A 72,089-nucleotide genomic window follows, 5' to 3' on the forward strand; every position below is an offset into this window, starting at 1 on the left:
TTATATTAATTATATTATATAAAATAAATATGTAAAATAGACATGAAATACATATACAATAAATATGTAAAGAAAATAATAAAATAAATATAAAAAACAAGTTAATTTGTTATATTATGCTCAATTCTTTGAGAGTATAAGTGTTCTATTTTAAATTTGAAAGACATTAAAATTTTCAAAGCACCCTCAAACTTTTTTTGAATTTTAAAAAACACCACTGAAAAAATCATTAACAATCCTAAAATTTTTAAAAATTACAAACCAAACATAAGATCTCGTCACTGACACAACCCTATGTATACTTGAACTTGGAAATTTTTTTATATTTTTAATTGAAACTAATATAAATTAAGGATATAAAAAAATATTTAATAAATTTTAGGATGAAGTGTTATATTTTGAGGGAATTTTGGTCTTTTCAACAATTTTATAAAAATATAAACAAAATTTTGATAAATTTAACATATGGATGAGATAATGACTTTGTTTAAAATTTAAACGGTTTTCATGAAACCATGAGTGAGAATCTACCATTTGGTCTCTATATATATATTTCAGAAAATACAATTTATGGTACTATAACTCAAACCCTAAACCGTTTTTTCAAAATTTATCAATACAAATCAAACCATTTTATATATCAAATCAAACTAAACCATAATTTTTAAATGATTTGGTTCAATTTTATAATTTGAATCAAATTATACACATTTCTACCATGAAAGGTAACAAAATCTCAAATACATGAAAAGAGATTGAAAGCCTAAAACGTTCAGTCAAATGGTTATACACTTTCAATATTATTTAAAGCGGTTTATTTTGTACAGTATGCATACGCCACAAGCACACATCTCACAACAACATATCATAAAATAGTAATGATACTGGAACAAATATAAAATCATTTAATGACCCCAAACATGAGAACAAATATGCTACATTCATGTCAAACTCAAAAGGTTGAAGAAAAAATAAAGCATAGTCATATGGTCAAAGTTTCTTCAACCCACAACTAATTTACAACAATCAAGTTCATTTTCGGCAATACATCTGAGGATTTCAGCTGCTTTGACAATTGATGGCATGATTAAACTATAAATTCTTCTTAGCCTCATCTCTAAATATTTTGTGCACCTTAAAAGCTCACAATTTTGGTGTGGAGGAAGGACCGAGCTAACTAAATTACAAGTTTCAGAAAAGTTTAACCACAATCAGCATACTCCTAGAAGGAATATAGATGCATACTTGTACCTCTAATGTTAAACCAAGGAATCTCCACAAAAGACTATTCACCTCCTGCCACGGGTTCCAGAACTAGACCTTGGGCCTGGAAACCGAGAAAACTGCAGTCGCAAGTATCTAGAATCAGAATCATCTTCATCCATCTTATAGCCTGCAAAAATCCAACAAAGAAGTCAACAAACTTGAAGAATGTAAGATAATTAATAACGAGGTAAAGATATCAGACAATAAATATATTCTAGCAATTAGAGATAGTGCTGTCTTTTTAGGACTTGTGATGCCTAGCAAAATAGTAAATCATAACAGATATGCAGAGAAAGGCAGTAGATGCCATTTGATGCCATTTAATTATCTCCATTTCAAAATTTATGTAGACAATTCAACAAAAAGTCTAAATTTAAGTAGCACAGATAACTGTCAAGATTCATGAGAAGAATAAATAATTACCTTGCAAGGCACTCATAGCAGTAGCTGCACAGGCTGGACTTGCAAAATCAACAAAACAAAGAATAAGAGGGTCTCCACCACGCTGCATTGATAATGAATCATGGATTTAGTATGGAAAAAGCATCACTGGTCACACGTCCAACAACTTAACTTGCATAACATGATAAGAAACCTAGTTGAACAAATAAATAAAAACATAACATTTGCAATAGGATATCGTCCACTTACATGTTTCGATTCTTTGCTCACAAGTCTCACTTCTTTATATCCCACAAAAGGTCGAAAAATATCTAAAAGGAGAGGTAAAGGAATACAAACAACAAATCATGAGCAAAATTTGTAGAATAGCAATTAATAAGAAAAACAAAGATCAGGGTAATTTCTTTGTGCTAAAGTATCAAAAAGGATACGAGCTACTTCTCTCTTCGTGGTGTCCCGAGGAAGTCCCTCAACATACAAAGTGTTGGAAGCATCAGGAGGTAGAGGTAATTTTTCACTGCCAGGCCTAGCCATGGTCTCCACAGGGAGACGATCATCTAAATCCCTACTGCGACCATTTGACACCATATCTCGACCAATAGCCCCAGGACGACCCGCCAAAGCAGAATCAGATATTGGAATACCACCTATTCCACCACTAACTGGCCTTCCTGACCTAACTCCCCCTAGTGCACTGGCTTCTCCAGAAGCAAAAGAAGGATATTGCTTCAAAATCAATTAGATTGGCAATTTTAGCAAAACAAACATGAAGATGTTTGACAGTGAAACTCAAGCAATTTCAAGGTTGAAGAAGATACCGCACTCTGGAGATATCGATCATATGCTGATCCAATAGTTCTTGTATCCTTTATAGACCGAGGCTCACCATGATCATCCTCTCTCGATAAATAACTATGCATATCATGCCGTGAAGACATCCCAGAATGGGGAAGATCTGCAATGTTAAGAATCAGAAACATTAGTGAAGTATCGGCAATGGGCACAACTATTACACATACTCACTCCAGATATCACTTTGTAACAAAGAAGTCCAATTTTGCCACTACATAACTCTCTTTCATTTCAATAAAGTTTGAGCTGAAAATAGGAAGATTCACCAGGATGGAGAATAATATATAAATACATATTGACAATAAAAAGGATTTAATAAATTACAACATCTCTAAATTCATTACCACCATTTACAAAATAATGCAGTGCCACAGAACTCTATATTGGAAGCAATTTTTTTTTTTTTTTATAAATACTGAGGCATGTCATCAACTGCCTGAGAGCACTCTTCGCTTTAGTTTATTTTTATTATTTGTGCTCAATCATTTTCATGTTTTCAAATTAAAATTAAAAAACACAAACGTAATCTTCCATAGAAACAAACAAATCAGAGAATCATCCCGCTGACCACCAACTAAAGAATTGAAGTTTTCCTAAAGAGAAATACGAAGCTACCGTAATCAGAACGGGGTCGTTTAAGCATGGGACCAGAAGGGAGTAGAGACGCCTGCTGCCGATTCCAGTATCCGTCCGCCATGATTTTCTCTGTATGTTATAAAAAGAAAAAGTAAACCGATTTTAGAAAAAGAAAAATTATAATAAAACCCTAATTTAAAATATCCAATTGGAGAGACCTTGCCGACGACAATTAGGAATTGCCAAAACCCTAGGGCTCGGACTCTGCTCTCGCTGTGGCCCTGCTCACTACCACTGGGCAGCGTTTTTTCCCTTCTATTTTTTTTAAATAAAAACAATTCTTGTCGCCGGACAGAAACTTATATTTAACAGAGTTTTTTGCCAACGGCCTGTATCCCACCAAAATTTGATCAACCGATCGAATTTTGCCTTTACGTTTAAAAACGCTATTTCCCCACCCATTTGTTAAATTTATTTAAAAAATATGTGAAATTTATTAAAAAATTATTGAAAAGACAAAAAAGCTTACAAGCTAAATAACAATTTATCCCCAAATTTTATTAAATAATTTTTACCCCTAATTTATATTAATTTCAATAAAAAATAAAAAAAATTATTAGCATATAAAGGGAAGGGTGTTAATGATATGTCATTGTCTATTTAGTGACAAATTTTAAATTTTAAAATATTGGGGTGTCAATGAATTTTTGGGTGTTTTAGAAACTCAAAAAAAGTTAAGGGAAAGTTTTTACAATTTTTAACATTTTAATATAACCTTCAATATTTTAAAAATAATAGTTACACCCTAAAACTGAACACAAATCATAAGCATAAATGTGTTATAAACTATTAGATTATAATTATAATTTCAAAATATATTAAGTGAGTATGTAATTTTTGAAGTAAGATAAGGAAATTATCTATTTACTCCTATTAAATTAAAAAAAATTAATTTACACCTTTACAATATTGTTCATTGTTCCTTTTAGTAGGAGTTGTAATATTTCAAATTTCAGGGATAAAACACATTTATTATAATATTTAGATAAAATAACATAATTATCTATTAACGGCAAAAATTACCAATTGACTTTAATATATAGTTGAAAAATTGGGTTTTTCAAACATACAAATTGTTTTATAAAACCTTTTAGGAAAATAGTCATTTGGTATTTTTTTTTTTTTAGATTTAGAGCGATAAGCTTAATTGTTGCTTCGCCACGAGCCTAGTAGTTTTGCCACGTCATTGGAGTGTAGCAATGATTGCACGTGATTGGTTCTTATGAATAATTTGAATGGAAATACAACAATAAATTATTTTACTTTTAAAAGTTTGAGAAATTGATTAAAGGAAAATTAATTAAAAAGATTAAGATCAAGAGGACTTCAACAAAATTGATTAACTTATTAAGGGTTACAAATGTTGAGTTAAACCCCAATTTTAGTACCAAAATACCCTCACCTCCTCACATATAAACCCTATTACTTTATACAAAACACTATTACCAACAAACCTTACAAACTTTGAAAATTCTCACTTCTATAATCCAACTCAAATTACAAAATTGTGATTTCAAAGTTAAGAATAAGGTTCTTTATATCTAGAAATTTATGCAAATGTTTAATCAAAATTTCATTATTTGACGGGTTGTGTATTTTTTTTGTGTGTGTTAAATTTATTTGATAAGTTTTGAAGCATATTTCAAAATCAAGAATGGTAGAAAAGAGTGAAATAACATATATATATATATATATATATGTATATGTATATGTATATGTTATAATTTTTATAATATATGTATATTTCATGCTTTAATGAAAAAATACACCAAAATTTGAAAAACACATATTAAAATACTTTTAAATTAAAAAATATCAATTACTCTCAAAATGGAAAATCTCAATAACCCCTTTGGATTGGTAAATAGCAAAAAAAGCTACCATGCATGTTGTACATATTGAATAAAAAATGAGTATTAAAAAATATCAAAAAACGTCCGCCACGTGTGACCCTATCTTCAATCTCTATCCCTACGTATGATTTGCATGGTGATTACGAATCACGCATAATAACAAAAATCACCATAAATCTCCTATTTTAAAATTTGATTTTGCCACCAATTGATTCTACCTCTATTGCAACACAAAATTATTGACAAATTTAATAAAAATTGTAAAGGATTCAAGCTGTTTTACACCCAAAAAAAAATCAATTGGTAAACCTCTAAAACCTAACAATTTTACTACAAAATGACTAAATCTCAACATTATAAATTATTAAATATGACAAAGAACAATGCACTAAGATTTTTTCCCATTTAGATTACCAAAAATTAAGTGAAATTGTCAAAAATGTCATCGAAAAATAAGTATGTGTGGTTTCTCTCAATATTTAGAGTGAATATGCGAAATTTTGAATGTTAAAAATAAATTTACGGCTTGTTTATATATAAGTTGTTCCGTCAAAGTATAATATGTTGGTTATATCCATATAACCTTAAAAAGTTAATCAATCCCGTTTAGATCTCCTAAATTTTGGTCATTTTAATTAATTTTTTTTTGAATGAAAATCTAATTAATATGAATTAATATTTAAGTTATTTAAACTTGCGATGAAATTCTAAACACCTATTTTCAAAGTTTACTTAAAAAAAACTAAATCATTAAATTCAGAGCTGATCCCTCACACTACTGCAAATGGTCCTTGGTCTTGATTCATGGCTTGGCCAAATTTCCATTTTGGATTTTCAGGTAAAGTCCGGCCATTCTTTTCCTGCTTCCCTTTTTGGATATTATGCCATCGTGAATAAATATCTCGCGGAATAGACTTAATTAAGGCCAAAAGACTTATTCCCACCCAAAGTTTGTTTTCTTCCTATATTGGTACCCGTTAATCTCACTATAAACTGCTAAAACTAACAAAATCAGTTAATTTCAAAGATAAAATCATTATTTAACTATTAATATATTAAAAATAATAAAACATTATTCATTTCCTCTCTTGATTTAAAAAACTAATAATTTTCGTATAGGATTAAACTTTAAAATATTACATTTTTTTTCTTAGAGTTTTTTTCTTTTCTTTCCCTTTTCCAACATTGTCTTCGATTCATCTTCATCCAGAGACAACTCCTTCATTAGAGACGAAAACGATTGTTTCATTCGAAGACGATATCAGAAAAAAAGAGAGAAAGAGAGAAGTTGGCCGAAGATGATATCGGAACAAGTCATTTGGCCTTTAATTAAACAGTAAAGAATCAAACTATTAATTCTTATCTAATAATTCTCAATTGAAAAAAAAAAAAGATTTTAATATGTATAGTGAAGTTTGGTAAGAATTTACCCTTTTAAGAAAATAAACATGCATGATTTCAAGTGAAGTAATCCTTTAATTTAATCAGCACAAGGGTGTCAATTTGTGATGGAGATTGGAGAGCAGCAAGGCATGCAAAATTAGCAACAAGGATGGATGGATGGATGGACTGGATGATGACAAGTAAAGAAAATATTAGTGCCAACCTTATGTCATGTTGCCCTTATTATTAAAGTGCATGCAAATCATTCTCCATTCTAATTATTGAACTCCAAAGATTTCTGTGTCCGGAATAATTTCGACACGACAACTTTCTGGCCCAATCTGTTATATCAATTTGATAACAACTCTTTTTCGATATCACAATTTTATCCCACCAAGTAGGGCCAACATGGTATAGTTTAAACCGAGTTCGTTTTTTACGAATTCAAACCAAATTTAAGCAAAATGAAATATGGCTCGTCTGAAAAGTAAATCAAATTTAAACTAAATTCAATCTAATTTAATTCTCTCACAAACCAACTATCAGTTTGATTTAGATCAAGTTGAGTTATGACTCGTATGAACTAATATAAGTGACTAAAAAGGATTGCGGTTTACATACTTTAAATTAAAATCTCATTTTTGGCAATAAAAAATATCTCCACCTTTCTTCCTGTTTCCTTACTCTCCTCTGCACCTTTTTTCTTCCTCTTCCAACCCTTTTTTTGGTACTCTTTGACTCTTTCTTTCACGCAAACAAGCGAAAAAATCATTTTCACAAGGCATTAGCTCTTTCTCTCCTGTCTCCTCTGCAGTTATTTTCTCTCTGAGCTTCTATTTTGATTTGAAAACTTAAATCAATGGTCATATCTCTTTTTCAAACTTTTCGTTTTACCATCTCTCTAGTTTACTATTGAAGAGTTCAACTCGGCCGGTCATGACTCGGATTACACATCTTTGTTGATTGGTGCACCATATTTCATCTTTAGCAGTATTATTATGCCTTCAATTGTTAAATATTTTGTTAACTTCATTTTCAACACACGGATAAAAGTTCTGAATGTAGAGCCGCACCACCTGCACAAGTGAATAATAGAAGAATACGTTGGAAGAAGCCTATTAGGTTAATTTATTGCATGGACTCTAGCGTTAAAAGCATAGATGGATGACTTGTTTTGCCAAATTATGGTATTGGCGAACTCAGACTTATAAATTCAGTCAAGAATTTGAACACTAAATTCAAATTACGAAATCAAATTAAGCTACAAACTTTGAATTTTTTTTAATCAAATTCAAACTGTTCTTCATATTAGTTTGATGAATTCGAATCAAACTTAAGTTATCTCTAAAATCATTCAAAAGAACTTGAACTCATTTATGTTCAAAGTTAGTTTAGTTCAGATTCACCCCTGATGCCAAATATTCATTTGGATCATATTTCGTTATCTCATTTTAAATTCAATTGGGATTTTATTAAGATCGGCTACAGCTAAAATTTCTTTGATCTTCGTAATAATCATGAGGAAGAACGAATTCCCCACTACTTCATTTATTTATTTATTTATTATGAAAGTTGGTTCCCACCCACCCTTAATCCCACTAGTTTATTTATTTAATTACCTTTTTATACAGATATGATAACATTAAAATGACCAAATTTAAAGCAAATGTAAATCACGAATTGCTCCTCTTTTTTCTCTTTTCACCTCTATGTCAACTTTCATGGGTATTGTGTTCTTGAAAGAAAGGAATCAAAGGAGAAAACAAGGACCAAATGTGGACAATTAAAGCTAAAGTTATAAAGGGATTTTGGTGCACATATTTCATTAACAACAAAATTTGGAAACAAAATTAGCGTAAAATTGTTCAAGCATCCTTCAAAATCATCTGCAAAACTTGTGCACTTACAATTAAATCATCTGAATTTGACGTCCTTATAACATATATTAACTAAAAATCTTATAAAACATTTAAAAAACTCACAATTAATGAATACACATACATAGACTTGGCAAGTGGCAGGCCAGGTTGGGTGCGGATCTAGTTGTATAAGTGATGATTTCTAAATACGTATTTGGCTCGACGGGTACGGGTCAACCCCTGGGTTACTCGTTAACATCAATTTTTCATTATTTCTCTTTTGTTTTTATTATTATAATTTGTCTTTTTCTTAATTTTCAATATTTTTTCTTCAAATACATAAGTATTCCGTGGAAAAACGAAAATTTACCTCAAATTATAAAATTATTTTTTATAAATTTAAAGAATTTTAGCATTAAAATTTAGAATCAATATTTATAACAAAATGTTTAATGTTTATATTTTTTAAATTTGCTCTCAACATAATAAATTTTTTAATTTTAGGGTGAATTTGAGTTCATTTCATGTCAAAATAAAGGAAAATATATAAATTTTTTGTTAAGTGTGTTATAAGTTTAATGTTGAAGTGAAAAAAGAAAATGAATAAAATTCATTACCCACAGGTCCATAAATCTAAAACTTACACCAATATTTAAATGGGTTTCGCAGGTGACCTGCCCATTCATAGTTCTTTCGTTTCATAATCCTCATTAATTTTAAAAAAAGCCATTAATACAGGATTAATTTTTTATTAGATAAGACAATATATTATTTTATTATAAATAATATTATATGTATATATTTTAAATATATAATTTATGTATATAAGTGATACGTCATCATGTGATTAAATATTATTTTATATTTAATTTAAAATTATTTAATTATATAATAACACATCATTTATGTATCTAATAAAAATCATCACTAGACCCTTTCTTGTTGCCTCCTTCTACTTTCAGTTTCAAAGTTATAATAAATAGGAGAGAATGGTATAGATTAAAATGGTTTGGAAATATCCTTATTGAGAAATATCCTTTCCCTGATTTTTGGTTGATTTTGTCTAAAAGAAAATGGGTTTTAGGGGTCCATTGATCAATACACTAACGGTGTTGATAAGATTGGGACTGTGGTCATATGTCTTTGGTTTTCTAGGCGATAAAATATATGAGATTAGCCAAGCAACTTCGTTGGTAGAGTGAGAAAAAAATCGAAATGGGAGAGAAAAAAGAGGGAGAGAGGAAAAAATGGTGAAAGGGGAAAAAGTAAAAAAAAAAGAATTTTAGGGTTGTAACAATGTTAATCAATAATATAATTTTATAAATTATCGAAAAAAATTTTTATTCATTTAAAACTATTCTCTGAAATTGACAAAAGAGTGAAAAAAAAATTATTTTTAAAATTGAATGATGAAAACCTATCTTTCTAAAAAAACAAAACAAGTGGAAAATAGTCGTTCTCCTTAAATATAAATATAATTATTCGATGAAGTTTACAGTTAATAACTCTCGAACATGTTCGAGTAACCTTCTCACATGACTTGCGCACAAATTTTATAGTATTAATTGTCACATTCTACATTGTTAATGAATTAAACTTTAGAAGATGAGTAAGTCTTTTATCCCCAGGCATTACAATAGGGGGTATATAATCATGGTAGTTGGCATAGAATGCCTCTGTTCTGAATTAAGGCAAACAAGCTCTCTGTTTTATAACATATCTCTTCCCATACCAAGAAATGGACACATAAATGGGTTAGAACTCTTTTTTTTTTTTTTTCCTTTTAAAAAGTGAAATTGTATCTATTTTCAAAAAAGAAATTGTGGTCAATCTTTGTTGATGCCAAAAATCATACATGGAATAAGAGTAGAGGGTCTTGGGTCAATATGAATCCATTGTTTTTCTCTCCTTTGCAATATGTGATTAAAGGGCAAAATCGTGAGCTTAACAAAAACTAAAACATATAATATTTTATAACTTTAAGTAATCTGTCTTATACAGATTGAAAAAATATCAATAATGTAACCATTTGTGGGGATGATGCTAGGAGCTCTCCGCTTGCCCTTCGACTAGGGAGTTATGTTGATGTCCAAAATCGCACATTAAATAGGATACAAGAACATTGGGTCAATATAGACTCATTGTCTTATAGTAATATGACTTTTATAGACAAAACAATGAGACTGAATATATAATATCTCATAACTGTATATGATTTTTATATATAAATCAAGATAACGTCAAAAATCTTAATTTAATTAAAAGTTTAACTTTTTTAATTAAATAAATGTGCTTTACATAAGTTTTGGATATCTATTAACAAAGTAAATGTATTATAGATTATTAAAAAAAAAAAATCATGAAACTCAAAAACAAATTCATATGTATTATTATTCAAGGTCAAAACAAAATATATGTCACCTTGAGTAAGGCTAGTATATTGGCAGCCTTCTTAGAGTTTGGCTCCTAGATGGGTTCAAGAGAACCTTTTTAGATCTTTTTCATTCAAGATATTGAAGAAGTTTTAGCAATTTTCAGGTTTGTTTGGTCTGTAAAATGAAGGGTGTATGCATGTGACTTGGTTTTCTTTCATGCAACATAAAAGAGAAGTTGAAAGGAAAAGGAAAAAAGAAAAGAAAAGAAAAAGGTCAAAAAGAGAATATGTGGGTGCTAGAGATGTTGTCTGGGGCTTCGGACGAAATGCCCCTACGCCTGAGCTTGACTTCCCTAAACTACAGAGTGTTCTTTTGAGGAAATACAACAAACCAAAGTTGGGAATTATACTTAGCTAGGGTTTGGGCCCCTATGGAAAAGACCAAGCTAAGTAGGTGGTGTCTGTGATTGTGTCAAAACAAGAGGGCCCTCACCTTTCAAGTTTGGCTTCTTCTCCGCCAAGTTAGCCTTTGGATTGGATCTAATGTTAAATTTAAACTGAATTTATTTAAGCTTATAAATAAGTTTGATTTGAACAAGTCTAAAATAAGTTTAACTCAAATGAATTCGAGTTATTTTAATTTTGATATGAATCGATTAAAACAACATTATTTTAATTAATACGTATCAAAACATCAAATTCGAAACTTGACTCAAGCTTAAACTCAAATCAAACTTGAATATAACTTTTTTAAAAGAGTCAAATTCAAACAATTTTAAAATATGTTTGATGAATTTAAATTCAAACTTAACTTTACTTAAATAGCTAAGATCGCTCGACTCACTCCAACCCTAATTGGAATCACCCTTTCTTTCATCCTTAGGCATCATTTTTAAGTTTATTCTGTTTCACCATTTCATTTATGTATGTCACTCTTCTCTGCTTGTTTCTTACTCCCTTTCACCTTATCAAAAACCAGCAATGGCGGCGTTCATGAATCCTGAGTACTTCATTCTCATAAGTGCATCATTACTTCCATTTCCCTAATACAAAACATTATTACATTTAGATTTTGTTATACCTTTGTTAAACATCAAAGGCCAAAAGACTTATTCCCACTCAAGATACAGTGGAATCTCAAACTCTCATCCTTTAATTTTCAAAAACTCAAATACCCAATTATAACTAAATTTATGATCAAGGTTAAGAGTAAAACTATCATTTATTAAAAAAATTTAAAAATTAAAGTTTTATCATATTTTCTTTCTCATGTATAGAAATCATATAATTTCTCCCTAACTCAAAGTTTGAAAATTGACAAATACCTCCTAAGGTTTGTTTCTCTTCTTTTTGACACTGATTTACCATCTCCAATGGTTAGCCGTCCTCCCTCCCGCCTTATCTCTCCCTTCAGTCACTTTCCCTTTCCTCTCTGACTAAGACGAAGACGAACGGTGTTTGTTTGAGACGAAAACGATTTTACCTTCGTTTCGAACAAAGACGATCGGAGAGGGAAGTGAGAGTAATTAGAGGGAGAGATAAGGCAAGAGAGAGGATGACCGACTATCAGAGACAACAAATCGATGTCAAAGAGAAGAGAAACAAATGTTAGGCGGTATTTACAGTTTTCAAATTTTAGGTTGGGGGAAATAGTAATTTTATAAATTTGAGGAGAAAAATATGATAAAAAATTAAATTTTTTAGTAAATGATAGTTTTATTTCTAATCTTAATTGAAATTTTTAACAAAAATTTAATTATAAATAGGTATTTGAGTTTTTAAAAATTAAAGAGTAAAAATTTAGAGTTTCACTTTATTTTGGGTGGGAATAACTCCTTCTACCAACATCAAATTTCTTATTTAAAAATAGAAAATAAATAAATATTTGAATGTGGGCAGGAATTTGTGGCCGCCTCGTGCCTCATTTATGGTTCTTCCGTTTCATAATCCTCATTAACCGAAAAAAAAAAGCCATTAATACAGGATTAATTTTTTACTGGATAATCCAATATATTATTTTATTACAAACAATATTATTTATATATTTTTTATACATAATTTATATATACAAATGATATATTATCATGTAATTAAATGTTATTTTATCTTCAATTAAAAATTATTCAATTGTATAATAACACATCATCTGTGTATCTAATATGTGTATTAAAAATATATATATATAATTATATTGTTTTAATATATATAATGCAGGTATGGGACAAAACTATTGTAAATACAAATGATGTCATAATATAATATTTTTAGAATCATATTGGTTATCAATCTGATAGAGAGAACAATTTACTTTATTCAATAATCAGATCGGTTGATTAATGATTAGACTAATTAATTATTTAAAATTTTTTATATAAGTTATCATTAATTATATAATTTGATTTATTTTATATTAAAATAAATTTTGTTTGATATTTTATATATATATATATTTAAATATGATAAATAAACTCTTGAGTACAAGTTTTTATAATCATCTTTTGAAAAAAATTCAATTTTTTTTGTTAGAACAGTAAAATCTAGTTTTATGTCAAGTTCAATCGAAGAGTTTGAATAATTTAATTTGATTTAACTATAAAAATAATTTTTAAATAATCAAAATTAGTTTAGTTAATGATTAATAATTCAAATAATTAGAGTAAGTTAACTAATTAGTTCAACCAATTTAATTTTTTAAAATTATATTATAATATATATGCCATCATATATATATATATATATATATTAAAGATTGTATTGAGTGAAACCGTGGAATCATTTTTTTATCGTATTAAAAAAATCATGATCTATGGAAGCCAAAGTCAAACGTATTTGCAGAAATATATACTGAATGGGCGGCTGAGATAGTCTTACCTCTGAATAACAACTGATATCATCAAATTCGTTGAGAATTTTCACGTATTAAAAAGCATAGGTCCCATCCATTGCAAGCGGATCATCAACAGGAGATGGTCGTTCATCTACCGAATCAACAAAAAGGGGGGGCCCGGGAAGGCCCGCTCTTCGATAAACATTCTCCAGAGTGTAAGGGGTTCTTTGGTCATTTCAGGGTGGAGAGCAAACAAAGATCTCAGATTCACAGTATAGTAAATAATATTATATAGTAACCATAAATACCTTAAAAATTAAAAAAAAATAATGCACACAAAACGTCACCGTCTCTCAACTTCTTAAAAGCTTTTAACATGACATGATTTGACCCGAAATTAGATCACGGATCCACGGGCTTTGTCACTTTTTGTTATACTCTTATGCCTGCTCGTTTTCTCTTGCCTTGATTAGCAAGTTTTAATTATGGCCAAGGATTATCTCCAATTCAAGATTTAAGTCCAACTTTTAAAATGCATATGTGATTTTTTAAAAATTTAAATATTTATTTATAAATTAATTGTTATTAAATTTTTTATTAAAAAATAAATATAAAAATGATTATTTTATTATTAAACTATAAAATCTTAAAAATTTATATTATTTTTAATTTAAAAAATTAATATTTTTTTTTAGAATTAAGTTTTAAAATATTACTATTTTTCTTTACAATTTAAAAATTATTTCTGGTCAACTAATTTGATAAACAAATAATTTACCAAACAATAAAAAATGATGTTTAAACGATGAAATGGATGCTTTGACTTTGTTACTTTTTGTTAACTTCTTGTGCTTACACGTTTTCTCTTGCCTTGACTATCAAGTTTTAATTAAATAACTAATCAAGTGATTAAAATTTCAATTAACTTTTTGGTCAACAGTAAAATTTAACTCTAATTAATTTTAATTAAAATTTGAGAGAACATCCCTTAGATAGTGACTCTTGTTTCAGCAAACCAGTCAATTCTCCTCGGTTGACTCTACAAAAATCTCGACCAAACCTCCGCACCCGTCGCCACCAAATCTACTCAAAAACCCGACCCAAACTCCAAGTCACTCAAGGTTATTTTAGTCATTTAGCTGAATTGCCCCAAAGGACAGCGTTGCGTGCAGACCAAAAACCAAGTACCAAAGTTACGTAATCACATTCCCGAGTGTAAGGTTCCGTTTGTTTGGCCTTTTAATTGTTTAATTTGTTAAGAGAAGCGAAGGTAACTAATCTTAATCCGTTTAAGTTTGAATTTGATTCAAATAAAAAATAATTAAGTTTAAATTTAGTTTGAATTCATCAAGTTAAAATTAAAACTAATTCTATTCAGCTCACATAAAAATAATTTGATTCGAGTTTAATTTTGATTTATGATTTGAATATATGACTTAAATTGATTTAGATTTATGATTTAAATTCGTAACTTATTAATACTAAACATAATTGAAATCAAGTTATAAATCAAGTTTGAATCGAATCAATTATAAATTAAGTTTGAATCGAATAGACTCATGAGTCAAATTTGAATTGAATCGACTCATCCACCAAGTTCATGAGTTAAACCTTTTGACTAGAATTTGATTTAAATTCAAGCTAAATATGTTCAAATTGAGTTAAACAGAGTAACTTTCAAATCTGAATCAATTTAATTTCGGTCTAACCCTACATGAACCAGACAAAAAATGAGCACTTCCAAACAGCGTCTTCAGACAAGTAAGACTGTAGCGAAGAAACAAATATGGTAAATAAAAAAAAAATTCTAAAAAGTCTGCTTTGGAAATGCAGTTCATAATTGTTTTTAATCTCTCGGGCGATTTCTTATTATTTCTTATTTTGCCTTTTCGTTTTATTTTGCTTTCTCACCTTTGACTCCTTCTGTACTTTTAATTTTTTAATTTTTACGTAGACCGAAGACTCGGCTCAGCTCGACTCTCTCTCCTGTGGTCCGTTGCCGGAGCAGAAGGCGATCAGGTAGATCTGGTGGTGGAGGTGGAGAGTTGAGTTGATGGTGGTGGAATGGTTGGGACAAGAAAGTAGAAAAGAGGGTGAGTAGTGTATAGGATGAACGGAGGATTGGCGAGGCATCGAAGAGGGAGGTGGTGCTTTGGTGAATCTCTCACATGGAATGGCAGATCTTGTTAGCTACGGGAATGATCACCGTGATATTGAGCAGGTCTTCTTCTTCTTCTTCTTCATTTGTTTCTGTTTTCACTCTGCCTGTTTGCTCTTAATTTGTAACAAAGTTTACGCCCTTATTTTTTTGGTTAATTATTTTTATTTTTTTTCCTTTTGTCGTTGAAAAAAATGGGATTTTCTCCGCTTAATTTGGGTTTTTGTTTTGTTTATTTGAAAATTAAAATATTGGAAAATGGACTCTATTTCTCTCTTTCTTTATCTATTCTTTCTTAAATTTAAAAAATTTAAATTATGGGATATTTAGTTATTTTCCTATTGAAACGGGTTGCATTCTGTTAGTTGTTGTGAAATTATACAAGTGACCGAGCCTGTTTTGGCTACTCTTGCAACGGAATAAACCTGAAAACAGTGTTGTTTTAGTTTTGTGAAAGTAATTTTATGAAATGAGTTGATACTGTGCTAGGCATTGCATTTGAAAACTAGGTGTTTTATAGGTAGTCTTTGGCTGGTAAATTTGATTTCTTTTACTTGCTTATTTGATCTGTTCAATGGTAGATTGTTGTACTGAGATAGGGAAAGAGGAAAGGAGAAATATTGGGTAGCACAAAATTATTATTAAGTTTTTGGGTAACAAACCAAGTTCCGAACTCTAGTGATTTTCGACTAAGGTAACAATTAGTATGATGAGAGTACCACGCACATGACATGTGATAGTTTATGATGTATCCAACTGATGTTTTGAACGGCATTGTGTGTTTTCTCATTTTTTTGGTTTAAATTAGATCCTTACTTTGGAATGAGAAACATAATCCTCATTCGAATACCACCACTTCCTGTTTACTTCATTGTCTGGAGCGACTCTTTCATTCTCCTAGATGTTTTGTGCTTTCCATGGCACAAAATTTTTTGTATTTCTGATCAAATGGAACTTAAACCTGTGATAGGTTTAAGAAGTGGCAATTCCACAATGAATGTCCCTCCTCAAATTCTATTCAAACCTATAACATACCAAGCACGGAACCGTACACTTCTTTCATAAGCTTGAACTAGGAGCTTATTATCCTGTCAGAGCCAGCAAGAAAAAACATGTAATCTGCGAATAGAGTTCCATAATTTAACTGCTGAATAACATACATTCATGTTATTGATGGGGAAATTGAAGGATGCTTGTCAGCTTTTTGTGTAATCCAATTCTGAAAACTGATGTGATCAATTTGCGTTTTTACTTCTAATTTCTTTAGTTCTATCATGTTTATATATGCTTTCTGAAGTTCAATGAATTAGTTTTTGTTGCAGTGGTTTTGTTCTGAGGTTTTTCAATTGTTTTGCTGCCTCTTCAGGCTTTAATTGCTTTGAAGAAGGGTGCTCAGCTTCTGAAGTATGGTCGTAAGGGCAAGCCTAAGTTTTGTCCGTTTAGACTTTCTAATGTAAGTTTTATATTAAAACCTTTAAGTTGGTTGCTTTTAGACGTTCATGCCTTTATTGTTGCTTGGAGTTGGATATATTTTTTTATTATAAAGAAAAAGTGTGAGAGATATATCATGCCAAATAGTTATGATACAGCTTCTGGTGAAAGTGTTATGTAGAAAATACCTATGATATAATATGAAATTGCAAAGAAAAAATAATTTGTTTAATAAGACAAAATCGTCTAAGGCCAATCATAATACGATGTATTGAGTACCTTTCATCATGACATAACTTATAAGAATGCAAAATTTAGAGTAGCCAGAGAGCAGTGAATTTGACAGCATTGTGTTAGATAGAAAATATCTTTGGTTGGGCAAAGAATTCAATTTAGAGTTGGGCATGGTACTGTAAGTGTCTGATATCCAGTGCTCTATATCCCTGGATTAATTATGGTTTGCATAGATTGGGTGGTTTATTGAGGTATTTCTCCCCAAAATTTTAAGATGCTTGGTGTTTGATCTTGCTTGATTAGCTTTTATGACATTGATGTAATGTTTTAGTTCATGATCCTAACCAGCTTAGCTTTACGAGGCTTTTGTATAATTTAGACTGTTCTTTAATGTCAACTATGAAGTTACTTGCAATTTGCAGATTGTATTGTTTGGTTATAGAACTTCTCTTAAGTCTTGTTCTGGCATTCAGGGATTTTGTGTAAGACTTATATCTTAGGTTCCTTAGCTCATGTAGGAAACTGTGGAGGGGAGGGATGCAATGCATTAGCAAACAACTTTCTAGTTGTCTGGCTCTCATTCATGTTTAAGATCTTTGTGTATAATGGCTACTGCAGCTCATTGTCAGTGAGAGTAAAATATGGCCTTCTTATATGAAATAACTAGAATTTTGTCAAATAAACGATGGCCTTTATTTAGAAATCCATGGTTTTAAGTGTCAAACAAGTATCCTAAGCTGTTCCGCTTAAAGTATTGCTATATGTTTTACTCATGCTTATTCACTTTATTGGTTTTTATAATTTTTTTACTTTACAGCTTTTCCTCTTTCATATGTTTGTTTCTTCTATGATTTACTTATGCCCACAATCACAGGACGAATCATCTTTGATCTGGATATCAAGCAGTGGAGAAAGAAGCTTGAAGTTAGCTTCTGTATCTAAAATTATACCTGGACAAAGAACTGTGAGATTTCCTAATTTGATCATTCTGTTTTACCATTTTTCTTATATGTTATTTAGCATATGTGAATTGATTACCTTAAGGATTTAAGCTTGTCTCTAAAGTTTTCTTGTTATCCTACCAGGCTGTTTTCCACCGGTACCTTCGTCCAGAAAAGGACTATTTATCTTTTTCTCTTATATACAACAACGGAAAGCGGTCACTTGATCTGGTTGGTTATTAAACTTTGTCCATAAATATGTTTTCTTTTTTTTTCTTCCCACATTATCTGGTTTAATTGTAAACGTGATATTCCTTGCTTTCTAGATCTGCAAAGACAAAGTTGAGGCAGAGGTGTGGATTGCTGGCTTAAAAGCATTAATACCCTCTGGACAAGGTGGTCGCTCCAAAATTGATGGATGGAATGATGGAGGCCTCTACCTTGAGGTAATTTTATCTGTCTTGAAGGTCTACAGATTGATATTTCTGCGGTGCTTTATTTCTTTTTTCACTCAGTCATACTGTACCATTAAAGGCCTCTGTCTGGTTTTCATTCACTTAAATTTGTAAAATTGTTTGTTTGAAAATGCATAAAATTTTCTGTTGTATAAACTATGTTCCAAAGGTGCATTATTTGATGAATTGATTGTTGTTTTCATGTTATAAGTTCAACTACTTGTCATGTCTGACATGTAAATTTACATAAACTAAATTCAGGATAGCAGAGACTTGACTTCTAATAGTGCAAGTGATAGTTCTTTGAGTGTTACAAGAGATATTAGCTCACCAGATGTTTCTGTCAGTTTGAGCAACCCAATTACTTCTCCAAAGAGCTTTCAACCTGAGAATTCCATTTCTTCAAATTCTGAAAGATCACATGTAGCATCAGACAACACAAATATGCAAGTAAAAGGATCTGGTTCAGATGTCTTTAGAGTTAGTGTTTCTAGTGCCCCCAGCACCTCCAGCCATGGTTCTGCACCGGATGATTGTGATGCTTTAGGCGATGTATACATATGGGGTGAAGTCATCTGTGATAATGTTGTCAAGCTTTCGGCTGATAAAAGTACTAGTTACTTGAGCTCAAGAACAGATGTGCTTCTTCCCAGGCCATTGGAATCCAATGTGGTTTTGGATGTTCATCATATAGCCTGTGGAGTCAGGCATGCAGCCTTGGTCACAAGACAGGGTGAAGTTTTTACTTGGGGAGAGGAATCTGGAGGGCGACTTGGCCATGTTGTTGTGAAGGATATTATTCAACCTCGTCTTCTTGAATCTTTGACAGTTACTAGTGTTGATTTTGTTGCTTGTGGAGAGTTCCACACTTGTGCTGTTACAATGACCGGGGAGCTATATACATGGGGAGATGGCACACATAATGCTGGGCTTCTTGGACATGGTACTGATGTCAGTCACTGGATACCAAAGAGAATATCAGGGCCTCTTGAGGGACTTCAAGTTGCTTCAGTAACTTGTGGTCCATGGCATACGGCCTTAATAACATCAATGGGGCAGCTCTTTACATTTGGTGATGGTACATTTGGTGTGTTGGGCCATGGTGACAGGGAAAATGTTTTGTTTCCTAGAGAAGTAGAATCTCTCTCAGGGTTGAGAACAATTGCTGTTGCTTGTGGAGTGTGGCATACCGCTGCTGTTGTAGAGGTTATTGTAACACAGTCCAGTGCAAGCGTTTCATCAGGGAAATTGTTTACTTGGGGTGATGGAGACAAAAATCGTCTTGGACATGGAGATAAGGAGGCTCGACTTAAACCCACATGTGTGCCTGCTTTAATTGATTACAATTTTCACAAAATTGCTTGTGGTCACAGTTTAACTGTTGGGTTGACCACATCAGGACATGTTTTTACAATGGGGAGTACTGTTTATGGTCAACTGGGGAATCCCAATGCTGTTGGAAAGATACCATGCATGGTGGATGATAAACTTGCAGGGGAGTGTGTTGAAGAAATTGCTTGTGGCTCCTATCATGTAGCAGTCCTAACATCCAGGAATGAAGTCTATACATGGGGAAAGGGTGCTAATGGAAGATTGGGCCATGGAGATGTTGAAGATCGAAAAACCCCAACTTTGGTTGAAGCTTTGAAGGATAGACATGTAAAATATATTGCTTGTGGTTCAAATTATTCTGCAGCTATATGTCTTCATAAATGGGTATCTAGTGCTGAGCAGTCTCAGTGCTCAGCATGCAGACAGGCTTTTGGTTTCACTCGGAAGAGGCATAACTGCTATAACTGTGGACTTGTTCACTGCCATTCATGCAGTTCAAGAAAAGCAATAAGAGCAGCATTGGCACCTAATCCAGGCAAACTATGTCGTGTTTGTGATTCCTGTTATGCCAAACTAAACAAGGCTTTAGAATCTGGTATCAATAATAGGAAGAATTCTATGCCTCGCCTTTCAGGTGAAAACAAGGACAGATTGGACAAGGCTGATATTAAATTGTCCAAGTCAACAATGCCTTCCAATATGGATTTGATTAAGCAGTTAGACAGCAAAGCTGCTAAACAGAGCAAGAAAGCTGATACTTTTTCCCTTGTACGCTCCTCCCAAGCACCTTCTTTGTTACAACTGAAAGATGTTGTTCTCTCTACTGCTGTTGATATGCGACGAATGACTCCCAAACCAATTGTCACACCATCTGGAGTAAGTTCCAGGTCTGTGTCACCTTTCTCAAGAAGACCCAGTCCCCCTCGATCTGCTACTCCTGTCCCTACGACATCAGGACTTTCTTTCTCTAAAAGTATTACTGATAGTTTGAAGAAGACTAATGAACTTTTGAATCAAGAAGTGCTTAAGCTGCAAGCGCAGGTAGGGTCTGAAGTTCCTTATTTTGTTATATATTCTTGGAGGCCAAAATCCTGCATTGCCTTACACAGCTGGGTGCTGGGGGGCATTTATGTAGGTTCATGTCCAGATGTATTATCTTAATCTTGATGCATATTATATGATGTAGGTTGAGAGCCTAAGACAAAGATGTGAGCTCCAAGAACTGGAACTTCAAAAATCGACTAAAAAAGCTCAAGAAGCTGTAGCAGTTGCTGCGGAGGAATCTTCAAAAGCTAAGGCTGCAAAAGAAGTTATCAAGTCACTAACAGCTCAGGTTCTTACTTCTACATGTTCCTTTGCTTGAGATTGTATTTGATCCGAAATTGCGCTTGCTATGTGGTATAAGTTATTCATAGTATCTTATCTGCCACTATATTGAATTTGATAAGAATTCTCTTTAGAAAGAAGGCGCAGACATGATTTCATTACAAGTGTAGGCTACAAACCTGTCCTTAAAATTGACTATTTTAGTGGTGGAAAGGAAGTTGTAAATATTTGATTGTTGGGAATTGTTTCAAGCATATTGTGGGATTTGAAAATCAAGTTTCAGCTTTCCTTCAAAACGTGATTTTCTCATTTCGTTATTTCTTGTGAAATTTTCTTTATGTAATTAAAGCTTTCGATGATACTATTGTAATTTTATTCCTCTATATTGTCACAGCTCAAAGACATGGCTGAGAAGCTGCCACCTGGAGCTTACGATTCAGAGAGCATAAGGCCAGCTTACCTACCAAGTGTCTTGGAATCAAATGGAATTCATTATTCAGATGCAAATGGAGAGCGCCATTCAAGATCTGATTCAGTCAGCAGCTCTATGCTGAGTTTTCCCTCAGGAATTGACTCTATCAATTATAATGCATTGGGAAACCTTGCACACTTACTCCGGGAACCTACTGGAGCCAATGGGAGGGATGACCATCCAGATACCAGACTGCCAAATGGTAGTGGTGTGGTTTATGCTAGTAGTGGCCGTATGCCAGAATCTGGTGATGGAAAAGATTCTGGTCCTTTCCAAGATGGCGAGAACGGAACGAAGTCCAGAAATTCTGCAATGGCCGTCAACAGTAATCAAGTTGAGGCTGAGTGGATTGAGCAGTATGAGCCTGGTGTCTACATAACTCTTGTAGCCTTGAGTGATGGAACCAGAGATTTAAAACGAGTGCGCTTCAGGTAATTTTATCATGCTTCAATCCAAATTCCTGCATGAGTCACCTCACTCTTATGTGTCATGAGCCTTTTACTGTACATCGCATCACTACTTTACACTGGATTTTGTTCTTGAGATATGATATTAGATTCTTCAATATAGTAAATTTTCAATCCTCGAAACTGTTTACATTTCTGCAGCCGGAGAAGATTCGGGGAACATCAAGCTGAGACTTGGTGGTCAGAAAACCGTGAAAAAGTATATGAGAGGTACAATGTCCGTGGACTGGACAAATCATCAACCTCCGGGCAGGCTGCCCGCAGATCAGAAGGAGCTCTTTCTCCCACTTCACAGATTTAGCAACAAGGCCAGAGATAGGGAGGTTCAGCATTAACACATTTGTACCAATGACTTGAAGGATACGCCCAAGCTAAGTCGAAGCGAAGCAGAAATACTTTTTTGCCCTTTTTTGACTCGCAATTCCGTCGTCTGGTTCTCTTTTTCTTTGTCCGATAAATTTATGGGTATCTTAATTCTTACCTTTCGAGATCTCTTGTATTGTAGTGTATATAACATCATCAATTGTGCCATCGCCATAGCAAAACAGTTTTTGTTCTTAGCTTGCCCCTTCCCTACAATTCTTTTGTTGTCCATATATTTAGTGTTATTTCATATTTTTATTTAGAATTAAAAAAAATATAATTCTTTCATGATTTGAGCTTCCTGAGATCTCAATTTATCATAATTGTAGGAGGAAAATCGGTAGTTCACACAACACTTGTAACATTTTTATAATGTGAAGAAACTAAATGTGTCATGTTTATAGGAACTTTTATTGAATATATAATATTATTGAACCAATAATTCTAGGAATGGGATTGTTTTGTAAAGGAAAGAAATTTGGGAGTGTCCTAGCCTGGAATTGCCTCAAATTTGTTTCAATAGATTAAAACAAATTGTATTATAATATCGGGGTTAAACGATATTAAACATAATTCTTTGAATTTTATGTCATGGTCTTAATGTAATATTTGTTTTATTTTCATTTTTAATCGTAAGAACTCTTTAGGAGAATTAAGGTATAAATCGGAGGGGTGATTAATCTGATTTTATTATTTTGTCAATTATTGTTGTTTTATAGTTAATTTTATATTGAAGAACATTTTATTTACTTCAAATTTACAATATTATGAAAGAATGATCTGATTTTGAGTTATAATTTACGAAAAATCAAATGTAGATGTGATTTGGTGAGACCGGCCGGGTAGGTGTGGTGTGTTAAAATACAATTTTATAAAATTTTTTTAGGGTTATTTTATCATATGTTCATGTTTTTAACAAATATTTCTTAAAAATTGCATTTTAGCCCATTGTACATACCTTGTCTACTGTGCAATGTTTACTTGGATTAAGAAGAATTTGTTGTTGAATTCCTTTGATTTTTAACTGAATTTTAAATAAAATTCTAGGTGAAAAAGTGTTTTGAGAGATTGGGATTCTCAAAGTAAAAAATGTGAGTAAAACGGACATTAATTTGGGATTTTGAATATAGCTATATATTTTATAGATTGTTGATTAATATAGTTTAACCCCAATAAAATTAAGTTATTTTAATTAATTTTTTTTAATAGTAAAATGTTAGTCACCCATAATTTATCTTAACTATATTTTCTTGTCCTCAAACTTTAAAAATAAATTTTGTTTCTCCCATAACTATAAATTGTTCCATGAGAAATAAGACCATTCCGAAGTAAGAACACCCATTATGAAGTTGAAAAGCTAATGGGTAAATTTAAAACATTGGAACTCTTGTTGGACTCTGAAGAACACCTACTCCATGCAGAGCGCAAAACCAAAATTTGACTGTAAGAGAGATGACTAAGGTTTTGACTTTTCCAAAAAAGTGAACCATGCAGCCAGGAATGCTTGTTTCACTAGACACTATTGCGAATTCAATTCCTTTATTTTTTTTTTTTTTAAAGTCAACTAATACATTTTCAGACCAATGCGTATAATCAGCTTGTAAAGCTTATTTCTAGTATAAAAGGAGGTCTTCGTAGTCATTCAAGGGTCATATTATTGCACCAATAATTGTTCAAATCTCAATTGAAGCTCAAACGTTCAAGCTTACATTATATATTCTAACTTTTATCTCTCTTAAACCTACCCTTCTATTCTTTTAAGAGAAACTTATGTTCATTTGTGAAATCACTCTACTTAGAGGCACTTTTATCAAAATATACTCTTATACTTGAAATTTTGTAAGGGTAAATCTTGATTTAACTATTGTAGAGGTAAAATTTTGAGAAAACTAAGTGTATTGATTGGATATATTTTAGTGAACTTTCGAAGGGATTCCCTTGAATAAGTGAACGTAAAAGATTTGTAAAAAAAGCTCAAACTCAGTCTAAATTGAATAAACTTTTTTTTTATGTATATTTATTGCATTGTGTTTTTTTATTCAAATAGCTTATAGGTTTGTTGGATTGACTTGGGTAAGTTAAACTTTAAATTCTACAAAATTTTACTCCCCTTTAAGACTATATGTTTGTCTTCTCCTCTTTTGTCTCACTCTCATCATTTGAATCGTCATTTTTCCTTCATATTACAATAAATAGCTTTTCTTACACTTTTTTTTCTTTATGTCTTTTCATTTTAGTTAAGGATAATCATGTTTAGCATCTCACAGTTATAACAAATGATTTTCGCCTTGCATTTATCCACAGGCTCTTTAGTTCTATATTTTTTATATTTTTTGTTGCTCCTCTTACTGCTTGTGAGCAATTTACTAAACTTACTAGTAAGAAGACTTATGTCTTCTTTGTCCATGGAGGAATTTCTTTCTTCCTCTTCTTCTTTAACTACTTTGAGAGTTATATATTTCTTGTTCTTATTTTCTTCCTCTCTAGGTTTTCTCTTCTTTTCCAATGTTAAAAAACTACTTATTGGTTCATGCATTTGCATTTTGCTTAAGTCCTTTGACTCTTTTATTGTTGTCACCTTCATACTTCATGTCTTTGGCAATATTCTTAGAAACTTTCTAAGAGGTTTGATAGTTTTGAACTTATTCTCTAATTCCTTCCAGTCATTAACTAGGTTTGAAAATCTTTTATAGAGTTTAGTTATACTTTCACTTGCTTTCATTTCAAACAACTTATACATTCTAAACATTAACTCTATTTTGGATTCTCTTACTTGATTTGTATTATTGTACCTTCGTGGGTTGTTTGTATAACCTCTCATATTTTTTTTGCCAAATTACCCGTGGATACACACTTGAATTTTGTGGAATCAAAATCACAAAACAAAATGTTACTTGTCTTGGTATTGAAATTAAGTTTCTTTTCATTATATTCATATAGTCTTCTTCATCTTCATCACTCTAGTCTTACAAAATTACCACACAACAACGGGTGTTTGTTGGTGCGTTAACATTCACTAAATATGAAACTAGATGATGCATTAGCCATGTTTTAGATTGTTTATCCTAAAATTGTTAGGTTTTACTATCCCAAGGTCGAAGTTGTAATACAAATTGTAAAACTATATGTTTTAGATGTATCACTCCAATGTAACTCATCCTCACAACACTTATGTAGGGGAATTTTGGATTGCTCATGATTTGTTTCCTCACTAGGTTAACTGAGAATTTGGATTGGTTTGCCAAAGCCATAAGGGTTGTATAGTGTTAATAGGGACCACTTCAACAAACAACTTAATATCTGCCAACCTTGGCCTTCCATATTGTTGGAAAATAAAGGCTACACCATCATCACTATCTACCACATGTTTCTCCCTAAAGAACGGTATGTTAACTTCTACCCTAAAGATCTCTTCAAATAAAAAGTGAACTTCCTAATTCTTCTTAGCCACACTTTTTTTTTTTTCATTTCCTTAATCAAAACTATATAACCAAATTCATCTGAATCTACATTCCTAATCTAATAATCAATTCCAAACAATTGAAATTTCAATTAAATAGTTGCAAATTTAACTTACGGAATATAAATATACCATATACTTAAGATATATTGAAATAGATGTAAAAAGATCAATCAAATTATACATACATGTTTTTAGTACATAGATGATATATTATTATATGATTGGAAGTTTGTATACATAACATTATTAAAAGAAAATACCTTTTATTTGTATACTGTATTGGATAAGTTAAAATTTTACAAGCGTAATAGAGACTCAAATCTAAATTTTACCTTCGAAGTTTTAATATTATATTAATTTTACTAATCCTTAGGTCAATATTAATTTGGATTAAATTTGGTTAGACAATCATTCAATATTTGCTTCATAATACTAGTGTAGATATCTAATAATAATGTTAAAATGATATCTCACTTAGATGGAAACAACATCCTGGTAAGGTGTATCATAAAATAATGAATTAAAAAATAAAGACAAATGAAAAATTTACTCCATCAATAGCCAAGAAACAAGGATCCATGTTGTGGGACTTAGACGAAAACAAAACAGTTTTCAGTTTTTCCTAGCTAGTCGACCAATTAATTTTCTGTCCCCACTTTGTCACCTACCAAACACAAACTTCTTCCTCTTTTTCTTCAAACTTTTGTGTACCTTTTTGTTTGGCTATACCCAAAATCCATTTGTGTTTCATCATTCTAGTTTTACTCAAAAGCACTCATCCTTAAGACCCGTTCAAACTTCAAGCCCTTTCTCTCTCTTCTGATCTCTCTCATTTGGTGATCCTTATGACCCAGCATGCATTTTTTTTCTCCATTTTCCAACGTTTTCCTTCTTATACAACAATCACATTTTGTTAATATTGACCTATTTTGCCACTACTGCTTTCAACTGTTTCAGCCTCAGAATCTCTCTCTCTCTTCGCAAGTTCCTTGGTTTGTTTCTCGTTTTAATTGGGTATGGAAAAAAGATGTCTAATTCTCATGCTTTGGTTGGTATTTTTGTTGGTTGTTTTGGTTGATAACACTCAGGGTTCAAGATACAGTTCTCAAGCTTTCAAAGTGAGTTCAACAAAATCTCACAATTCACTGCGTACAATCTCTGGTTTCTTGCCAAAAGGAGTCCCAATCCCGCCTTCAGGGCCGTCCAAAGGGCACAACGACTTCGGATTACAGAGTTCACATAGACTGCCATGAAGAATACGTACCAGAATTCAAGTCTTTTTTGTCTGTTTGGAAGCATCAACTGAATGCTCATGATAAAACAATCAAGAAGATCGATGAACTCTCTTTTTCATGCTTTTTGATTACTTTAGAAGTTGCTTATTATCTTTTATAAGTAAAACCCCTCTCCTTTTCCTTCAACTAGTAAGTTTAATTGGCGAGCTTTCACATTGTACAGAAGCTCTGAGCCCAATTGATCATTTCTGATAGACCTTATATATATAAAGGCATGAAACATGCAAATTGTATTCTTACTTGTAATTCAATCTCATCTTCTTTTAAAAAATGAATCTTCTTCATTTTTTTTATCTTAATGATGTTAAATAAAATATTGTTTCCTATTTAGTGATTCTAATTTGATTTGATTCTGATTTGTTATATATTAGTCTTCTTATTTTGTAGGGTTCGGATTGTTTATAGGATTTTGATTCCTTCTCAAACTGTATTCGATTACAACCCAAGACATAACTCTTTCAAATGAATCATATAGAAAATTCTTCAAATGCAATATTAGTAATGTTATACAGGAAAAAAAACAAAGGAAGTTTGCTTGATGAATTGTGGACGATCAGAAACTCTCTCTTAATTTCAAGTGGTCGATCACAGTGATATGCAACTCCGAAATGGAAAGCATGCAAGCCAATACACTGTATAAAAGATGACCATTTATGCATACTCAGATTTTCCAAACTGGGTGACATCATCTTTTTTCTGATTTCCAAGCAGAAGTTAAATCGGGAGCAACCGAATGTTGTTTGGTTTGGCCAGTTTCAACAGTATGGAACCAAAGAGAGAGAAAGAGAGAGAGCCGACCAATACATGGGTGGGAAGACAAAGTTGGCCGGCCAAATTTGGGTCACTGGTGAAAGAAGAAAAAAATCTTAGGATAAAAAAATGAACTTTTCAAACTTTTAAGTGAAGAGAAATTATTAGTTTTTTAAATTAGAGAGAAAAGTAAAATAAAATTTTAATTTTTTTTGTTAAATAACTATTTTATCTTTAACTCTAACAAAAAATTTGAAAGAAGAGTAAGGATTCAGGTTTTTGAAACTCCCTAAGTGGAAGTTTCAAAATACACCAAACCTTGGGTAGGAGTAAGTCTTTTGGCTTATTATACATTCAGTTACATTCATCTTACATTTGTACGACCCTTACATATTACTCTATGTCTCTATTCACATATGTGTACCTAACGTGGGTATGTATAGTAATTAATCAAATTACATACAAATGAAAGTGTCCAGATTCAATGCCTATTATTATGAAAATTTACCATGAAAGGAACATGTGCGTTTGCGGTAGTTGTGTGGATTATATCATAAGCTTCATGCTATAACTGATTAGTCAATAACATGTGTGTTAGACAATATTAAAACCTATAAATCCAAACTAACTACCAATGGACTAAGTTCAAGATAAAGTTTGAATTTCAATTGAAGGTAATTTCAATGGGGTTTGGTGAGACGATCAGTAAATAAACATTACTTGTTTCTAACTATGTTCGAACCCTAGTTAATAAACACGGGAACTGACAAAAATGGTATAGAAATTATATAGGTATAATATCATAAATAATGAGAAATACGTTCATAAAAAAATGCTTATAAAATTCAGATATGAAACAGATACGGAATGTGTATATATAGGTTTAATACAACACATTGTCAATAAAACTTTTCATAGATCTTATGGGTAACAATTTAAATTTAAAGTATCAAATAAACTATTAAACTTAATATAATATATAATCAATATTCAATTATCACAAAAAATTATTCGAAGAGATTAGCAAGTTGGATGACAAAATATTGCGATAATTAATTGAAAATACAAAAAATATTTTCGTACTTAAAAAAGTTATAAAAAATAACAAAAATACATTTTTAATATAAAAAAATGTATAAAATACATGTTTAATATGTTTTAAATTCTAAAATTTGAAATAATATATTTAAAATACGAATAATTTGTGTTTTTGTTTACTAGGATTCAAACATTCTGTTGAAATTTGCTCAATGTCTCTGGGTTGACTGTTGTAGTAGTTTTTATTATTTAAGTATTAACGAATTCAATCTTTATTAGTAGTGGGTAATACGATTATATCTATTAATTCTTAATTAATTATTGTGCCACATATTGCACAAATTGAAGGGGGCTCAATTTTATCTGCTAAAAGAGGTGGTCGAATTTATTAATGAACAAATATCAACAAAATACACCATTAATTCTCTCCTCACCTAATGCAGATAAAGAAAATAAAAATGGTTTGACCTAATCCACCGTCAATTTTGACCAAACCGTGTGGAATGTTAGTGTTAAGTAACGTCATACATTGGCAATCTAAAGCTATAATTGAATAAACTAACAAAGATTCATGGGAGAATTTTATTGCTGATAATCTGATTAGATTGTTAATATATAGAAGCACGGCAATCGGTTGTGTTGGAATAGGCTAGGTGGCTTCGACACCGTTCATCAGACCTATAAGTTGTGCTAGAACTAAGCCTTGTACACTAATTTTTAAAGGTATGACTATAGTGTCGTGTCTGATCATCTCTCTCTCTCTCACAATACAATCTAATATCAATATCTGGTAACTTTACTGTATAATCAATTTTTTTATTTATAGATCGTAAAATGAGTATATATTATATATATAAATAAATAATAATATTATATTAATTTATTCTTATAATCTAATATAATAATATATGATTTGGGGATTGTGAAACAATAAAAAAAAGTAAATAATCACATATTATCACTTTAATTTATATAAATATATTAATTTATGCTACTACTATTAACAATGTCCATGATGTGAATACTAAACTTTGGCATTTTCCTTTTTATAAAAAAGATACCCCTAAATTATTATCAAATATCTAAATGCCTCATTTACATGACATACAAACTAGATTTAACAAATAAAATTTAAGTTTTGAGTTAAGATTCATATAAATATTTTTTTCACGAATTGATTTTTTTATTTGAATTCAAAAATACGAATTTCTTCCTTCCGATCGAACCTGTAGTAATTGATATTAAATAAAAATGAGAGTGAGAGTGAGTATTTAAATTATATAAGAAGTGTATGTAATGAGAATGAGAATGAAAATGTTTATGTAGATAAGGTGAAGGGTAATTTTGGTATTATAAAAAAATAGAGTATTTTTACTTAGGAATAGAAGAAATGTACATTTTTACTTAATAAAATGATAAAATAAGTATTTAATATAATTTCCCTAATTAATATATTAAACAATAAGAACTCATTTACGTAGTAAAGAAGTAATGTTTACTTGTAATTTAAAATTATTAAATCTAATAATTATGCATAAATTATTAATATTATTATAAACATAAATAATTTTATTATTTTTTAAAGCTTTTTTTTTTTTATAATGAAAGACTTTATTTAAATCATATCACTTCTTTGAGTTAAATCAATCACACCCAGGTTAAATTTCAGATTTATAATATTAAATTGACCATACCCAAATAAAATTTTAAATCCAATTATCGACTTTACATCAATTATACCAAGTTTTCCCGCGAGGTCAAAAACTAAACCTTTCTTAATAATAAATATCTAATATGCAGTCAAAAATTAATACGAATGCAAGGAAAGGGGGGAAGGTGCAGGATTCAGAAACAGACGGTGGAGAAGAGGCACACTCTGTCAACATCAAATGTTCAATTTACAGAGCGCCATTGTTCATGAAAAAGGTCTGAAAGGCAAGCGAGTATCGTGAATATGCTAGCTGGTGAAAACTACTGCCACTAACAATTTTAACATTTTAAAACCACAAGTGGCAACACATTTATGCGTAAACAACCAAAATATCACTTCCTTTATTATTTTTTTCTTTTTATAAATTGGAATTTCTTTGTAGCATCTTCTCTTTTCAAACAAAAAGAAAGATGATATTTTAAATAACAAAGAAAGAAGAATGAGTTTAAAAAGGCTTGTGTTTGAAGTTGGCCTAAATTTGGAATCATATAATATCCAAACCCGAACAAACACCCAATTCTCAACGTTGAAAATGAACCTTGGGAGACAAAAACAATAAGAAATATTTTTGTTGACCCAAATCTCAATGGGTGTGAATTTGCGAATTGACTAAATTTGGATGGAAATAAGTCTTTTGAAATACGAGACAACAGAAAGGTTCAAGCCTTTGTGAGCGAACAATTCCTAAATGTGCAATGAGAATATGTGCCTTTGTGGCACTCATTTTTTAATAATAAAATTATGTATATAATTTTTATATATAATTTTATGTATAAATAATTATGTATTATAATGTGATTGAATATTATTTTATCTTTAATTTTTAATTATCAAATCATATAATGATATGTCATTATTTATATACACATATACTACTCGTTCCTAATTGTGCATAGTGTTGAATTTAATTAATTATTTATTATAATCTATCCACCCTAAGGTTGTGTGAGAGCCCCACAAATTAATCATGTTATTTATTTATTAATTATCATATTAATTAAAGAGGTTTAGGCTAATGATTAGCGGGTTAAGTTGGACAATTTATAACAAAATTTATGGCATAATTAAGTATACATATAATATATTATCGTATGATGATATAATTTTGAATTAAGAACAATGTTTATATACCCAAAAGTGTGTACATAGACAACATTAATGCTGATGGGACAACTTGTTAAAGACTTAACGAATACAAAATTATAATTCATAGGTTTTGTGCAATATGTTAGAAATTTTTAATATAGATTAATATTAATTATAGTTTGATTTTATAAAACTAAGAAATTGAATATTTCAAAGTTAGTTTACAGATGAATTTGAGTGATTAATAAGATAAACTCAATTCTCTTAAAAGTTATTAGACTGGATCAATAGTTTAATATGAGTATTTGGATTATTAAACCTTTCATAAAAAGATCCGAGTAATATATTATATAAATTGGGTAGGCCTTTATTCTAAAAATATTTACGTAAAATAATATATTATTATTATTTTATTACCTCTAATCAAACACAATAATTTTTTATATTTATTAATTTTTATCAAATATAATATTAATTTATACCTAATAATTTTTTAATTTTAATTATAAAATATTACTGAAACCTAAGTACCCTCAATTTTTTTTGTGGGGAAAATTTGTGAGAGACATGGATATTTGGCTGGACAAGCTGGCTCATTCAGCCAGGGAGCAGCCCAAAATATTCATAAAGAAAACTAGTATATATAAGAAGAAAGAACTTGGGGAACAAATTAGAAATTTACGAAAGTAAGTTAAGATTAATGTATGGGTTTGTCATGTTAATGTGCTACACTAAGTAAGCTCCCACAAAAATTACACAAATCTGAATTTTTGGGTGAATTCGGTTGATCAGCCCTGACAAGAAAACTGGTAATGCAGTCCAACGCATTTTACATTAAAAGGGAACATGATTGGTCTTTGAAATTCCTTTTAGACTAGTTTAATTGAATCGTGCACCTATAAAGACAAAACCGAAATCAGCCATTTTAAAAATGTCACAACAATGAAGATGAATGACACCCCCCCAAAAAAAAAGTGTCATGTGATTACCTGTAAAGTTTCGTCCTAATAACTTCTAAAAGAAAATTCATAAGATATAACACCAACACAGAAAGTGATGAATGCATGGTATCTTTTCGACTAGAGACTTGTTTCAGATGTCAAGAGATAGCATCCAGTGATTACTATTGTAAGCTTGAGGTTCGACAATGTGAGTTTTGCAGTCATATGAGGAACCACTATGGAGTTACACGAATCTTATCCTCAGGTTCAACAACCAAGTTGTCTAACCTATTGATGTCATTTATAGGTTTAACATGTGAGAGTGTTTCATAGATATAATATCTTCTCAACAGAGATGGTATCCATGGATCATTACTTCAATCCTTAGGTTAAACAATCAGAATAGTCTTGCTCTTTAAGGCTAGTAAGAGTGTCAACACTTAATAGCGTTGAGTAGGTTGTAACTAATAAACATTAAGACATGATATCTACTCATTGCCCGCTATTGCCTTAACGAACACTTGTAGGTCTATTTTGTGTCATATGCCAAATAAGACTTTAGGTCTTATGCTAGAGAGCATCTTGCTACTATCTCAATTGGGAGAGAAAGTCCGCTATATTATTCATGTTGAAAATAATTTGAGATTCTCTATTAAGAGAAACCTGGTTGTTGTTTTTATTGGTGGAAGTGGTTGATAGTTTTTTTAGAAACTCATGTTCTCTTTGCGACTAACCATTTAGAGGGACAAAAGTCCCTAATTTTGTTGTAAGGGGGATGCATTTGATGTTATTATTTAGGAGAGTTAATGGTTGCACAATGAAAATAATCACTATTATGATGCGAGTCGTTTGCTTGTATTGAGACACTATATATTAAGAGTTATTTGCACACTTTTAGCAAACATGTCTATGACATGAGTAATCGTCTACACACCAGTGATTAATGTTAGCAAGACATGCTTTAAGATATACACATTGTTGATTAATCATCACAACATAAAGTTTGACTTTGCATATCTCATAATGATACATTGAGACGTGCATGTGAGTTATTCGTCTAACGTGAGTTCATCTCTGCATGTTGATAGTTGCCTGCATGTTAAGGAATGGTGTGTTCAGAGCATGAGCAAACTACTTCAGGTTGGTAAACATCTTCACTCCAAAAATTAGATGCACGTCGTAAGTTAACACCACTGCAACATAAGTTGCTTGCTCTTGGTGAGTTGAAGTCTACACCTCCTGAATTATCTAGACATTGAGTTTTGGGGTTTTTATGACACTAAGTTATGCATACATTGTATCAACATGTTTTAAAAGGTGTGAGCGTTTAGGGATTCCTTGATGTCTTTTTGCTAGAAGTCTTGAAAATGATACTCTATCAAAGATTGATAGATTTCATATTTTGTTTTTTGTGACAAGGTATCGAAAGAATGATATATGAATGATTGATGATGTCGGAGTGTTTTTGGTGAGGGCCTTTCTTCTATTATCAAATTATTGATGTATTTTTTAATCACAAACTAAAATACACCATTTAGAGCCTTATGCAAAATAAAGTATGATAATGCCGACTGAAAGTGTGAGATCATTTCGTTATCCATTACAATAATTGATAATATAAGTGAATGAAAAATAAATGTATCAAACACAAAAAGATCTTTTAACATAGTTTGATCTGTTTATTAAAAGCTTACACCCGTTATTAATGTTTTTTTCTTTGTGGAAGTGTTTTGACATAATATTAATAATGTTTACAGAAGAAATATCTTGAGAATGAGCTAGATATCTAGAGATCTCTAATAAGGGTTTTGTGACTGTTTAAATAATTTTTTTATAATCCTCTTTTATTTAAAATTAGTAAGTAGTTATTACTTTTCTATATAAACATAGATAAGAATGAACTATAATACGAAAACTCATTACCTTCGAACAAAAGATTGTTATTTATACGCTAAGTTGTATTGAGAGTGTTCTTGCTCCCATTACGATAACTCATTGCTTTATTGGATGTCGTCCCATGATTTTACATAGGAAGTTTTGACATTTCATGAAGGGGAAAAAAAAAAGTACCATACCAATAATGAACGAGTCTAGTACAAGCTAACAGCTTGTCTTCTAGGTGTCTTGCCCAAAGCTTTTATACGGACCTTCTTCTCAATGACTTATCTATAGCACAAAAAATATAATCAGTTTTCTTCATTATTTTGAATTCTGAAAGTTTATATCATGTCTTAAAATTAATTCTAAAGAATGCGTCTAGTTTTGGCTTCAAAATAAGGAGATTTGTCAAATTTTAAGGAGAAACCAGGCTTCAAATAGCAAGTCAACAGGCCCCTCTTGTTCTCATGAAAGTAAAAAAGAAAAAGAAAAAATCTCATGTATGTATTCATATAGGGTTGGGTTCAAGCCAAATCGGCTCGAGCTTATCTATACTCGAACTCTTTTCAGTGGAGTCAAATTTGAACCGCTCCAAATGTGCTTAAGCTCAGCTCGTATGGAAGAAGTCAAACTCGAGTTTGAGTTCTACTCAATATTAAAATAACGTCATTTTAATGTTTCTTGCCTAAAACAATATTGTTTTTATTGATTCATATCAAATTCTTTAAACTTGTAAATTTTACAAACCGAACACCCTTAAAGCTGAAACTCAAAAATACTAATGTGAAAACAAAAAGAAACCCTTTATTCCAGCATCTATTTAGTATTTATTTACTATCAATCACTCAAATCTTTATTAAAAAAGAAAATGCGAGCAAGAAAGCAACCCCAAGACAGAAACCAATTAGATAAATGAAGGGTGGGTTAACTTTGTTCAGATTCCAAGTGGGTAAAAACGAATTTCAGTTTTTTAATTCATCATCATATTTAAGTGGCTTTTCTTGTATTAATCGAAGTTTTTTTTTAATATAAATTTAAGTAGAAAAATATGCCCGTTCCAAAACTTTGACAAAGTCAACTTGCCACTCACAGCTTAGTCATACTCATCACCTGCCGGCTCTTTGCCACGACTACTAACCATGTTGCGGGTCCAAGTCCAACTCTTGTGTCGTTGACTCTATAATTTGTTTAACAAGAAATTTCTATTTTAATTTGACTGATTTGAACTAATCACATCAAACATTAAATTCAATAAATCTTTATATTAAATAAATTAATAATTTAATTTTAAAGTATTTTCAAAAAAATATTATTTATACATATTTTAAATATATAAATTTATATATATTAGATGTTACTTTATTTATTAAGTTAAGGTTAAAAGATTTTAGTTTTTTAAATTTTTTATTAAATGACAATATTATCTTTAATTTTAATTAAAAATGTTAATAGAATTTGACTAATGATGGGTGTTTCGGTTTTTAAAAACTAAAGAATAAGATTTTGAGATTTCGCTATACCGTAGGTGAAAACAAGTCTTTTGGCCTAAAATCAAATATACAAACACAATGATAAAGACGCAATACAAAAAATCAAGAGTAATATTATTTGTACCCATTTTAAATATATAAATATATAAATATTAGGGATTACTTTATTTATTAAGTCAAGGCTGAAAAATTTTTGTTTTTAAAAATTTTTTATTAAATAATAATTTCATCCTTAATTTTAAGAAAAAATTTTAATAAAATTTTACTCAAATTTAAGTTTTTAAAAATTTAAAACATAAAACTTTAAAATTTTACTATAACTCGGGTGGAAGCAAGTCGTTTGGCGTAGAGTCAAATATTCAAACCCAACGAGAAAGACGCAATACAGGAAATGAAAATAAAAAACGACAGCCAGGCTGGAGCGGCCGGCCGGCCGTAGTTGGAGTGGGAGCAAAATTTATATTACATTAAAAATTGAAAACGTGTGGTAGGTTAAGTCAGGACTCAAGCAGGTCATACTGAAATCATGACAAAGCGTAGAACGGTGTAGTATTTGTGAATTTGTGTAGTGGGAGAGAGATTATTGTTTGTTAGCTTTTCAAAGTTCAATTCAAAGTCATAAGCCCCAGTGTACACGCTTGCTTTAATTTGTTTAATGTGCGTGGGAGACTTTGTGTTTGTTTGTGTCCGTCCGTGACTGACTTTAATTTCCCGATAATGGGATTACACACTCTGCATTTAACAACTCACATGGAACATATTTTTTTGGTTTACCTTACCTACATTTATTTACATCTCTTCCTTCTAATTTATTAGAACAAGGGGGTTCGGTTCGGTTCGGTAGTTGATTGTAATTTTTTATCACACACTAAACGCTAACTTCTTAATTTTCCAAAAGCCCCACTCAAATTAATGGAGTTTCATATATTATGGGATTTTTTTTTTTTAATATATATAGGTAAAGATGTATACGGTTTAGTTTAGTTTAATTTGAAATTTTTTTAAAATTAAATTGAAAAAACAGTTTTGAAAAAGTCAAACGATTTATTCTCACTCAAAAATTAGTATTTTTTCAAGTTTGTATTCATTCGGTTGAGATGAACATGATAGAGAGACGGTTGAGAGAGACTAGGAGGGAGAGAAAACGTCCTCCGGCCTTTAGATAATTTCAGACTAAACCAAAACATATGAAATTTGTGATCAAGTTAGAAAATGACCGTTGAGCTCACCGACTTTACCTCAAACCGTGTGTTTTGGTTGATTACTCAAAACTTTAGATTATGCAATTGACAATTAAATAGTATGTTCACAAAATAAATAAGAAAACTGACCTTTCAAAAAGCCAAGTTGATGGGTTTTCAGAAGCTGGACCCGCAAAACGACCAGAAATATATGCGTTCCATGAATTGCGCGGCCCTTCTGGCTTTGAGACTTTCAACTTCTTCTGGTCCCCCTCGTCCACTTTTGAAATTTGACGCCAATTCAAGTCCGACTATGAATTTCATAAATAAAGCTGACCCACAGCCAATATGACGTCGCCTCATTGCTTTGACTCTTTCCTCTACAAAACCCCCTCACAATCCCCATCTTGTTTGCTGGTTCTCTTCCTCTCTCAAGTCTGAGGCTCTTAGAATTCTTCTGTGTCTACTACTACACAAAAAATGGCAAGAAACGAACTGTTCGTAACCGTACCGAGCTTGTTCCGATGCCCGATTTCGTTGGACGTCATGAAGTCTCCGGTGAGCCTCTGCACCGGAGTTACATACGACCGTTCCAGTATTCAGCACTGGCTTGAATCAGGACATGATACATGTCCGGCCACGATGCAAATCCTTTCCACCAAAGACATCACTCCCAACCTTACGCTCCACCGCCTGATCAACCTCTGGTCCCGTCAATTGACGCTGTCGGAGCAGGAGATTAAGGATTTGATTGAGAAGATTGGAAGTGAATGCGAGAGTGAGAAGAGTTGCGTGGGTTGTTTGGCGAAGATTTTCGAGTTTGTTCGTGGTAGTGAAGAGAATCGGAGGTTTTTGAGTAGTTACGGTGGTTTCTTGGAAGCCATTGTCAGTGTTTTGAATCGAAAACAAGGGGAAATCGTAGCTTTGGAGTCAGTTTTCAAGGTTTTGAGTTTGATTTTAAACGAAAATGGAGTCAAAGAGAAAATAAATCATTTGATTTTCCTTGGTAATAGTAATTGTCTAGCTTCTATTCTTGAAGTTCTAGAGAAAGGAAGCTTAGATTCAAGAATCGAATCAATCAAAATCCTGAATGCAATTCTACTGGACAACGAATCAAAACGCAGAGTTGTAGAAACAGAGAGCATCTTCTCAGCACTCTTCGATCAACTTAGAACGTCAAACGGTGATAACTTAAATGACGCTGTCTTGTCAATCTTAATCACGCTATCAGGAACTCGGTCGGTCAAAACTCAACTCGTCCAATTTGGACTCGTTCAAATCCTGTCGAAGATACTCTCCGATACGAGTTCACGGATTCCGACGATCGAAAAGGCGATCAAGTTGCTGTCAATAACCATCAAGTGCAGCGAGGGGCGGTTGGCGGTTAGCGAAGACTCGAGATGTGCGGCAGGGATCGTTGAGAAAATAATCAAGGTGGGCAAAACGGCAAGAGAGGAGGCCGTTGCGGTGCTGTGGAGCATGTGTTATGTGTACAAAGACGGGAGAGTAACGGAGGCGGTGGTTAAGAGTAACGGCGTGACGAAAGTGCTACTAGTCATGCAAAGCGAAATCGAAGGGATGGTTAGAAAAATGTGTGGGGATTTGGTTAAAGTTTTGGGGAAGAAGAATTGTAGCAGTGGATTGGAAAGCTATGATACGAAGACAACCCACATCACGCCTTACTGATTTTGTAAGATCAATATTCTCATATTATGCCTCTTATTGATTTTGAACAAACTGTACATGAAGATCATGAAAATGATTTTGATTTTGTAAAAGCTTTTTGCATTGACACATACATACACATGATTAGAATTTAGAATTAGAAAACAGGATTTCTTTTGTCAAAGTTTTGAAATGTAATGGTTCCTTCCATTGCTCAATTTGACAAAGTATTTGTTGGTCTATTTATGATGCTGTTTTTGAATCTGGAATTTGAATGATTTTGGTTTATAGGTCTTTGTCATGTGGTGCAAGAAAAACTGAAAAATTGGATTGAAGGGATTAATATCATATGGGATACTCAAGGGATTTCTTTTCGAAATTAACTACCACCTGTTAAAACTTTGCAGAATTTTCCACAGGATTAGAGTGAATTAGCATTTCTTAATTTTTTATTAAGAAAGGAATAAAATTAGGGATGGGGACCGATTGGGTTGGGGATAAATGTCTTAATCCCTATTTCTATTTTTGTAAGGAAAACCATTTTTCGTATCCATCTTGTCTCTGATATAAGAATAATGCAAACCCTAGCAAGATTGTCTGGGAGGCATAGTGTTTGCAAAGATGGGAGGTCGGTTGTCTCCGATCATTGGAGAGGGAAGAGAAAAAGTGCAAACCTTAACAAGGGAGAAAAGTAAAGTTTTAAAAAATTAATGTATGAAAAATTATTAGTTTTTAAAATTTGGGAGAAGGAGAAGAGATAAAATTTTATTTTTTTAATATTAAACATTAAATGATAATTATACTTTTCAAACTAATAGATTTTGTTAATTTTAACAGTTAACAAGTAAGTATTTAAACTTTTAAAATTTAACAGACGAAAGTTTAAAAATAAATTAAATCTTTTTTTTAAGCAAATATACAAGGAGGCTTTAAAGGTAATGTTGGTTTCTAAGACAGTGTTCCCACTTTCTAATGGTAAGAGAATAGCAACATTTCATTCCCATAGGCTGACAACATTAAGCTCTTAGAATATGAGGCCTTACTGATGAAGTTATAAGGTGTTCATCTTGCAAAAGCGTTGCCTCTACTCCTCCTAAGGCATCTATTTCAATAAAAAATTTCTTTGGCCAAGTGACGGAAAGCTAGATCTTTATTCATGTCTATCCTCTTCGCTACTTTCTTTTTTTTGAAGGGATATTGAATTTTTTGTCTTAAAATGAGTTTACTTGTACATTTATATCACACTTTTTTTAACTTAAATATTTTTATTATTTTATGTGTTAGAATATTTAAATTACTCTTATTTTAACCTTATAAAAATTCATGTTTATAATTTTATGTGAAATATAATTTATTATTATTTAATATTGTGATTTTATGTTATTATATTGTTTAATGTTATTATAATGTAATTGAAACATTGACGATTAAAACTGGAATGAGTTGACAAAGATTCAAGTTTGGATAAAAAAACACATGAAAAACCAATTGGCGTTTGTGTGCTTCTAGATAAAAAACATAAGAAGAATGGGTTGGTGGGAATGCCAAGACTTGGCGTTAACACTAATCAGTTCTTCATGTGTTTTTATTCAGATCTGGATCTTTGTCAACTTATTCTCAATTCTAACCATTAATGCTTCAACTATATTATAATAATATTAAACAATATAACAATATGAAATCATAATATTAAACAATAATAAATTATATTTCAATAAAATTATAAATATAAATTTTTATAAGGTTGAAGAGAATAACAGTTTAAGTATTTTAATACATAAAATAATAAAAATATTTAAGCGATAAAAGATGTGATATAAATGTACACGTTAGCCAATTTTTGGGTAATAAAGTCAATATCCTTTTCTTAATCAAATTTTCTCCTTCTGCCCAAAAAAAAAAAAAAATTCTGCTGCTAAATTGTGGACTCATAAGATGATCAGGAGATAATGAAATAAATAAGAAATAAGTTTTCAGAAACAAAATGATTAGAGAATGCAGAGAGGGTCTGGTTTAACTAACTGGGTTTCTCAACTTTCACTCCGTCAAGAACCTCTGTTTCTCTAGGTTTTATTCTTGCAAACAGTTAAACGCCCTCGTTTCATTAACATGTTTTCAATCCAAGATCAAACGAACAAAACAGGCCGAGTTTTCTTTCAGTTTCTTTCCATTCATTTCTCTTAAACCTCTGTTTCTAACAACACATCGCAATGCACACTTCTCTTTTGTTTCTCTTCTGGGCTACTTTCTTTATCAAGATCTTCACTTTCACTTCATTGCCTGCCAATAATATCACTCTCTATGGTGATGCCTATTTCAGAGACAATGCCATTAGCCTCACTCAAGAACTAACTTGCCTCTCTTCATCATCATCCTCTTCTTCTTCTCCTTCTTCTTCTCCATCTTCTTCATCTTCTGGCATTGGAAGGGCTCTCTATCTATACCCTATTCGTTTTCTTGATTCCACAACTAACACCACAGCTTCTTTTTCTTGTAAATTCTCCTTCTCTATAATCCCCTCTCCCTTGTGTCCCTTTGGAGATGGTTTTGCTTTCTTGGTTACCTCCAGTGCCGATTCTTTTACTCGTTCTAAGGGCTACATTGGCCTTCCCGGACCCCAAGATTCTTTCTTTGCTGTGGAATTTGATACCAGTTTTGACCCTTCACTTGGGGATATCAACGGTAACCATATTGGTATCGATGTTAAAACGGCTATTTCTTTTGCTTCTGTTGATACTTCTTCAAGAGGGATTGATCTTAAAAGTGGGAATCAGATTACAGCTTGGATTGAGTACAAAGATGCATTGAAATTGATTAGGGTGTGGGCTGGTTACTCTCAGATTAGGCCTCCAAGTCCACTTCTTGTTGTTCAGATGGACCTCTCCGAGCAGTTCAAAGAGTATATGCATGTTGGTTTCTCTGCTGGCAACGGGCAAGGCTCAGCTTTGCACATAATTGAGCGTTGGCGGTTCAAGACTTTCGCTTCTTATGCTTCTGTGAATCCCATAGATATGGTTGAAGATGGGGAGTGTTTCATGTGCTATCCTGGAGATTCAAATTATGATAGCAGTAGTGTTAATGTTCACAAAAGAGAAGCAAATGCAAGGGACATGGCACTTGAGCTTGGAGGATTAGCAGCATTTGGCTTTTCCATAATCGCTGTTGTTGGTGTCATCAGTTTCTTTTTTATAAGGAAGAAAAAGCAAAATGGTAGAGGTAAACAAACACACGCTTTAAATGCAGAACCAAATAATGTTCCCAAACAATTGTCACTTGCTGAGATAAGATCAGCAACAATGGGGTTTCATCGGAACAGAATCGTTGGCGAAGGAGCTTCAGCAACTGTGTATAAAGGGTCTCTCAGCTCCGGTGGAGCAGTGGCAGTTAAGAGATTTGAAAGGGCTAATTTGATCGACTGCACACGCAATCCTTTCACTACTGAATTTGCAACAATGGTGGGGTGCTTGAGGCATAAAAACTTAGTTCAGCTTCAAGGATGGTGTTGTGAAGGAGCTGAATTAGTCCTGGTTTATGAATACTTGCCCAATGGAAGCCTTGACAGCATCCTTCACACTAATACCCATTCTACAACTTTGCTGCCATGGGAGAAAAGGCTAAAAATCATTCTTGGGGTTGCTTCTGCTCTTTCTTATCTTCATGAAGAGTGTGAGAGACAGATAATTCATAGAGATGTAAAGTCCTGCAACATAATGCTAGATGCAGACTTCAATGCCAAGCTTGGCGATTTCGGTTTAGCAGAAGTCTATGAACACAGTTGCATTACAAGAGAAGCTACAATCCCAGCTGGTACAATGGGATATCTTGCCCCTGAATATGTTTATTCCGGTGTTCCATCAGAGAAAACTGATGTTTACAGCTTTGGAGTAGTGGTTTTAGAGGTTGCCACAGGGAGAAGGCCTGTGGATAATGAAGGATCACTGATTGTTGATTGGGTGTGGCGCCAGTGGGAGAAAGGGAAGTTGCTTGAGGCTGCTGATTTGAGATTGAGAGGGAAGTTTAACTCATCAGAAATGCAAGGAATGCTCATGGTGGGACTTGCTTGTGTGCATCCAAACCATGAGAAGAGGCCTACCGTGAAGGAGGTTGCAAGGATTATCCGAGGGGAGGCGCCGCTTCCTCTTTTGCCAGTGAAAAAACCAGCTGTGAACATCGGTTCTATTTTGTCAGAGACTTTGATGGATTTTGGTGGAGATCAGAGTCCTAGTATGGATGATTCACAATGGTTGACGCCCAGGAGTCGTTTCTATTGACCCCAAGTGTTATATTGTATGATTCTTATTGCAGTTTATTTTAGAGGTTTTTCTTAAAGTTTTTGATGGGATACCTTGGTGTGACATTGCTTTGGATCTTGAAGTAGTGTGATTGCATTACATTTGAAACATTGTCACAATGTCCATTGTGCTTTATATGATATGATTACAGTCAAAGTTCAAAGATATGTTAGCCTCATTTAATCAAAGGTGAAAATTGAAATCTTACAAAAGAAAAAATTTTGATGCTTTTTTTTAGGTTTTTGTTTTGTTTTTATTGTGTTTGCAGAATGTAGCATCAAACTCAAAAAGAGATAAGAGTTCGGTAAACTACAACATAATTAAATGATTGACAAATTATTGACTTTTTACTATTTAAGAGGTCGAGTCATAGTGAGAGTCTACAAAGATACTTCCTCACAAATTTGAATATGATTCAACGACCACCAAAAGAAACTATTTAGAGAGACTTGTTTTGAGGCATTCATAGGCTTTAATGTGATCAGACTAATAATATACTAACTAGTTGATGAGAGATTATTAGTAGGGGTGACTAAGTTTGAGCACTCTGATAAAAAAATAAGAAATTGAAACAAGAATTGGATATAAATTAAAACCAAAACTAGAACCGATGAAGGTTTGTTCCCCCCCAAAATTGAGATGGTCAATCTCAAAGTAGGTTTCAGCTCCTACCCAAAACTAAAATTATACATATCCTTACCTTATAATGATCCAATTCTTAATTTGTACCATTAAATGGGCCAAACTTTTTGTCAAATTTACCCAAAACCTTAGCCCAATGTTTAGACCTGCTTAGAGAAAATGACTATTTTTTACCCAAGTTTTAGCTCAAATTCAAAATCACATCTACAACAGTTGAAAAATCTAAACTCTCACCTATAACCCAACTTCTGTTAACCTTTCCTATTAAAAATAAGGGTAAAATGGTCATTTTACTGTTTATATTAAAAAGATATAAAATGTATTACTTTTTTCCCTTCTAGGTTTTAGAAACTAACAATTTCACTTTTACCTAAAGTTTTTTTAACTTTAAAAAGTAACGTTTTCACCCTCAAATCTAAGGTTTTCATATTTTTCAAACTCAACTGTCTCTCATAACTTTCAAAAATAGTAGTTTCACCCTCACTCTTCAACTTCAACTTTTGGCATTCCTTTCGACGTCCTTTTCAACCTTCTCCTTCTCCTCAGTCGACGATAGCTAGTGCGACAAAGAAATCTTCATCTTTTTGTTGCACGGTGTAATAAAGAGACGAAGATTCATGCGACGAAGAGATTTCTGTCTCTTTGTCGCACGGTGGTGTGGCAAAGAGATACCACCTTTATTGTCAGCTCAGGAGAAGGAGGAGACTAGAGAGGACGTCGAAAGGGATGCCAGAAGCTGATGTTAAGGGTAGTTGTATTTGAAAAATATGGAAACCCTAGGTTTGGGGGTGAAAATGTTACATTTCAAAGTTTGAAAACTTTAGGTAAGGGTGAAATTGTTAGTTTCTAAAACTTAGAGGGAAAAGTAACAAATTTTATATTTTTTTAATAGGGGAGAAGGACTATTTCCCACCTAACTTTTGATGCGTTTTCAAAATGTCACCCACGGTAGATGAAAATCCACTTTTCCTACCCGTGAGCCGTTAATATGGATGATATCTATTTGCATAAGGGTAAAATGTCCATTTTACTCTTATTAGATGAAATGACAAAAATACCTCTCAATTTAGTCTGCACAATTCATTCCAAAATTGATATGAGGGTTTTACCATTCACCCCCCTTAGGTTTTAAAAACTAACATTTCACCTTACCTAAAGTTTTTAAACTTTGAAAACTAACATTTTCACCCCCAAACCTAGGGTTTCCATATTTTTCAAAATACAGTCGCCCCCCATAACTTTCAAAACTAGCAGTTTCACCTCCATTCTTCAACTTCATCTCCCGACGTCGTCACCGGCCTCCTCCTTCTCCTGGTGCAATGGCGGTGGTGCGATGAAGAGATTTTCATCTCCTTGTCGCACGGTGCGACAAAGAGACAAAGATCTCTTCGTCGCACCACCGTACGATGAAGAGGTCTCTCTTCGTTACTCCACCCAGACAACGAAGGATGACTCTTCGCCATCCTTCGTCGCTCGTCGCATCGTCCAGACGCTATGACGAAGGACGACGAAGGACGACGAAGCGTCGTCCTTCATCTGTTCTTCCAGATCTGGATGACGCTTCGTCATCCTTTATAGTCGGAGATGAGAGATCGATCGATTACGTCGGCCGTCGGTGGTGGTCGAAGAAGGAAGCAAACCCTAGGGGTGAAATCTAAACTTTTCAAACTTTAAGGATGGGTTAGTTAGTAGTTTTTAAAACCTGGAGGGGGGAAACGGTAAAATTTTAAAGTTTTAAGGTTTTAAATAGTAAATGACGATTTTGCCCCTATCCCTAACTGAAAAATTGGACGGCAGTTTGGTCACGGATAGGAAAAGTGGATTTTCATCTGTCATGAGTGGCATTTTGAAAACGCATCAAAAGTTGGTGGGAAATAGTCCTTCTCCCTTTTTAATATGAACAGTAAATTAACCATTTTACCCTTACTTCTAATAGAAAAAATTAACATAAGTTGGGTCATGGGTAAAAATTTGAGTTTTTTAACTATCGTGTGTGTGATTTTGAATTTTAGGTAAAACTTGGGTGGGAAATAATCCTTTTCCCGACTTGCTTATTAAGCTTATATGGGTTTCACTGAAGTTTGGGCTGGATTTACAAATTTCTTTTAGGTCGCTTGGTATGGGTCATGGATTCAGATTGATAATTGGAGAACCTTGTCCGACTTGACCAGCCAGATAAACCCTGAGGTTTAGGGTACAGTGAATAGACCAATAACCAATGTACCAAATAATTATCAATACAGTTCGAACTTAAACCCGCCTTTTGGGTAATCCTGCACCTTAACCACTTTTACCAACTTTTGGGTCAGATTGACCCATTTTACTTAAAAACATATTTATCATATCCCAATTATTACATAAAAGAAAGTAGATAAAGAACAACTGTTCTTGTTTAAGCACTAAATTTCTTGGATGACTTTCATCTTGGAATGGAAACACGGGTTTGATTAAAAGAAAACTCTTGAGCTGTTTTCAAGGTTTTTAAAATTGGATCAGTAATTGAATCGATTGTGTGACTGGTTCATGGTTCAATCGATTTGACCATTTCAACTGGCCAGTTCAATATCATTTGAAATGTTGTCAAAATCCATCAATTTTGGACTTCAAATATGGCAGAAGATGGGATATTAGAGTACTTTGGGTGAAAATGCAACAAAATCAAATGTTGTGGACCATGTTAAGTCTACAGGACTCAATTGCTAGTTGTGAAATGTAAAAGGGCTAGTATGTAATTTTTCTACTTAGTATAAATAAGCAAAAGTATCTTGACTTTTAATTAAGTCATTAATCAAATTCATTTCTCTCTCCATTCTTCCATAATAATCTTTTCTCTCTTATCTCCTTTTTGGTTGCTTAGCTTCTCAGTTTATGGTTTAGATTTTGTTTTGACTTTTTTCTATTATTTGAATTTAGTTCAAATCTTGGCAAATGCTAATGAATGGTGAAAGATTCTCTTCTCTCCTTCTTCGTTGTTTAGCTTCTCAGGTTATTGTTTAGATTTTGTTTTTTATGTTTTTGCTATTCTTTGAGCCTGGTTTAAATCTTGGCAGATGTTAATACACAATGGAAGATTGAGTGGGCTGTGTGGGGTGAAACATTGTGTTGAGCTAAAAAAAAATGTAGCCACTTTCTTTGTTCCAAAATGTGCATAATAGAATTTAGGGGAATAAGTTTTAAAATTAGGGCATTAACTTTGGTAAACTTGGTTTTATTGGTTTTGACCAAGTTTTTAACCAATTCACTTTTTCATGAGAACTAGATCGGATCATGAGCTGGTTCAAGGTTTTAAGAACATTGGTTGTTTTAGTTCAACTTGACTAGATATGAGGCTTCCAGAGTTATACCACACAATCATTTTTCATCGATCTCTCATTCCATTCTTGTATAGCCATTTTCTCCTTACTTTGTTCCCCATTAATTCTTCAATATTGAGTATTTCATTTCATCTTGAGTTATCCATATCCAATGCAACACCCTTAAACAAATCTTATATCAATAAAACATAAGAGATATATTGAATATATATATATATATATATATATATATATATATATATATATATATATATATATATATATATATATATATATATGAGTATTCTATATCGTTTAGGGATTCTAAAATAAAACTGGTTAGATAAATTTAAACTCCTAAACTTTTAAAATGTGTTAACCAAAAGTAAAACTATAATGAACTATATGTTCAAAATGAATAATTTTTTAATAATGGATCAGACTATTTGGACCAAGATGTAAAAAATGATATCAAAATTATTCCATATATTCTCTTAAGTAATGGTAAGGTAAACTTTAATGAGGACTATGAATTTTGTACAGGGGTAAATGTAACACTCCTAAGCAAATCCCCCAATAATTAAGCACAAGAGAAATGTTCGGTATGTATGAGCATTTCACATCACTTGAGGATGCTAAAACAATACTGGTTAAATAGTATGTGAACTCATAAACTGTCTACATGCATTTTGGCTTACAAAACCTGAAAAAAAAAAATATATGATGGATTATGTCTAAACTGGGCAATATTTCATAATGGTCGAGCTATTTGAACCAAGATGTTACACTACAACAACCATTCCATGAATCAACTTTCTCCTATTGTCTCCATTGAACACTCTTTGCAATTACATCACTCATGTTTTACATATATGATAAAAATGCTTGTACAATTAAAGAAATAACCAAAGAATAGAAAATTTAATTTGGGATTTATTCTCTTACTAAAAGAATCCTAAAAGTTATTACCTCGAAATAAAATTGAAAAAACTTCAAGATTAGTTTTACAAAGAGAAGAGAAGGTGTAATACCCTCAGGTATATTTCAGGGGTAATTATGTCTTTTAACCTTATTTTGAGATTTTTTTCATTTTAAATATATATATGTATGGGTGTGTTTTATATATATATATATATATATATATATATATATATATATATATATAAATACAAAAAGACAAAAAGGAAAAACAAAAAGAGAAGGAGATAAAGAGAAAAAGAGAAAAACAAAAGACAAAACCAAGAAACCAAGACTTTTCCATCATTTCCGTCCATATTCTAGCAGCCACCATTCTTCATACTTTTTCTTTGTTTTCTTGAAGAAAAATGAAGGATTTGAAGGAGTTTGGAAGAGAAGAAAGAAAAGAAAATGAAGCACTTGGAAGTTTTGGTAATCAAATATCTCATTCCTTCTCCTTTTATCTATGTTTATATGCATGTTATGTGAATATGTTAGTATGTTTTGGTGTTGATTTAAGGTGATTTTGGTGATAAAAGAAGTAAAACAAAGGGAAGGAAGCCAACTTGCAAAGATTTGGCTTGAAACAAGGTAAGGGGAATCATCTTTGATATGTTGTATGTTTTAGGCTTTTGGTTCTTTGGATCTATGTTATAAATGATGATTTTGAAGTTGAGAAATGTTATTTTGCCATTTGGGATGTCTATGTGTGTGATTTTGTGCATGGCAGAAAGTTGCATAATATTTACAGTTTTTGCCACTGAGTTCGTCCCATGTTTTGGCTGCCTTATCTGATGAATTATGAGTGCTATTATATCTTGTTGGAAAGTTCTTTGAATCCTCTTTTCAGTGATATATAGCTTGTATGAATTAGAGATCATTTGGATTGTTAAATATTGCATGAACCACAAGGACTGTTTTACCAAATAAACAGGGGAGGCAGTTTTTGCCACTGAATTTATATCACGTTTTGACTGCCTTATCTATTGAATTATGAGTGCTATTATAGCTTGTTGGAAAGATCTTTGAATTCTCTTTTCAACGATATATAGCTTGTATGAATTAGAAACTGTTTGGGCTGTTAAATTGTATGAAAACGAAGGCTGCCCTGCTAAATGACTGTTCTGTGAACAGTAAGTATTTCGTAGTTTTGGGTAGGAAAGAAAGAAAGAAAGGAAGAAGAAAGAAAAGAAAGAAAGGAAAGGAAAGGAAAAGGAAAGAAAGGAGAAAGAAAGAAAAAAAAAAAGAAGAAGAAAAGCAAAAAAAGGAATTTGGGGCTCAAGATTTAGGGGTCGTCCCAAGAGTAATGTCTGGTGAGTTATGAATAAATTTAAATGGAAGCAAAATTAGTAAGATATAAGACTCGCATGCATGTTATAAACTTTGAAGGGACACTTTGCACTATACTGCCCGCAGTAAGGCACGTCCGCAGTAGGACACGTCCGTAGTAGGATACGTCCGTAGTAGGACATAGACCCTAGTAGGGTTCGCTCGCAGTAAAGCTCAATTCAAATTCAGAAATAGTGTAGTGAAAGAAAAAAAGAGAGCTCGAGCTTAGAAAAGTGTCAAATCTCTATAGTTAGCTTCCAGAAAGTATCAAATAGACACCAGATGGGACAAAGTATGACCCAAATAGTAAAGAATGAACTAGATTACCTCCTCAATCTCTTATAGAGGTTAGGATGTGAGGTTGAGTCCCGAAAGTAAGTTAGAACAGAAAAATAGATAGTTTAATTGATTCTTTCCCCTTATTGAGTGTTCTTATCACTCACTCCCTTTTCTTTCCTGATTGCAGGTACAGGTGATCGAGGTAGCTGCGAGGCAGGGTCAGGTCAGCGTAGGTAGATCCGGCTAGTGCAGGTTATCTCTGGTTTATATTACATGAATATAGTGACATGTTCTTGTCGACTTTTGACTTTTTGAGATTATGGTACAATTGCATATGATTACTCCCTGTTTTCATATGTTTTCAAATGAGTTTTCATATGAGTATATACATCTTTTGTTCGCTTCCAGATTTTCAGTTTTCTTATAATATTTCCTAAACATTTTTAATGATACGTTTATTTTAGAGTATTTTAAAAGAAAAAAAAAAGATGCTCCGAATATTAATTCGTAACATTTCTCCTTCGGTGGGTAGTACTTCTGGGGAGGGGTGTTACAGAAGGTCAATTTTTTATTTAGGGCAAAACCAACAAGTTTTCTTTTGTTTTTTGGTCTAAAAGGTATATCAAATGCTTTGAAAAATTGGATCTTGATCAGACACTCAACCCATAACTGTAACACGTACTGTTTCGTCTCAATGGTAATTATATAATTCATACATATTTATGATTATGATTATATGTGGCATAAGTTAGTATTTTGTTTAAGTGTTAAAGTTGAAAATTATAAACTAATGAATGATTATGCATGAAAGATTGATGTTTGTTCTTCTGATATCACATTAGGTGAGTGAATAAAGTGCCACATGAAAATTTAAATTATGCACAAACGTGCATGCTTAGGGTGCATGCTCTTTCTTGCATTCAATTACAGGGAAAATGAGTTGTTGTTAGGGTTGGCAATAATGGAGTTGGTGGTGGGTTTTTACATGAAACTAACAATGGTGGCGATGGTGATAACAATAAGGATGGAGATGCCGAAGATTTAGGCAACAATTTTGGGAGAAAATTAAAGGGTTTTGAAAAATTAAACTTTTTATCCTTTTTCACTTAATAGATAAGTGAATGACGAGCGAATAAATAAAATTCTTAGCGCTTAACTTATAAAGCGGAAAATGTCTTCTCACCGTCAAAGTTTGGGAGAGAAAAAGTCATTCGGCCATTGCAAAACAAAGGCAAAAATAAAATAATATTTGCATTAATTAATTTCTATACGAAATTAAATGCTAGGAGCTACATAACCAAATATATATATATATATATATATATATATATATATATATATGGTATAAAAAACAAAAGGGGTAAGTTACTTCAACAGTTACATTAATATAAATTGAGCTGAGCGGCCAAACTCCATCTGACCCACTAAAACTAAAATGTGAAAAGACAAACCAATTTAACATTTCTCCAACTTGCACTTTCTTCCAACCTAATCCACCGAAATATAATCTCCAAAATGCCGCTTTCATCTCTTCACACATTTGGTCAGAACCAATCATTCTGAATAATACAAATTTCGAATCCAGTGACCAACCCATTTCTTCTTCAATTTTGAAGTTTCTTCTCTTTAATCTTTAATCTTTAACCTAAAAAGAATTAAACGAAAACAAAAGAAAATCTTTTTCCTTCTCTACCTAAAAATCAACGAAATTGTTGAAGAGGTCTATCGACGGAGTTGGAGATGTTATGTGAGGTGAAAGAAAGCTTGAAGGACTTGGCATGAAACTGCCCTCCAGGAAATTCTTGTTGCCGTGAGGCACTGGACTCAAATCATGAAAGATATTGCTGAACGAGTTTGGATCAGACGGTAGCGAAAAGAAGTTCGGTGATATCATGGGGAGTGAAGTGGGTCCTGGAGATAAAATCCCTGGAAAAAAACTTGATCTTTCGATGTTATAATCCATTTCAATCCCTTCTACTAAACCGCCAATGTTATTAGCTTCATTCATCTTATCCGGCGTCTTCGCCGCTTTTTCTATGCTGGCGTATCTTGCAGCCGGCGAAATTGCATCGCAGGTGTCGTTAAACGGATCGCATATCGATGAAGAAGAAGATGTACAGGCGGCGGCCGCTGCAGCAGAAGAAGTTAAAGTAGAAGAAGAGCCGGTAAGGCGTTGAACCAGAGTCATAAAGTCACTAGGTTTTGTGTGAATCACCTTCGGTGAAACAGTGTAGATTATTACCGGAGGCCTGGGCTGTGCTTGGTGGTGGTGTTGATGTTGTTGTTGGTTTTGATGCTGTTGTTGTTGCGGCTGCGGCACTGGTGGTTTCCTGATCTTGTGGGAGTCTTTACTAACTTTTAACGGAGCTGGACGAGGACCCTGAAGCTCCCTCCGAGGAGATTTGCTGACAGGGAAATCCAAGGAATCCATGAAGACAAAATCAAATAAATGAGTTGAAGAAGCAGAGAAAGAAGATGATGATGGTTGTGGCGATGAAAATAAAGGCACTATTATTGTATTTTTAAAGCTGAAGAATGTTGAAATATGGCAAGAGGGAGGAAGTCAATGAAAATTATAGTGATTAAATAAATAATAAAGGAGGAGAGGGACTAATTAGTTAATTTTGGGGGTTAATTTTCCAGACAAAAATTGGGGCCGGTTTCGTGCAGTAGCTAATGTTTGAACATGTCTTAGCTTGGTCTGGCATTGATTTGATGCCAAGCTATGGTGGTCAAATGACCATGTCCACCCAAACTTTGATGAAAAGACTTTGTCACCCATCTGTCATTTGAAAAGTATATTTTATCCATCCATTTGTCAAAATTTTAACAATTATTATTTTTTTTTTCGCTTTATACAATATATAGTTATGTTAATATCACTTAAATTGATTGTCAGTCACCCACGAATTGATAAAACCCATTTTTTCCAACCAAATCACACTTATGATGTTACGATTTGGTTTGAATTGTAGTAAGATGGTATAATTTTAGTTGAATCACACCATCATGGCGTAATTTTAGTCAAATCACATTATTTCAGTTCAATTTGGACAGAAATTGGAAGTATACATTCCCTTACTCAAATTATCTCTCTTCCTTTTCTTTACCGTTCATAAATTAAAACTAGACCGATTATTGAAAAAAATGTCCAATGACTATATGTGGTTTTGTGTAGATTGTTGACAAATAACTTCTCGTTGGCTTTTTTTTAAAGAAAATGAATCCACATTCATGAAAAATGTGTTTGACTAATATTCTATGCACAAATTTTCCAAGCCAACAAATATCATATAAGCCTTGTTGGTGTTGGGCAAAACCCTTCAAGCACTTGATTCAACAAGGCCAAACTCACATACTCTAACTCATTCTATCTTGTGTAATATATGCTTATAAATTTAAAATATCGTTTAGAAATATTTTTTTTCTAATTAAAGATATAATTTCGTTCAAATAACCATAAAACATACATAATTGAAGAGACAATAAGGAAAAGAATTTCCTCTTTTACCAACATGGATGTTGTTTATGGGTATTAAAATTTTAAGGGTATCTAGTTTTGATTGTCGTAACAAAATTGATATTATGTTATCGAACAGTCTAGATATAAGTGATGGATGTAACGATAAAAAGAAAAAAGAAAAGAAACAGAGTGAGAGTACTAAATGGTGAGGGTGTTTTTGTCATGACACTAACAAATAACAAAATAGTAATTTACATAGAAACCAAACAAAATTCAATAAAAGAAGTGGATGACATTTGTGTGAACGGATTTTTCAAACTTAAAGGTGTACATGTCATTTCATAATAGTTTGGGTGGGACAGACGCTTGGCCAGGAAATAAAATATGTTCTCTCTTGTCGTGTGACAACCACGTCGCCGTGAGAGATGATCTACCTCTTATTGCTTTGTATATATTATATACAACTCAGCTATTCATCCCATGTTATTCATGATTTTCTAAAAGGAAAATAGATGAAACTACTTTTGTTTAATTTAATTTTTCGTTTAAATATATGAAAATGGTACAATTTTTATTAAATATAAATTATTTAATTAGTATTTTTTGAGATTGCAGATTGCCCTTGACACGAGATTCTCCTCTATCATTTTATGCCCTAAAATCAATAAAAGGATAAGTTTTCTTTGTTGTTTCACCATCCACATATATAATTTTAAATGTGTATTTGATTTAGATAATATTTTATTAGGCAAAAAAATGACTATTTTTCACATAAGATTTAGTGAAATAATAATTTTTTATCTGTTAACTTTTAAAAAACATAAATATTTACTTACATGTTAAAAGTTACCATAAAGTAAAAATATCATTTAAGTAAGGGAAAAGAAAACCTTATGGGGGATCTAGTCACTTTTCAAACCTTGGGTTGAAGAAAAATTATTAGATTTTTAAATCTAACAGGGAAATATAATAAATTTTTAATTTTTTAAAATATTTTTGTTAAATGATATTTTTATTTTTAATCTTTAACAGTCAATTTTAACAGATGAGTGAGTATTTGAGTTTTTTTAAAGTTAATGGGTGCGAATTTGTCATTTTACTTAACCTTGGGTGGGAAATAGTTTTTTGGCCTATTTTCTTTAAAAGATTCTCGTGAAAATAAATTACTTAAAAGATTACCAGATATTAACTATTATTATTATTATATTTGATAAAATTTGATAAAAAATTATCTAAAATAGGTATAAATAATTTTTTTAATATTTTATTATTGATTAACCAAATAAAAATATATTATTAACATAATCTTTATAAATAAATCCCTCTAAATCTTCTCACTGGGAACATGGAAGAGCTTATTAAAATTGTCATAACTGAATGATTGCACGTTGTGTTGCATTATCTAAGACACAAAGTACTTAATTTTTCATAAGTATAATGAATTAATAATAATATGCAATCACTATAGTTTTTTCGGTAAGGCAGTTATATTATCTCTAAGGGTATTTTTGGTTTTAGCTATTTTTATTATTAAAAAGAAAATATTAATACAAAAATATATTATGTATAAGATTAGTGGGTATAAATTATTACTATAATAAAAATTAGTCTATATAAATAATTATTGTGTTTGGTTGAATGTAATAAAAAAATATTATATTACTTAAATGTTCTAACGATTATTGGGTATAATTATTCGAAAATATTTTTTATATTACTTGTTATATTAATTAAAAATGATGATATTTTTGTTTTAAAAAATTAATAAATATAGTTAAAATTATAATAAAATCAAGATTATCTTGATAATATTTTAATATCATATGTGGTATTACTTTCTATATTACTTATTACATTATCATTAATATTAGAAAATTACTAATTTTTTTATTACCTGAAAAACTAAGCAAGATTGGTAATGTTAGTAATAAAAAGCCAAAATAATTAATTATTCTCACACAAGGTTTAGTCTATTCCCAAACTTTCACCAACTAAGTTTTAAAAACTCAAATACTCACCCTTCAGCCATTATATTTAAAAGTAAAAATATCATTTAACTAATAATATTTAAAAAAAATTATCTCATTTCTCTCTCTTAGTTTAAAAAATGAACAATTCTCCCCTATCTAAAAGTTTGAAAAATTACATTTTTCTCTTGTTAGGGTTTACTTTCCTTTCTCTCATTTTCCGATCACCTTTTTTCGTCTTTGGCCGACAACCCATACCCAGTCTTTCTCCCTTCTAGCGATCTTTCTCCCAAACCTATTGTCCATCGAAAATGAATTGGACAAATCCCAAATCTGGTTGGAGGGACATCCCTTGCACGAATTGGAGGAATCCCAAATTGCACAAATCGAATGAATCACAAATTTGGCTAGAAGGACGTCCCGAATCTAGTTAGAGGGATGAATTGGATGACAACAACGACTAGAGGGAGCACCCATTTTAGGAAGACGAAGACGAAGATAGGTGAATTGTCCATAAAAAATGAAGCGTTGATGGATGATTTGTCTTTTTCGTTTTCAACGGATGAGTGATTTCTGATCACTTCGTTTTCAACGAATGATAGGGCTAATAGAGAGATCGTCGGAAGAGAGAGAGGGAATGGGCATTGGCTATCGACCAGAGATAGAGAAGGTGGTCAAAAAATAGGATAAAGAAAAGTAAACCTTTTTGGATAAGGGAAAATTGTTAATTTTTTAAACTAAGAAGGAAAAATAAGATAAAATTTTATTTTTTTAATATTATTAATTAAATGAATTTTTACCCTTAGATTTAATGGATTTTTTTTAACTTTAACTATTGACGAGTTGGTGTTTAGATTTTCAAAACTCAATGAATGAGAGTTTGAGAATAGATTAAACCTTGGTGGAAATAAGTCTTCAGGCCTAATAAAAATTAGATTAATGAGAGAATTTTTTGTTGCTTTTAACCAAATGTCCTTAAAGACTCTAAAGGTTAGCAAAACTACTGAAACATTAGAACTTTCAAGTTGAATATCTGGGTTTAAGTCTTTGTCATACTTGTAAAACTTTGATTTACTCGGTACAGTGGTTGTGGGTTCAGTCACTATATTCTGGGTTTATTCATCCAATAAATACGAACACGGTCTCAGTTACCAAAAAAAGGGTCAAAAATGTCCCATAAAGGTTTCAGAGAATTATGGGTCTAGTTACTATACTCTAGGTTTATCCATCCAATAAATACGAACAAGGTCCTAGTTACCCAAAAAAAGTCAAAAATGTCCCCTAAAGGTTTCAAAGAATTGTGGTCTAATTACTATGCTTTGGGTTTATCCATCCAATAAATACGGATAGGGTCACAGTTATCAAAAAAAGTCAAAAATGTCTCCTAAAGGTTTCAGAGAATTGTCAGTCCAGTCACTGTACCCGAGTTTATCTATTTAATAAATACAGACAGAGTCCCAATTAACATAAAAGAAAAAGTCAAAAATATCCCCTAAAGGTTTCACAGAATTTTAAATAAACCAAGTAGTTGTCTAGTTTTTAAAAATACATTGAAGTTTTATCCATCCAATAAATACGAACAAGTCGTCACCAACAAAAAAAAGTCAAAAAGTCCCCTAAAGGTTTTAGAGAATTTTAAATAAAACCACAAAGTTGTCTAGTTTTCAAAAATACGTACAGACTTCTGTATGGGAAAGACTAAGGAGGTGACAAATTTTTGGAAAGGTTTCATCTGAATACGAATTTTATTTGTGCCGGATGTGCGAAGATGACTTGAAAGTGGGCAAGAAGTGGTGCATAAATGGAATCGGGGCAAAGTTATGACGTCAATAATTTACAGATGAAATAGTCAATGAATTGAAATGAAATCCATTTTGTACTGCGAGTGTGACACCTAACCCCTCAAGGCCTTTTTTTTTTTTTTTTTAAATTTTATTCTGACACTCGCTAATTTTCAAGTCTGAGTCAGTCAAAAGCTACAGCTGCTACTACTAGTTCAAAGAACGCGGACTTCATAGTGAAGCCCAGTTTAAAACAGTTTTAGGCTCATTCTAACCAAAGACAAAGTCCCGCCCAAATATCATTGAATTCGAATTTAATTTAAATAAAAAATAATTTAATTTAAATTTGATTTAAGTTTATCGAACTAACATTAAGGATGATTTAATTTCAGTTTGAATAAAAATAATTCGATTTAAGTTCAGTTCCAATTTGGTTAAAATTTTTAATTTAAAACTATTTTTTAAATTTATGACTTATTGATAAAATAATATCGTTTAAAAATTATTTAATATAATTCAAATCAAACCACGAGTTAAATTCACAAATCTAATCAAGTCATTTATTTAACTCATGAGCCAAACAGAATCAAACTTTCTTTAGTTTAAATTCAATTTGGTTTTAAAACAAACCAAATCTTCTAACTCTAATTATGTTCAAATTTGAACCAAATTGAGATAACTTTTAAATCCGAACCAGCTCGGTTTGGGTCTAGCACTATCCAAAATACACCACAAAAATTAGATTTGTCCTCAATTTGATATTTCAAGTACTACTCAATTATTATCATTTCGGGGCTTGTGGTTTGAATAATATTGAAAAAAATTGATTTATTGTATAGAATTAATTTTAGAACGTGTTTTAAGGGCACATTAATATAATTAATTAGTTGATTAAGTAAAATCTATGAAGTAGGAGCAACTTTGCTTGACCAATTCAAGGTGGTCTCCCTATGTTCAATTGAAATCCTTCAATTTTGCTGGTGTCCTTGTCAATGAAAAATTAATAACCCAACCCAAATTGACTTCAATTGAACCATGCCCCATAAATGAGTCAAAGTAGATTAAAACTGTTACTACGTGTAGACGGTAGTAGAAAGCAGGTGGTCTCGTTTTTGTTGTCAATGGGTCCACTTGACTTGATGGTCATGGCTAGGTTCCCATTTGAGACTGTTGTTCTGGTGACTCTTGTGTCATGGGCTTGGGGTTGGGCATTTTATGCATAAATATCAGCATCTTACTATATAAATATATAAAATATATATTATATAATACAATATAATATAAATAAAAAATAATATTTATTTTAAAATATATTAAATTAATATAATAGATGTATTATACGATATGATATATATTATCGATATAACTCGATACACTTTAAAAAAAAAATAAAGATGTAATATATGTGTATATAAAAAATTTTAAATTTTTATAAGTATTTATGATAGTTTTAAAATAATATCGTATCAATTAAAATTTTTTTATTAAAAATTTGGTTTTTAATATAATACATTACACAATTCGATTGCCCCATTTGGAAGTCATTTGGCTTTCTCAATGTTCCCGAGTTGTGCATGCGTTGGCACACATTAAAAGCTGGTGTCGACGCCAAAACAGCGTTGGGATGGCTTTCATGCCTTAATCCTAGCTAGGAGATTAAGGATGTCGAAACGGCATGTTGATACACCAGAGAATGTTGGTCTCCACGGTGATACGTTGACAAGTTAATGATATAATTTTTAATATTAATAAAATTATATGTACTCATTTTAAATATATAAATTAATATATATTTAATATGTATATGATTGATAATTTTAAATTAATAATAAAATATTATTCGATCATATAATGATATATATGATTATGTATATATTTATATATTCAAAATAAATACACATAATATTATTTTTTTGACATAAATGGGGAAGACGGTGTCCTATTGGAAAAATTATATATAAAAATAAAGAAAATACAAAATAATGATCATAAATATGGGCATAATCAAGCCTATCTTAGTATTACTCTGTTCGATTTTTTCTTTTTTAATATATATAGCTTGAATTTGTTAAATCGGTGAGACCTTGATTCAAATTTAGGACGGAAAAAGTTAGTTCAAATTTAGTATAAAAAAAATATTCTTAACTCCTTTAAAATCATTTATATTTAACAATAAGAAATAAGTTTTAAAAGTTTAATGGTAAGATTTGAAAATTTTAAATATTTATCAATATTTTATTGAAATCAAATTATAAGGTCACACATTGATTGAATTAACCGACGTTAGGATGGAATTTGAATTAAATTGAATTTTAACAATTCAAACTTAATTTTCTTTTTTTTTTTAACGAGCAAAACAAGTAAGGTAAATTTAATTTTGAAATATTGTTAAAAAAATTTAAATTAATTTTTTTATATATAAAATCTTTTTTATTATCATTCAAATTGTTGTTCGTGCTTATTCTCCAAAAATTTCCAAATGCTTAATCTCTTTCTTAATTGGAAGTATAGTATTCAAATCGTGTATCAAAAATTTATTTTTTTTATTATGTATAGAATATCGTATCATATGATATAATTTTTTTAAAAATAAAATAATAAAAAATTTTAATTAGCATATTATTATTTTATAAAATATCACAAATACTCTTAAAATTTTGAAATTTTGAATATACTCCTCTAATGTATCATCATTTTTTCTAAAAAAATGTATTGATTTGTATCGGTAATATTTATAGTATTGTATGATAAATATCGTATCATACAATACGTCTATTGTATCATATTAATTCGATATATTTTATGATATATATTATTTTTTATTTATATCATATCGTACCATAAAATACGTATTATATATGGTATGATATTAATTCCCTATATACATGTTGGCAGCATGGGAGTTATTTTAATATACAGTCACATCGCTCATGACTAGAAACTCCATGCTTTCAATGGTGGTGGTTGAGCCATGTCCCCTGTAATATCTTTCGCATCACTTCGCCAACAGCAAAGTTGGAGGGGCAGGAGAGATCGAGAAACATGATCACTTGCTCTAATGTTCGACAAAAATGTTAGGCATATAAATTCACAAAAATAGAACCCCGTTCATGTATTAAGATGATCAAATGCATGAAACACTTGCAGCTTCGATCTAATCTAGTGGGTTCGTGGGTTAATTTAGTGAATAAAAAGATTGATGTCAAGTAAAACATACTAACAATAATCGTGCGGATTTATTAACTAAGATGTTACCGACATCAACATTTAAAAATTAAGTCATATCATCTTACTACAAAAAGAGGAAACATTTATTAATAAGAGCAAATTTTTGAAATGAGTAACATATTAAATAATATATGTATTATACTTCTTTTCATTAAGTTTTCTCCTACTATGTTTTTCTAATAAAATATTTAATGAAATAGCTTAAATAAGATCAATTCTACTTTACAAATATTAAATAATTATATTTTTCAGATTTGGTTTTTCATCTTATTGAGTATTTCTTTATAATAATTAATAGGCTAAAGGACTTTGTCTTTTTCTGAAAAGATGATCATCTTTTTAGATAAAATTTTAATCAACTGGAGTTTCAGAGGAAGGGAGAGAGACCACTGACGCATAGTGATGCGTTAGAGACTTTTCATCGTTGGAGATTGAAAACTAAACACTAGGGGGAGAAATATCATTTTTTTAAATTCGATCTAAGAGAAAAATTTTTAGTTTTTAAGATTTTGGAAAGAAAAATATATTAAATTTTAAAATGTTAGAATTTCGATAACTTTAATCATTTATAAGTGAGTGTTTAAAATTTTTAAAATTAAGTGATAAAAATTTAAAAAAATAACATATTTTGAATGAGAATAAGTGGTTTCGTCTAACTAATATAATTATATATAAGTAAAAGTTATGATGTTGCAAATAATGGTTTTCCGGCAAATGAAGAAAGCTATTATTCTATTCATTAAAGGAAGGGAGATCCTTCCGTTCCATAGATGCACGCCCTTTTGATTGAAAATAAAGACAGAGTTGAAGAATTTCTTTTCAGTATACCGTACTTTGATTATCCACATTTCAATCCCCTTTTAGTTTATTATGTTGCATACACAACTATAGTAATCGAATCGTACACCGAAAACTTAATTTTATGTATTATGTGTTGAGTAATACAATTTTTAAAAAATAAAATATTAACAAAATAATAAAAGAATTATAATAAAAACTCCATCATTTTAAAAATATTATAAACACTTATAAAAATTTAAAATTTTTTTAGTATATCTTTACCATATTATTATTTTTTTTAAAAATTATATCGATTTATTTTAATAATACATATCATATCATATAATACATATATTATATCATATTAATTATAATATATATTATCTTTTATTTATATTATATTATATTATAAAATATATACCCTATATCATAAAATCCTAATAATTATGCACACAAAAAAGAGAATTTGGGGTCATGTGCCCTGCACGTAAGGAATTTTACTTTTACTTTTACTTGGAAGTTCATTAATTGTCGAGAAGGGAAAAGAAATTGCAGAGACTGGAATCAGTTTCTAGAAACAAGCCAAACAGTCAAAAAGAATGGTAGGCCTCAATGGGTTAAGAAAAGGGAGAAGCCTTCCCTTGAGAATCTGGAGCAAATCAAGCCTTTGCTTCCAGCCATCCAAAGAACAGATGGGATCTTAACAACTTCGGCGAACAAGCCTTTAATGGGCTTTTCCAATGGCCTAATGACTATTTTTTTAAATTAAATAAAAAATCTTATTCGAATTGAATTATTATATTAAAAATAAATTAATTATATCAAATAAAATAAATTTTATATTTAGTAATTTATCTTATAACCACTAAATTAGATAATTCAAAATTTCATCTCATATCGACTATCTTCCCACTCATGGATTCATGAAATGACATATTTTTACTTTTTAATTTTCAAAATATCAATTTTCTCATTTATATATTAAATTTGATAAGATTTTATTAAAAAATTTTTATAAAATTATTTAAAAAATAAAAAACTCAAGAAAAATAACACTTTATCTCATAAATATTATTAAATAATTTTTTATATTTATAATTTATTTTAATTTCATTTAAAAATAATAAATAATTTTACACGACTTATTTATATTATTTCTAATTTAATGTGAAACTCTTTAATCTTCAAAAGAAACATTATTTAGACTTAGCTCGGGTGCAAGTTAGTAGTTCCCTTGTCGATTATTCAACAATTTAGATGATTCGGTCATATTTGTTCTTAATAACGAAAATATTACCCGTCAAAGTAGAACGAAATACCCTTTTTCCCTATAAATTAACCAGTAGAGTAAAAAAAAAAAAACAGAAAATGATTAAAAAAACCTAGAAATTAAAGAAAAAGTGGATAAATAAAAGTCAGAAAAGAAAAAGTTGAACTGGTCGAATAAGCAAACACATAAAGGGAAAGCTTGTCACTATGTTTCTCCATGCAGAAGGCAAGTATCTGTATGGGATGATATTTAAGCCATCTGGAGGAACTATTAATATGTTTACTCCTCCAAAGTACAAGTTAATCACTCACTCCTTACACCAGAGGTTAGTATATGTAAATAGCAATTGTACTCGGCTTTTTCAAAGATGTATATGCTTTATTTCTATATATATATGTATATGTGCATTGCATAATCATGTTTGGTTTTGATGCATGGCGATGATGATGCAGAAAAATGCTTACTGAAGTGCCGCATGCAATTCTGGGAGAAAACAATTACACAAGCTGGGCGGTATGTATGAAAAACTACTTGACAGGGAAAGGTCTGTGGCAGCTTGTTGATGGCAGTGAGCCTAAACCAAACCAAGCTAGTGACCCTGGCGCGCTCAAGACATGGGAAAAACATAATGCAAAGGCCTTACATGCCATTCAAATTTCTTGTTCCTCAGTAATGTTATCCTACATCATCATGGAGACCACCGCAAAAGCCGCTTGGGATCGTTTGGCCTCCATTCATCGTTGGCATGATCACATGGTTGCCTCCCAAGCTGAACACCCACCGGGTAAACAAGGTCTGTAGAAATTCATTCTTCCTTTCATCACAGGAAAGTCTAGTAGGAAGCATGGAAACTCACCTCATGGTGCGTTTTTACATTTCCGAAACGTATCTGCTTCTAAAATGTCTCGAAACTAGTACAAAACATTTCTGGACCGTTTCAGAATTTTTGAAATATTTCAAACATTTCTTTTAAAAGAAAAAAGTCGTGAAATCGAATAAAAATCAATTTCACACGTCTTTTGGGCTTTTTAACCTTAAGTGTGTATAAATCTCATACTGAATTTATCTCTACTCCTCTGCCATCCAGCTTTTTACTTTTTTCCTCTCCAGCTTGTTGTATAGATTAGTCTGTGGTGTTGCTTTCTTCTTTAATATCTGTTGCCATTGCTATTGTTAGTATGATTGATTTTGTCTTTATACCTAATAAGAAGCATCGGCTGTTGCAACTCTTCAAGGTTTGGAAGATAAGCAAAATACAGGATTCTGTATTTTCGATATAAAAAAATTGTAGCTTTTCTGTTTCAGTGTATCCACGTTTCCGTGTTTCCATTTCCATTTACGTTTCGGTGCTACATACTAATTTCTACCCTTTTCTCTACAAGTGCAGGCACTTCCGAAGATGCCAAAATTCCCTATATGGCTATATACAATGCTGCTGTAGAGGGAGCCAAGGGAAGAATCGAAGAGTTTTTTAGACTTTACCCAGATGCAATGAGAGCTCGAATATCACCAGACGGCGGAACGGCTCTCCATACTGCTGCTTTGCACAGGCACGACGACCTTGTCAAATTGCTAGTGCGATCTATGCGTCAAGAGGACTTGGAACTACTAACAACTCGTGGCGCAACAGCGCTTCACATTGCAGCAACGGGGAAGTCGGCTGAGATGGCGAAGGCCATGGTCGAAAAGAACAACAAGTTATTGCGTTTAAAAGATGTTGATGGTCATATCCCAGTTTGCATTGCTGCTCTTTATGGTGATAAACACATGCTCAAGTATTTGTACTCGGAGACTTCTGCCGGGGAACTAAATCCTGAAACGAGCAACAGTGGCGCCACACTTCTGTCCATTTCGATCAGTGTAGAGAATTACAGTGAGTTAATTATATTGAATATCAAGAAATAATACTTCTTTTATTTATGATGAGAAATCCCATTCAAATCAAATCGAATAATTCAAGAGTTATACCCTGATGTCAATGGGTCTCAAACCCTTATTTTATTGTGAGTTTTGTAAAGGGATTTCACAGCATTTACCAGCCAAACTACCCCTTTGAGCTTACATCGTGATTATTGTTGTTGTGACAATGGTAGGTTTTGCCTTGATACTGCTTGAACGTTTTCCGAAATTAGCCATTACCAGGGATGTGAAGGGGAGAATTTGTTTGAATGTGTTGGCCCAGAAACGTTTATCATTTCCGAGCGGGAGTCAGCTTTCAAGATGGCAAAGATGGATATATAAACGTGAGTATTTTATGCAATTTTGTTTTCAGTTCATGATCTGTTTGTGAAGAGTTCTAAGTGAAGCTTTTTTATTTTGGCAGGCCTCCCTGATGAAACTGGAGTAACTAATCTTTATGATGAAGGCAGCACAAATTACAATGGTGGAACATTAATAGATATTGAAGCAGATAGCGATGAGCCTGGAAAGGGTTCTTTCATTGCCAATTTAGGTTCTCTCATTGTCTCTATGTATTGTGTTTATGAGTTAAATATGCTTTACCAATGACTATATGAGCTATTTCTTCAATGATTTCACAGCTCTACGTTGGAAGAAAAGACTTAAGGAGGCTGCATATCAGCTACCGGGTATGCAAACATGTTTGAGTAAAGTTAACAGAGTTAAACTGTTATTCAATTTTTTGAGATTACATTATCTGTTTGGGTGTTGAGGGTGAATGTTTATTTCAGGAATCAATTACATATATCAACTCAAACTGAAACATCATCAAGCCACACAGATACTCAGCTGTATATGCAAAGAGCTTGCGAAGTTGAATTCTACCCAACATTTGCAATCTCTAGTGATGCCTTCGATGTTTCAAGCCACTGAATCTGGGAATCTTGAGTTTGTCACTGAGATGATTAGATTCGATCCTGCTTTACTATGGTCCCGTACAGAATTGGGTGGCATATTCCATTCAGCAGTTGCACAACGCCAAGAGAAAATATGGAACCTCATATATGAGACAGAAGATAAGAGAGACGTCGCATCTATAGAAGACAATTTCGATAATAACATATTGCATATTGCAGGAATGCTGGCATCTGTCTCTAGTGTCACCAAAATCCCTGGTCCGGCTATGCAAATGCAGAGGGAACTGCAATGGTTTAAGGTGCCCAATCTCATCATGCTTAATTCACATTACTTAATCACAGCTTTGTTAACATGTCTGAGTGTTACAGGAAGTAGAGAAATTAGTGCGGCCCATGTTGAGAGAACAGCAAAACAGAGAAGGGAAAACACCACGAGCATTGTTCAGTGAGCAACACAAGGCCCTGGCGAATGAAGGCAAAAAGTGGATGAAAGACACGGCCGCATCCTGTCTCCTGGTAGCAACTCTCATAGATACGGTTATGTTTGAAGCTGCAATTCATATTCCAGGAGGAAGTAAACAATCGGGAGATCCATTTTTAGAAGGCACATATTACTTCCAAATATATGCAACATCTGATGCAATATCTTTCACCTCTGCAACCGTCTCCATCTTAATGTTCCTGAGCATACTTACTTCGCGCTATGCTGAAGAAGATTTCCTGCAGTCATTGCCGAGAAAATTGGCAATTGGTTTGATGTCCCTTTTCATGTCCATTGTGACCATGATGGTAACTTTTGGCTGCACTCTCTTCATTAACTTGAGAGAACGTGTGGAAGAAGGTTTCCCATTTTTTCCACCCATGATTATCATTGTTGCTCTGCCGACAACATTTTTTGCTCTATTGCATCTTCGTCTCTTCACTGAGGTAATGAAATCCACATTCGGAGCTCCCCTTTTCAATCCCCATCCTCATAAGAAGCTTTTGAAGAAAGCAAGTTTGGTTCCCAAACTCTCCAACTTACACCTTGAAAGTTTCCCATCTTCCTGAGTGTTACTGTTGTTAAGCTTCAATGTCTGTTTCTGATTTATTTTGTTATGAGGCAATTATGTACTTTGTGTTAAGAAAACATATTATGGTTATAGTTGTGACTTATTAATGAACCTAACCCTAATCATGATTTAGTGAAAATTGCAAGGAAAGCTACACAACATCAAATATAGAAATGCATTTTCAATGGATTAAGTCAAGAATTTAAATTAGAACTCTAATTATAATTATAATTAGTATGATTAAGAATTTGTAACTGGTTGTAATTAGGGTCAGAATTTTGATTTTTTTTTTTTTCGATTGAAGTCGGAATTTCATTATTCTATCTCAAATCTCAATTTTTCATTATTCTCAATCTCAACTCTTATTCTGAAACTATATGAATTTACAAATAATAATTTTCTGTGTTTATAATTTTGTTTTTATTTTAATTTTGTCAATAAAAAATATTTAACAAATGGATCTAGGGTTAAATAAACATAATTCATTCGAATATTATCATGTTGACATTGATGATATTATTGATGATGCGCAATGTGAAATAGGTGGAGCACTAACTAATAAAAGTGGTACAGACACGAATTCGATAGAGAAAAAAAAAAACAAAAGTCAGTAGTGTGAGATTATCAAAAAAATGTTTAGGGTGCTGTCATCGTTTTAATAATTTGAAAATGATTTAGAAAATATAATTTTAAAAAAATTAATTTTTAAAAAAATTAACGAGCTAGCCATGGGGTCTGACCAATTACTGTAAGGTCCAGTATAATCCTATATATATAAGGTTGGGTTGTGGCCTCATACTTTCATTGGACCGGTCTGGCCTATAGGCCAGTTACTATGAGAGTTTTAGGTCCGATCCGACCTAACCATTGCCGCCTCTTCATTTAAGTGATAAATTTATAAGTTGGTGAAAGAAAAGATCTTGAGTGTACTTTAGAACTGTAAATGGTATTCATGCTATAAAATATATTTCTTATAAAAATATATTTTTAACTGTTAAAACTTGCATTTGACATTCGGTGAAAGGTCAAAAAAGTCTTTTTCTTTTTATTTTAACACAGTTTGGATGGGAAATATTGTTCTCCCTTCTTGAAAATGTTATATTCCAAATTTTCAATTCCAACGTATAATCTCCAAAAAAAAAAAAAAATTTGTTGTTCTTATATATTAAAAACGTTTTTTTTTAGTTTTCTAAATATTATAAAATTTTAAATTTTCATAATAATTTTGTCATCCTGACTGATAATATAAAAGAAATTATTCTGTGAGATTAATAATTGTTGGGAAGAAATTTCAACGGTGTTAATGATTCTTTAATTAATTGTATTTATTTACATGGTTCTTTTGTTAAATTGAAAAATTAAATAATTTTGTATACACATAAACTAACTATATACAAACCCCTTTTTGTTTTTTTTACCGATTACACGATTATATTTTTAAATTTAATTAAATTTAGGATAATTAATTAAATTAGTCGAATTAAGGGTTTTACACTGATTTAGTTAACCCTCTAGAGATTATATGGATATAACCAAAAAAATATAATTAGTTAGTTTTACCTCCATAAATAAAGGAAGTTTGGCAACTGTTGGCCACATTCAGATTGAACCTTTCGAAGAAGCATTTGCCTAGTGACAATATCTATTGATGCTCAGTCGAAAATCATTCAACGCCACCTCCAAATTTTGCTTAAAATGGGTTCAAAAATTAGTATAAATAGATTTAGCAGGATATTTTTTAAGTTGATATTGGCTGTTACTTGATAAAAAACTGAGTTTGGGAAGCCTATGGTGTTATTTCTGGCTTGAAATTGTTAATTTGATAGGGAAATGGTTGAATTTATATCCTTAGGTGTGAAAAATGCAGTAAGCACGACTCACGCCTACCCACAATATTTCTTGGGGAGGTGCTTTTGGTAGGTGAAGGAGGCATCGTAGACGCATCGAGCCATCAAAGAGATCCGTTACATATTCCGGTTGGACTAATTACGAGAGCAGAACTAAGAAGATGCAACAAGCTTTAAGAGTAAAAACATCATTTAATAAAATTATTTAAAAAATTAAAAATTTATCACATTTTTCTCTTAGATATTAAAAAACTAACAATTTTCTCCGCACCCAAAGATTGAAAACTAACTTTTTCACCCATAGGGTTTATTTTTCTCCTCCTCTGGAAAATCTTCGCTTCAGCCATTGGCTAGCTTCTCACCATCTTCAAGGTCGGCTAATCTTCTCTCTTCGATGGTTGTTTTCGTCAAGTGAAGAGGAATCATCTTTGGCCAACAAAGAAACAAAAAGTTGATCTTCGTCTCTTCAGCCAAAAGAATCATCAGAAGATTTTCATTTCTATGCTATGAATCCAGATGAAAGTCATATGGACGTGTCGTTGTCCAGACAATTCATCTGGATGTGTCATCATCTAGACAATTTATCTGGACAACAACTCATCCAAACAATCGTCTGGACAATGATTAAGGGTGGGGAATGTGACAATCAACGTTAGTGACGGTTTAAGATGGAAATGATACTTTGCCAACACCAGAGATGGTGACCGAATGTAAAGAAAAAAAAAAATCTAAGTTTGGGGGGGGGGGGAGTGATTTTTTTAAACCTGAAAAAGTTGTTAGAAGGGGTGAATTTGTGATTTTTTAAAACCTAAGGGAAGAAATAATAAATTATATATATTTTTTAATAATATTATTAAAGTAACAATTTTACCCTTAACCCTAACTGAGATTTTTAACAGAATTTAACTCATAGATAGGTGTTTGAGTTTTTAAAAATTGGAAGATGACACATTGAGATTTCACTATACCTTAGATGGGAAAAGTCTTTTGGCCATGTTTCAACTAATAAAGATGGGGAAACATTGTGGGCTAGCTTAACTGTGTAAATAGCATAAATGTTGTAAAAGGATTCAAAGAAAATGGAGACGTGGAAGCTACTGATCCTCAAATTCAAATTAGTCACTTTTTTTTTTTTTTGTGCGACGGTGACGTTATGATGTTATACTTAGTTTTAGGGGAAATTGAAATGAGGAAAAGAAGTGTTTCATGCGAAATTAAATTTTGATGATTTAAGAAGACAAGTGAACGACTACGAGGTTGGGTTGTTGTGTAACTTGTGTTATGTGTGAACTCCCTATCTCTAGCTTATTGAAAGTGACATAACATGGAGAAACCCTAAACCACATATATTTTTCCATATTTTTTAAATGGTGCTAATTTAATCGATAGGATGCCTTTAGGAGCTCCACTATATTTCATATGTATGTGTAAATTAAGCATAATAATTGCCAAAAAAAAATTATCGAACTTAAATATTATAAAGAGGGCTATCAATCGAATTAGATAGATCTGAAACTTAAAGGGTATATTTAATTTGTATAATATTTTATTTTACAAAGATAAATTATTTAAAAGATTATTTTAAAGTAATTTGAAAAAATATTCGATAGACTTAATTAATGATAATTCATTACTGTTCATATTATTTATTTAATTCAATATGAAAAATATTAATATATGTATACATAGGGGATGCCCATAGGATTAAGATCCAACTAGCTCGTCATGTCAACTCATACATGACATTTTAGAAGACTATACTTTCTCTTGATTCACAAGCACCTCCCAATATGCGTATTTCCTCGCGTGCACACACACATACACATTATATGTCACATGCTAACTAGCCTTAGTGGTCCATATTTGTTGCACTTTCTTGACAACTTTCCATCGCTCATGGTATTCGATGTGCATGTTAATGTTATCCACAAACACTCTTTAGCACGATTGTTGGATAAGACACATAGGTAGAGACATTTTCAAATAAACTTTTACGTTTATGAATGGTTTGTACATACATTTTTCTTATAAGCACATTTTTATTATAAATTTTATAAAGCATCTAAGAAAAATCCTGGGAAATATTGAGAATTTTCTGAGAAGATATTTAAAATATAAAAAGTTTATTAATTTTAAAAAAGCGATGAAAGCTCCAAAAAAGACAATGATAAGATTAATTCTTAATGGTGAAGAAAAATAAATGTAGGGGAGATGGGAAATGTTGACCATGAAATTAAGGTATAATTAACTAAGATCGAGGCTTGAAATTCAGTGTAGAAGGAGTGCAGGTGTGCCACGTAGCTCATTAAGCTAAGTTCACTGCATTCCATCTTGCCGACTTCTTTTAGCTTTTTCACATTTGTAATTACCATAATACCCATCCTTTTTTCCCACCCACAATACAGTCTTATGTGATTTCAAACATATTAAATGAAAATTTAAGGTGTTAAATGATAAATTAACATCACATAAACTAAGAGTAAATGATTCTTTTCCACCCAAGGTTTGGCTTAAAAACATTTTTTCACCCTTAATTAACAAAAATAAAACATTTTCACCAAAACTAAAACTCAGTTGAAAAAAAAAAACTAATAGAGTAAAGATATAATAATAATAATTTTGAAAATAAAAAATAATTTTTTATCATACCAAAATACCAAAATGTTTTAAATATTATAATTTAACCCCTAAAAACTTTGTTATATTTTATTTAAATCTTTAACGGTGTAATATCATTTATGAAACTACCTTAAACTTTTTTAAATTTTCGATAGCCTATTGAAAATTTCCATAAAGACTTTAATATTTTAAAATTATAGTTTACTCTTAATATATACAATAAACATATTTCTATCTATAAAAAACAGGGAAGAAATTGTGAAGGTGAAAGGAAAATAAAAAAAGAGATTTCTTATTAATTTAGATATTTAAAAAATTATTTATAATTTTTATTAATTAAGAATTATATATAACTTTAAAAAATAAAATAAAAGAGTTTAAATGATAATTTTATCTTTTAATATTATTATTTATTAATAAAATTAATTTTAGACAAAAAATATTATTTATATCACTTGCTAATTCACTCTAAAAAATAATATGTAAAATTTGGAATTTCATTTAAAAAATTTAATGTTTTGTTGATTAAAAAAAAAAAAGCACTAATATAATAAAATGACAGCAATAGGGTTTGACTTGTCAACATCAATCACTCTCAGAAGTACCCAATGAAGAAACGCCACGTGAGAAGAAGAGTCCCGCGAGCGATCACTCCGCCAGTTAACCAGTAGAGTACACGCACCGCAGGCACACATGCTCATCACCCGCACCCATACAACCCCAAAAACCCCCACTTTCTTGGCCCTAACGGCTCGCAACCGCCCACGTTTATTAGCCATGACTCAACTCAACTCACATTCCCCCAACTCCAACTCCTCCTCCACCTCTCATTTTATATCACCCCCCTCTCTCCCCCATTTCTCTACTAAACTCACCAAACTCAAAAAATATGTTCACAGGAGCTGCCGCCGGTAATACTCATCACCAAATCATGCAATGCCCTCAAATGCCATTGCCACCGATTGAAAGGAGATGTAAAAGTACACCTGAGATTGCGCCTAATTGTCCTCGTTGTGCCTCTTCGAATACTAAGTTTTGCTACTACAACAACTACAGCTTGTCGCAGCCGAGGTATTTCTGCAAAGGCTGTAGACGGTACTGGACAAAAGGGGGTTCCCTCAGAAATGTGCCTGTGGGCGGTGGCTGCCGCAAGAATCGTCGAGCCAAGTCCGCTTCCAGACTCAGTGAACGCGTTTCTACGAATTATAGTAAGAGTTTCAGTGGCTTTGATGATAACACGAACGAGCAAATTAAGGGTTGTTCTTCTGATGGGGATTCCGCTGGACAAGCCAGTGGGGCTGATATTGACATGGCCGCCGTTTTCGCTAAGTTTCTGAACGACCGT

The 72,089-nt window shown here is 31.8% G+C and overlaps 7 protein-coding genes across 8 annotated transcripts in view; 5 read left to right on the forward strand and 2 right to left on the reverse strand.

The window, feature by feature from the left end:
- Nucleotides 1–921: 921 nt before the first annotated feature.
- LOC123203339 (RNA-binding protein 2-like) lies at nt 922–3,466 on the reverse strand. Its single transcript, XM_044619678.1, has 8 exons — nt 3,315–3,466; nt 3,136–3,225; nt 2,487–2,623; nt 2,100–2,394; nt 1,918–1,979; nt 1,690–1,771; nt 1,294–1,393; nt 922–1,177 (listed from the first exon to the last, which is right to left on the reverse strand). The coding sequence occupies exons 2-8, from the start codon at nt 3,215–3,217 to the stop codon at nt 1,174–1,176; spliced, it is 762 nt and encodes a 253-aa protein (XP_044475613.1). The 5' UTR covers nt 3,218–3,225; nt 3,315–3,466; the 3' UTR covers nt 922–1,173.
- An 11,818-nt stretch (nt 3,467–15,284) lies between these two features.
- Nucleotides 15,285–22,919, forward strand: LOC123203335 (PH, RCC1 and FYVE domains-containing protein 1-like). Its single transcript, XM_044619675.1, has 9 exons — nt 15,285–15,673; nt 16,977–17,063; nt 18,150–18,239; nt 18,361–18,447; nt 18,543–18,662; nt 18,933–21,044; nt 21,190–21,336; nt 21,724–22,232; nt 22,410–22,919. Exons 1-9 carry the CDS (start codon nt 15,626–15,628, stop codon nt 22,567–22,569), a joined length of 3,360 nt encoding a protein of 1,119 aa, XP_044475610.1. The 5' UTR covers nt 15,285–15,625; the 3' UTR covers nt 22,570–22,919.
- A 14,757-nt stretch (nt 22,920–37,676) lies between these two features.
- On the forward strand, nt 37,677–39,417 carry LOC123203338 (U-box domain-containing protein 29-like). The gene has a single exon (XM_044619677.1). It carries the CDS (start codon nt 37,945–37,947, stop codon nt 39,148–39,150), a length of 1,206 nt encoding a protein of 401 aa, XP_044475612.1. The 5' UTR covers nt 37,677–37,944; the 3' UTR covers nt 39,151–39,417.
- A 1,570-nt stretch (nt 39,418–40,987) lies between these two features.
- Nucleotides 40,988–43,586, forward strand: LOC123203336 (L-type lectin-domain containing receptor kinase S.6-like). Its single transcript, XM_044619676.1, has one exon. It carries the CDS (start codon nt 41,340–41,342, stop codon nt 43,398–43,400), a length of 2,061 nt encoding a protein of 686 aa, XP_044475611.1. The 5' UTR covers nt 40,988–41,339; the 3' UTR covers nt 43,401–43,586.
- Nucleotides 43,587–51,151: 7,565 nt separating this feature from the next.
- On the reverse strand, nt 51,152–52,575 carry LOC123203340 (nuclear speckle RNA-binding protein B-like). The gene has a single exon (XM_044619679.1). The coding sequence runs from the start codon at nt 52,350–52,352 to the stop codon at nt 51,615–51,617; it is 738 nt and encodes a 245-aa protein (XP_044475614.1). The 5' UTR covers nt 52,353–52,575; the 3' UTR covers nt 51,152–51,614.
- Nucleotides 52,576–62,653: 10,078 nt separating this feature from the next.
- Nucleotides 62,654–66,381, forward strand: LOC123202990. 2 transcript variants are annotated; one of them, XM_044619145.1, is made up of 8 exons: nt 62,654–62,735; nt 62,863–63,203; nt 63,798–64,283; nt 64,504–64,653; nt 64,734–64,862; nt 64,951–64,998; nt 65,101–65,525; nt 65,596–66,381. In XM_044619145.1, exons 1-8 carry the CDS (start codon nt 62,686–62,688, stop codon nt 66,274–66,276), a joined length of 2,310 nt encoding a protein of 769 aa, XP_044475080.1. In that variant the 5' UTR covers nt 62,654–62,685; the 3' UTR covers nt 66,277–66,381. The 2 variants fall into 2 exon arrangements, with proteins under 2 accessions (XP_044475080.1, XP_044475081.1); XM_044619146.1 differs by lacking the exons at nt 62,654–62,735; nt 62,863–63,203 and adding an exon at nt 63,526–63,645.
- Nucleotides 66,382–71,548: 5,167 nt separating this feature from the next.
- LOC123202985 (dof zinc finger protein DOF1.2-like) overlaps nt 71,549–72,089 on the forward strand; it is a 1,100-nt gene continuing 559 nt past the window's right edge. The window contains exon 1 of the mRNA XM_044619138.1: nt 71,549–72,089. This exon is cut by the window's right edge and continues 559 nt beyond it. Within this exon, the coding sequence (XP_044475073.1) occupies nt 71,634–72,089 (456 nt within the window). The 5' untranslated portion in view covers nt 71,549–71,633.

Source organism: Mangifera indica, chromosome 19, assembly GCF_011075055.1.
Source record: "Mangifera indica cultivar Alphonso chromosome 19, CATAS_Mindica_2.1, whole genome shotgun sequence".
NCBI classification, from domain to species: Eukaryota; Viridiplantae; Streptophyta; class Magnoliopsida; order Sapindales; family Anacardiaceae; genus Mangifera; species Mangifera indica.

What these genes read in the sequence shown, in the direction of transcription:
- LOC123203339 (XM_044619678.1), bottom strand. Translation starts at nt 3,217, where the DNA reads ATGGCGGACGGATACTGGAATCGGCAGCAGGCGTCTCTACTCCCTTCT. An exon ending in CACGAAGAGAGAAGTAGCTC is followed by an intron (nt 1,980 to 2,099) that starts GTATCCTTTTTG and finishes CTCTCCTTTTAG; the next exon opens with ATATTTTTCGACCTTTTGTG. An exon ending in TGCTATGAGTGCCTTGCAAG is followed by an intron (nt 1,394 to 1,689) that starts GTAATTATTTAT and finishes GGATTTTTGCAG; the next exon opens with GCTATAAGATGGATGAAGAT.
- LOC123203335 (XM_044619675.1), top strand. Translation starts at nt 15,626, where the DNA reads ATGGCAGATCTTGTTAGCTACGGGAATGATCACCGTGATATTGAGCAG. An exon ending in TTATACCTGGACAAAGAACT is followed by an intron (nt 18,240 to 18,360) that starts GTGAGATTTCCT and finishes TTATCCTACCAG; the next exon opens with GCTGTTTTCCACCGGTACCT. An exon ending in TCAAGTCACTAACAGCTCAG is followed by an intron (nt 21,337 to 21,723) that starts GTTCTTACTTCT and finishes ATATTGTCACAG; the next exon opens with CTCAAAGACATGGCTGAGAA.
- LOC123203338 (XM_044619677.1), top strand. Translation starts at nt 37,945, where the DNA reads ATGGCAAGAAACGAACTGTTCGTAACCGTACCGAGCTTGTTCCGATGC.
- LOC123203336 (XM_044619676.1), top strand. Translation starts at nt 41,340, where the DNA reads ATGCACACTTCTCTTTTGTTTCTCTTCTGGGCTACTTTCTTTATCAAG.
- LOC123203340 (XM_044619679.1), bottom strand. Translation starts at nt 52,352, where the DNA reads ATGGATTCCTTGGATTTCCCTGTCAGCAAATCTCCTCGGAGGGAGCTT.
- LOC123202990 (XM_044619145.1), top strand. Translation starts at nt 62,686, where the DNA reads ATGTTTACTCCTCCAAAGTACAAGTTAATCACTCACTCCTTACACCAG. An exon ending in ACACCCACCGGGTAAACAAG is followed by an intron (nt 63,204 to 63,797) that starts GTCTGTAGAAAT and finishes CTACAAGTGCAG; the next exon opens with GCACTTCCGAAGATGCCAAA. An exon ending in GGGAACTGCAATGGTTTAAG is followed by an intron (nt 65,526 to 65,595) that starts GTGCCCAATCTC and finishes TGAGTGTTACAG; the next exon opens with GAAGTAGAGAAATTAGTGCG.